The sequence below is a fragment of the Hemicordylus capensis genome, chromosome 3 (genome assembly GCF_027244095.1).
Source record: "Hemicordylus capensis ecotype Gifberg chromosome 3, rHemCap1.1.pri, whole genome shotgun sequence".
In the NCBI taxonomy this organism is placed as follows: domain Eukaryota; kingdom Metazoa; phylum Chordata; class Lepidosauria; order Squamata; family Cordylidae; genus Hemicordylus; species Hemicordylus capensis.
In genome coordinates, this window is record NC_069659.1 from 85,101,689 (window position 1) to 85,173,777 (window position 72,089).

At 42.9% G+C, this 72,089-nt stretch overlaps 1 long non-coding RNA gene across 2 annotated transcripts; it reads left to right on the top strand.

The window, feature by feature from the left end:
• Window positions 1-13,110: 13,110 nt before the first annotated feature.
• Window positions 13,111-34,450, top strand: LOC128351208 (uncharacterized). Of its 2 annotated transcripts, XR_008319642.1 has the most exons (7): window positions 13,111-13,132; window positions 14,388-14,450; window positions 19,147-19,302; window positions 19,747-19,905; window positions 28,721-28,834; window positions 33,123-33,192; window positions 34,259-34,450. It is a non-coding gene; the product is annotated as an uncharacterized LOC128351208 (long non-coding RNA). The 2 variants fall into 2 exon arrangements; XR_008319641.1 differs by lacking the exon at window positions 33,123-33,192.
• The last annotated feature ends 37,639 nt before the right edge of the window (window positions 34,451-72,089 follow it).

Genomic DNA, 72,089 nt, shown 5'->3' on the forward strand with positions numbered 1-72,089 from the left:
TGGTCTCTGGACCGACACATGTTGCTGGTCATACTCTTGATTTGATCTTTCATTCTGATCAGGGTGGTGTTCCGTGGGTGGGGACTCCTGTGATCTCCCCATTATCATGGACGGACCACCATCTGGTTAAGGTCGGACTCACAGTTGCGTCCCACCTCTGCAGGGGTGAGGGACCTATTAGAATGGTCCGTCCAAAAAGGTTATTGGATCCAATAGGATTCCAAGAAGCCTTGGAAGGATTTAATGTTGGCCCTGCCGGGGATCCAGTTGATGCCCTGGTGGAGAATTGGAATAATCAGCTCACCAGGGCAGTAGACATGATCGCTCCTAAGCGTCCTCTCCGACCCGCTTCAAAAATGGCTCCTTGGTATATGGAAGATCTATGGGAGCTGAAGCGGCAAGGTAGACAACTGGAGCGCAAGTGGAGGAAGACTCGACTCGAATCCGACAGATTACGGCATAGAGCACATTTAAAGGTCTATGCTCTGGCTATACGTTCAGCAAAGAAGTGTTTTGTGAGTTTTTTGTGGACAAAATCTCTCGTATTCGGGTCGATCTAGATCTAGATTCAGACTCCACAGTTATCGTGGTATCAGATGCAGAGGTATCCAGCAACTCCTCTTGTGTGGCTAGACTGGATCAATTTCAGTTTGTGACTCCTGAGGATGTGGACAAGCTGCTCGGAACGGTGCGTCCTACCACCTGTCTGCTTGATCCTTGCCCGACGTGGCTTATACTATCTGGCAAGGGGGTTGTTGTGGAGAGCCTGGTGGCAATTATAAATACCTCTCTGAGGGAGGGCAGGATGCCTCCTTGTTTAAAGGAGGCAATTATTAGACCTATTCTTAAGAAGCCTGCCTTGGACCCCTCAGAGTTTAATAGCTACAGGCCTATCTCCAACCTCCCATGGTTGGGCAAGGTGATTGAGAGGGTGGTGGCCTCCCAGCTCCAGGCAGTCTTGGAGGAAACTATCTAGACCCATTTCAAACTGGTTTTCGGGCAGGCTATGGGGTGGAGACTGCCTTGGTCGGCCTGATGGATGATCTCCAATTGGCAATGGACAGAGGAAGTGTGACTCTGTTGGTCCTTTTGGATCTCTCGGCGGCTTTCAATACTATCGACCATAGTATCCTTCTCGAACGTCTGAGAGTGTTGGGGGTGGGAGGCACTGCTTTGCAGTGGTTCTGCTCCTACCTTTCTGGCAGATTCCAGATGGTGTCACTTGGAGACTGCTGCTCTTCAAAATCTGAGCTTTTATATGGGGTCCCACAGGGCTCCATACTGTCTCCAATGCTTTTTAATATCTACATGAAACCATTGGGAGAGATCATCCGGAGATTTGGTGCTGGGTGTTATCATTATGCTGATGACACCCAAATCTATTTCTCCATGTCAACATCATCAGGAGAAGGCATATCCTCCCTGAATGCCTGCTTGGAAGCAGTAATGGGATGGATGAGGGATAACAAACTGAGACTGAATCCAGACAAGACGGAGGTACTCATTGTGCGCGGTCATCACTCGGGAAGCAATATTGATCTACCTGTTCTAGATGGGGTCACACTTCCTCAGAAGGAACAGGTACGCAGTCTGGGAGTGCTTCTGGATCCACACCTCTCCCTGGTTTCCCAGGTTGAGGCAGTGGCCAGAAGTGCTTTCTATCAGCTTCGGTTGATACGCCAGCTGCGTCCGTTTCTTGAAGTGCATGATCTCAAAACAGTAGTACACTTGCTGGTAACCTCCAGACTTGATTACTGCAATGCACTCTATGTGGGGCTGCCTTTGTACATAGTCTGGAAATGACAATTAGTACAAAATGCAGCAGCCAGCTTGGTCTCTGGGTCATCTCGAAGAGACCATATTACTCCTATATTACAGGAGTTGCACTGGCTGCCGATAGGTTTCCGGGCAAAATACAAAGTGCTGGTTATAAGCTATAAAGCCCTAAACAGCTTAGGCCCACGGTATTTAAGAGAGCGTCTTCTTCTGCATGATCCCCATCGTCCACTACATTCATCAGGGTAGGCTTGTCTGTGGCTACCTTCATGTTGTTTGGTGGCGACCCAGGGACGGGCCTTCTCTGTTGTCGCACCGAGACTTTGGAATGCACTTCCCGTGGGAATAAGCGTCTCCCCATCTCTAGTGGCTTTTAAAAGGGGTCTAAAGACTTATCTTTTTACCCAAGCTTTTTAGCTTTTTAACTTTTAACTTTTTAACTTTTTAACTTTTAGTTTTTAAAACTTTTGATTGTTTATTATTTGTTTTAAATTGTTTTTAGTATTTGTTTGTTGTGAACCGCCCTGAGACCTTGGGTTAGGGCGGTATAAAAATGTGCTAAATAAATTTTTTTTAAAAAAGTATCACTGAGCATTTTAACCCCTTGTTGGTTTCTCTTGCTACTGTCATTATCTCCTATCATGATTGCTTTAGTGTGCTCTATTTTATGGTTTTTGTGCTTCCTGATAATATTTGTAACCATTCATTGTGTTATTGTTATTATAATGATATATTTTCTTGAACTATGAACTTTTGGGAAAGGTGGACCAAACATTTTTTTAAATAAATAGATATGTGAGAAATTAGTATCTGTTTTACTGCATGCATCTATTCTGAAAGCCATACTATTTTTTTTAAAAAATGTATGTAAATCACAAGCAGCAAAACTGACAATTTCCATATTTCACAGTATATATGCATAGTACACAGTATTTCTGACATACATGTAGGATAAATTTTGTGGGTAAACCACCTCTAGAAGTAAACTCTATTCCTCCTAGTTTTGTACATATATTAGAATACTGATTAGTAAAGCAGAAATTTAATTACTACCATTTCAATAATCATATCAGAATTTTAAAATAATACATGATATCTGGAAAGTATCAAACTTGGTTCAGGGATCTTCCCTAGTCACCTTTGAATTAGGTGGAATATATTGAAATACGTTTGTTTCCACAGTACAAACTTTTCTTATTTTTATTGCAGAATTTTGTAAACTGACATTTTAAGAAACATTCATTCATTCAGTTTCTATACCACCCTTCCAAAAATGGCTCAGGGTGGTTTACACAGAGAAATAACAAAAAAATAAGATGGAACCTTGTCCCCAAAGGGCTCACATTATAAAAAGAAACATAAGATGGACACCAGCAACAGTCACTGGAAATACTGTGCTGGGGGTGGACAGGGCCAGTTACTCTCCCCCTGCTAAATAAAGAGAATCACCACGTTAAAAGGTGCCTCCTTGCCAACTTAGCAGGGGTACAACATTACAACAGACTCACATTTTAAGCTGTAGATGAAGCTTTAAGGTAGATTCCGGATCTGCATAAGTCAAAGACAGATCTTGGATTTAAATCACTGAGTCCATTTTCAAGAAAGGTTCAAAGGATTCATTATTTTAGGCTGTTCTCGTCCTCTACCTCTTCAGTGTTCCCTGGTTGGTAATATAAGAAATCCAGAAACACCCAGTATAAATGAGTTTGGAAGTTTTATTATAACCAGACCAAGGCCTACCCTGGCTCCTACCAGAACATCACCAACAACAGCAATCTAAAATCAAAAGTGAAACTAACTTCAAGCAGCTGCTTTGCATCTGTGGAACCATGTCAAAAGAACTTCAGTAAGGGAGCACCACTAAATTCACAATTGCCCATGACAGACATTTCCCATCATCTTACAGGTATGATGCCAGTTCCAAGGGGCATTTTTATGTTTCTGCAATTTCAAAAATATTGTACATGCTAGGGAATATAGGAACCACTTCAGCCTGGAGAGAGCCTCTAAAAAACCAGAGGCATTGCATTTTATTACAGTGGAAGAAGGGAGAAAAACTTTTTCAAGATACAAACTTATATTTCAATCCACATACACCACCAGTTCAACTGGGTTATAGCTCCTCCAGTTTGTCATCAACTCCTAAATCCCTGACCAGAACTATCATCCTACACACACACACACACACACACACACAACACACACACACACACACCAGTCCCAATGAAATATTAAATTATCATGAAAAAGATGGAGGGAAAGTAATCTTCTTTTAGTCTTTCTATTTTATTCTACATCATGGGTGACTGAGGTACATTTCTTACCCTTGCAACAAAACTTCTTGGAGAACAGCAAGGGTACAGGAAAACATCTTGAGGTTTGCTTACCAAGTTGAGAGAGGATTACTGTTCAAGCAGATGTCTTGAAAGCTTTTTCGCAGCCTACCAGAATAAAGACTGCAGTCTTTCCTACCTAGAAAGACTATTTTCACAACCTAATAAATAATTTAAAAGTAAAAATACTAAAACTGGAAATACACACACAAATGTGTTTATGTATATGTGTGAATCTATCTCTGTGGTCGCTAAGAGTCGACACGGACTTGACAGCACACACACACTCACACATAGAAATGTGTGTGTGTGAGTAACAAATCTGTAGCACATCAAGTATTTGTTCTTTAACCACCAGCAGGGACTGTAGCATGTTTATGAGGTCAAAGTACACTGGTCACACTGGGCCGATGGTCACATACAAAATGAAGCCGTGTATACTGGAATGTCTGGATCTGAAGAGGTTACCAACATATGCAATGATACATAGTAGGGTAAAAGTGTTTATGAGTCTAACCAGTGACAGGAAAGCTGGAGAAGATCATTTAAGGTATTCAGATTTTGTAGGTTTGAGAATGGGACTTTCATAGGAGATGAGTACCTGATCCATATGTACAGCCCTGCACATGGGTGGCCACTTGAATCAGAATTGCATGGCATTATGCTGTGTGATAATGTATTTGTATGAGCAGCTTTCCAACAGCTTGGGCAAGTTTAATCACAACAGCACAAGCCGTCTTGTTTGTTGGGGTTGCATTGGTTGTCCAGTGGTGCAGAATCTTTCACGTAAACACACAACTTACTATGTGGATCCATGTCTATGCAGATCTGTTTCAGACAGCAATGTGGGTGGCTAAACTTATGGATTGGGCCTGGGTGAGTTAGACCTAGAGACCTTTCTCATGTTCAGAAGAAAGGGCTCAAATGGGGCAGGGAGGAAGCCTTGAAATGTTTATCTCCCCTGAAGATGATCTCCCTGTCGTTGTTGCTCCCAGCAGCATGGAGGTTTGGGTGCTGGGAGGCCCCCAGCACTCCCATAATGCACCACACAAGTGCACAGTGCATTATGGGGAACCTCCTGACACAGCCTGGGAGACTACTCATGTGGCACCGACACGTGATTAGTTAGTCTGGGATAAGAGTGTGCTTGTGCTCTTAACCTTGGCTAACAGCCAAGGCTCCTTATAGGGTTTGCCACAATGCCACTGCTGGGAGCCACATGGCTCCTGGTGGTTTACATGCACAGCAAAGTTTGGGCTTAGGCAGCCAAGCCTGGTCTTTGCTGAGTGTGTGTGAAAAGCCTCTTAGGGTTTTTACGCATTGAGGCTATTCTAAGGGAGCCGAGCCCGATTTTGGATGATGGTGGGAGCCACCGGGCTCACAGCCGAGCCCGGTTGCCTTCCGGCGGTTAACCCGCCTAAGTACTCCTCCCCTTAAACCAGGTTTGCGGAGCACTCACTCCGCAAACCCGGTTTTTCTGATTGTGAGTAGCAGCGACATGCCATGGCTACTCATGAGTAGACTCCCGGAGGGGAAGCAAAAAGCTGCCTCCCAGCTCTGGGGGTCTCTCCAGCACAGCCCCCGAACTCCGCAGCCCTTCCCTCCCACCCAGCCTGGCTAAGCCAGAAGGGGAGAAGGATAAAAAAGAGTAATTGTTTACAGCCATTGAAGAACACCAGAAAAAAGTGAGCCTATCTGGAGTGAGACAGGGCTGAACTGGAGCCCTGCCAGATGGCGATTGTACTTTGGAACAGAGGCGCTCTTACCCCTGGATGATCAGGCCCTGGCCTATGGCCTCCAAGGGCCGGGTGGCCTCCAAGGGCCCGTGGGGGCTCCTGCCTCCACAAGTCCACTGCCACCGTGAGGCCAAACCGACAATCTTTGCAAGTATTCTAGCTGCCATGTGCATGGCCAAGGGGTGGGGGGTGAGCCTGAGCAGGCTGATAAAAGTTCAAATCTTCAGTGAACCTTGTTGTCATGCTTTTCTAGGTTAAACCAGCCTGGGTCTTTACCCTTCATTAAGATGACTTTCTCCATTGAATTGTTTAATCAAAAATCAACCATCTCTATGCCATATGTTATGACAGACACTTGCTAAACAGACCGAAACTATGTAATATGAACGTCTGTCTGTTTTACAAGGTTTCGAAAATTGTTAGAGGAAGTCACGGCTCTCAGTCCCCCAAGCATTAATACAGATTTTATTAACCATTATTTAATAATCCATGTAAACAATTACCTTTTCCTTTTCCTTTTCTTTTTTAAATCCAGAAAACTTTGGAATTATAGTTAACTTTTAAATGTTCACTTGACTTGTCACCATGCAGGTCTGGAGCTGTGCTAAAGTATTACAGGTGGCAAAATAGCATCATTTCCTGACTTGGTAGCTTGCTTTTTAAAGCCAACAGGGGGGTTTTTTTTGGCTCAAGAAAGCTATTCTCTGGTGCAGAGCTGCTTTATAATACACCTTTTAGGAACTACCTGTGGCCACAGTCTTCAACTGTGTCCCTTCCTCTACTCTGGTCCAAAGCCTAATGCAGTGGCCTCAGAAGTGCTGGGGTGGAGGTTAATTGTCACCCTGTTCCTCCACCCGCCATCAGGAAGAGAGGTCTGTATGCTTCTCAGCGGGAGCTTCTAGGGCTGAGTCATCTCTCCTAACCTTCCTCATCCTTGGCCATCCAAACTCTAAATAAAGCCCTGCAATCAGAGCAATCCCAATCACCCTCTCCCAACCCCACCCTCTCTAATCTAGCTGCCTCCACCCTTCCTCCTTCAGTTGTCACCCGCCAGCTCAGAGGCCATCAGGAGGCAGCCTGCTTGGCTATGCCAGCCCAGCCACGGTCCGCTGGCTCCCGGGCTCTCCCTGGGAAGGTCCCAGCTGGCTTTGACTGTACCTGGGAGTTGTGCAGCCCCTGTCATCTCCCCCCACCCCCCACCAGGTGAGTAATCAGGCCTTCCCATGTCCAGCAGAAAGTCCCGACAACACTTTATAAACTTTGCTGCTCAGACATGAAATATCCAGCATTCCCAAAGGAGTCTTACAGCATTGTGAGCCTCTGTTAATTCCAGCTGTGCAAGTTTTGGTTCTGTCTGACATAAACCTAAGTAAGTATAAATTAAACAATATCAATTGCCTCGTTCACTGTGGTCTCAAGAAATGAATGAAACAACAAAACAACCCCTGAATTTACATAGCACACATGCCTTCTATTTCCGCATAGTGTTAGCAGCAAAATTATTAGACAAATCTGTACACATGTTGAAAATATATCAATAACTGTTTCCAAAAGATGAATGGGTTATTTCAAACCAAGAAGTGAAATTCAAATCAATATGTGAAATTTGGCTCATCATTTCCAGGCCTCCCCCACTCCTTTATCTCCTTCCTCCTTTCCACAAAAAGCACATATCTGTAAAATCTTCCTAGGGCCTCTGAAATACTTTCCCCAGCCCAGCGTCCTTATTGACTTTCATTCCCTGAATATGTGCCTTGTCCACATATTCTTACTTCACCATTAAAGCCCTTAATGGTTTGGGCCCGGGGTACCTGAGGGACTGCCTGTTCCCAAGGGTTGCTGCCCACTTGATGAGGTCATCTGAGGGGGCTGTGCTCCAGATGCCAACAATGAGGGAGGTTGTCATGCATGTGGGACAGGGCCTTCTCTGTTGCTGCCCCCAGATTCTGGAATGCTCTCCCAGTGGCTATACGCGCCTCAGTCATAGGAACATAGGAAGCTGCCATATAGTGAGTCAGACCATTGGTCTATCTTGCTCAGTATTGTCTACACAGACTGGCAGTGGCTTCTCCAAGGTTGTAGGTAGAAATCTCTCTCAGCCCTATCTTGGAGAAGCCAGGGAGGGAACTTGAAACCTCCTGCTCTTCCCAGAGCAGCTCCATCCCCTAAAGAGAATAACGTACAGTGCTCACATTTCTGGTCTCCCATTCATATGCAACCAGGGCAGAACCTGCTTAGCTAAGGGGACAAGTCATGCTTGCTACCACAAGACCAGCTCTCTTCCTCCATCACAGTTTCCATCACAGTTTTTAGAAAGCATGTGAAATCGTGGCTTTTTACCCAGGCTTTTATATGATTGTCTCTACTGCTGCTTCTTTGTATTTTGCATGGTTATCTTATGCTTGTATTTTAAATATTTTTAGTCAGATCTATGTTTTTATATTTTAGCTTAATATTTTAATCATGTAATTTTTATAGTCTTGTTTTAATTTTTTGTGTGAACCGCCTTGGGATTGTTTTAATGAAAGGCGGTATACAAATTTAACAATCAATCAATCTAGTCTTGTCCTCAATACACATGGTGTGAAACCTACTTCCAAAGTTGGTAACTGATTTGTCTGTGACCATCTGAAGCCATGCCAAGTGTTCACATGGGGTGTCAAACCAAGTTGTGTAACCAAGATTTGAAGTTGGCTTGCCAAATTTAGTGCTGCTCACTTTGAGGTGAATGCTAGATCTGAACCAAGCTTTTCATGAACCTCTGGTTTGTTCAAGATGAGCCAGCCTTCTTTGCAATCAGGACCAATGGCTGCAGGGTGGCTGAGGGCAGTGCAAAGTAGACTGGGATAGCATCTAGGACTAGCTGGGAGGTGTAGACAGGGGGTGAATCTCTACGTCAATTTGGCTACTTCCAACAAATCAAGATATGTGACTGTCTGCAGCACCAACTTCAAGTTCCCTCCATTATCTCAGGCTGGTGGTACTGCAGTTTCCCCACCATGTGTGAACCCAGCCACGGTGTTGATGGCTTTTCTTCAGCCATCCTACACTGTCTCTAACATTCTGGACCTTTCTTCCATTCAGCTTCTTAGCTTGTTCAGTTTTCTGCCTCTTCATGTCTCTGCCTGCCTCTATCTTGCTAAAATTATGTGCCTCTGTACTAACTTCCTGTTTACTCCTCACCCCTTTACTTCTCCAACTCCCTTATGTCTCCACTCAGCCTGCCTTCAGGCCCTCAATTGTCTCAGCCCACTGTGTCTCTATTCTACCCTGTGTCACTTCCTTTAACTTTCCTTACTTCTTGGACTTTCTTTCTGCCAGCAATTGTCTTATTGTCTTATTAATATCTGCCAATATCAGGTCCCTCCTTTCTTAAGCTCCATGCTTCATTTTTATCCTTTTTTTATGAGCCCAGTGTTTCTTAACCTCCACCCTCAGGTCTCTGTTATTCCTGCTGCTTCTTTCACACTGGACCCATTCTTTCCAGTCTTTAGGTACATTGCCTCTGGGTTAACATTCTGGGTCTTAGGCCAATGCACAGAAAATATACTGCATGAAGGCTACTGTTCTCGTGATGCCTGTTTTCATGTGACAAGCTACTCAATGAGCAGAACGTCATCTTCTCCAGGGGACACAGAAGTTATAGTTTTTTCTGGGTAGAAAAGTATCTCAGCAGGAGATTATTTTTCAGAGTATGCATTGTTTCAACTTTTGGAGTTGGCCAGGCCAACTGTCTAGGAACCAGGGCTTGCCCCTTTATTATTATTTTACATTTTATATCCTGCTCTTCCTCCAAGGAGCCCAGAGCAGTGTACTACATATTTAAGTTTCTCTTTCACAACAAACCTGTGAATTAGGCTAGGCTAGGAGAGAAGTGACTGGCCCAGAGTCACCCAGCTAGTATCATGGCTGAATGGGGATTTGAACTCGGGTCTCCCCGGTCCTAGTCCAGCACTCTAACCACTACACCACGCTGGCTCTCCTTTGCAGCATTAAGGGGGATTTTTGCTTGTGTGTGGTGGAGGTGCGGGACTGATAAGTCTAGTTGAAATTGTTATCCATTATGAGAATCAATCCAGAGCTGCATAGGACTTGATTGACACAAAATGGGTCACAATTCTTCAAGGGTAGGAAGGATAGGTGGTTCGTATTTCCAAGCCTTTCTAAATTTGAGTGCTCACCCCACCCTTTTAAAAATGTCACTGATACAGTAACAACATTTTCATATATTTGGAAAATCTTTCCTAATTACATGCATTGATGAACTTCATGCCTTGGCTTGATCCACCAATAGCACGTCTCATTGAATCAATGTAAGCTAACATCAAGGTTAATTTATTTGGAGGACTTTCACATAAAATGACAAAATTTGAACTTAGTTTCTGTTTTGGAAGAAAATAAAACAAAAACATAACTTTTGTGTGGAATTTCAAAAAATGCAAGTGTTCTGTGGCATAAACATAACCACAGGAAAATTGAAATCAGGCATGTTTTTATATGTGCCATATATTTATCATATATTTTCTATTAGAGCGATAATTAAATGTGACTAGATTGTTATGCATGATGTAATCCCTAAAGGGAAAATGAAATCATCTAAACTGTTAATGCTGAATACTTTTGAAAACCACTAAATGTCGGAATGATGATCATTATTTCAGCAACTGGAAAAATTGAGTGGAGCCCTAAGTTTTAACTATCTTCTTTGTAATTAATTTTTTTTAAAAAAAACACCCCAAACCCAAGAATCTTAATTGTACAATTAAAATGATAACTTTGCTCTTCACTTTTTCTGACTCATTATTCAATCAATCTAAATAAAAACAAAATACTGTTATGAGTTTGCTCCAACATGTAGATTGCTACAAGTAAACCGAGGATAAAATCTTGACTCTGCTGAATGTAATGGCAAAACTTTAAGGGGAAACACAATATTGGATCCTCAGGCCCAGCTAAAGTTTCATTGGTGCCAGAGGCAGCTTGGCAAATTGCTTTCTCTCCACCCCTGTGATGCACCTCAATCTGCCCACACGTGGCAAGAGCTAGTCCCTCTCTCCGCCAATCTTCGAACCCCAAATGCATGGTCCTGGTCTCCCCATTCACAGTATGAGCCAATTCCTCCCATCTCCCCCTCCCTTGAACTAGCAACAGAAACAGAGGTGAAGCTGCTGCCTGCTCACCAAGGTAAGAATTGGTGATGCAGGTGTCTGGGGATGATGGGCTGGTAGAAGTGACTAATTTTCACCCTTTGATCTTCTGCCACCTGAGATCCCTGCCTCACCACATCTCATTAATGGTCTGGCCTCACCTTAACTATACAGGCATTACAGTGCCTATATAATATCTCTAACAAGAATTCATGATAGAGGGAAGCAGTGGTTGATCTGCAGGACAAAATGAAATCCACACATTTCACATTTGAAAGTAGCTGGTGTGTTGTTGTTTTTTTAAAAAAAGAGAGCAAAATATCTCATGTATATATATAGATTTAATCTACCAATCTCAGAATGCCACTTCATGTAGCTACTCCAGTCTCTCTTTGGTAAAGATTGTCAGAATCTTGCTTCTTCCATATTAATGCAGCTTTATAGACTGCCTAGGTAGAAAATGTAATGTGGTGCCTACTGCTACAGTTTGCCTGACAACTCCAAAGTCTCAGGGTCAGCTGAGATGCAGCCTGGGGCAGCAGCAAACAAACTTCAGATTCATGTTCGGTGTGTCTTAGCTACAGTCTGTCACTCTACAAGGTGACTCCACAACCCACCCCCCTTCTGTGTTTTTATTATAGGGGAGTAATTACCATGATTGCATAATCTACAGGGAAAATTATGATACAATCTACACTATAAATGTGACACACACACCCATCAACATTGCGCCATAATGCAAGTGTGCATCATAGTAGAGACACATGTGGTCTCTCATCATGGAGACACACATGTGTTCTGTCAGTGCACATATACCAATTGACACCTTTCTACTTCCTCTGTCAAATGGCTTCTTCAATAAAATTCTTGCTGGTTTGCAAATCAACAAGTCCGTTTAACCTATGGTGGAAATATAGACATTTGCGATAGTGGATGAACTGGCACATAGATCTCTGTCTCCTCCTAATCAATTACTTTTTTCTGATCATCACTTTAAATAGATGCCAATTTAAGTGCATCTTTACCAGCCAATGATGGAATTCGGCCTATACTTTTTAACACTTTCTTACCTCATAAATCATTAGCAGTTTGCCATGATAATTACAAATACTTATACAATTACTAGTAAAATGGCTTGCAGTTTGTAAGCATCCCTCTGGTGATAGTAGTTTGTGGGGGCAGCGAGGGCAGGGGAAAATATCTTACAAAAATGGCAAATATCACAGCTGCTGGCACCTGGCATCCTGCTGGAAGCCTGGGAGGCTGACGTAGCATCCCATGTGGATACTGGGAAACTGATGCACCATCGTTCCCTGCCACTCAGCTGGTTTCCATGAGCATGCGGCAGCCATTTCAGTGGTCAGCAAGCAGTCGAGTCGCTGACCACTCAAATGGCTGCCAGATGTCTTTGGTGGGGGTGCAGCATCCCCATGGGATGCTGCATCAGTCTCCTGGGATCCCCACAGGATCTCGGGTACCTGAGGTGGCAACGTTCACCATTGTTTAAAGGTATTTCCCCCCACCATAATCACCCTCCCTGAAACCAGTGTCACTGACTGCCAGTGACTTCTCTGTCTGTGACTAAAATCTTCATCTGTCTCTATGAGGTATCATGCCCCATGATTTCCAATGGGAGAGTTTTCTTGCATTTTCTTGGAATTTAATTATTCTCCTCTCCCCTCCCCTCCCCACCCCACCCCACCCCACCACATCCCCCAGCATTTTCCTTGTTGTCTGGGTGAGGTCTGGATCTGAACCTGAAAAATGACAAGTTTATATCTTTCATGGTTTGGTCAGGGAGCTTCATGTTAGTCAGTGAGTCTCCTTCTCCTTCTCCCTCTCCCTATCTATGCCTCACTGACATTATATCACTAATAAGTGTACAGATATTTCTTTCTAAATAACAAAATTATTTCCTTTTTTCAGTATGACCACTTGCTACTCTTATTTCTATATCTCTATATAAAAGGCTTAGGTGGTCTGTGGCAATGGTGCGTGGCAAGCCCCATCTACGCAGTGCTTTATCATTTGGAGATAACAGAGCAGGAACACTGTGGGGATTGGGCAGTGGGAAGTCCATATGCAGATAAGCAGGAGGAGCCTGTGATGATTAAGGTCAGTTAGAATGCAGCTTTTACTGGTGGGAAGATTGTAAAGGAGAGAAGGATCTCTCTCTATAAAAGGAAAGTGGACAGGGGTCTGCAAAGAGAGGGGTTGTGAGGGAGGAAAGAGCCCCTTCAGGAGAAGGAGACTGACACTGTGCGAATCAGATGAGGAAACAAGATGAACAAGATAACTCAAGAAAGAAGAGAAGTTCTGTTAACTGAGGATAGAAGGAAGAGAGAGAGAGGGAGAGAATGAGAGGAAGGAAAAAGGGAGGAAGGGAGGGAAAGAAAGACAGAGGGGAAGAGCAAGCAGAGGAGAGAGAAAGAGAGAAAGAAGGAAGGGCGAGGGACGGGCCTGGGCCTGTCAGTGGCCTGAGGGGAATGAGTGGCTATGGCAGCAGTGAGGAAGGGCCTGGTCAACTGTCGCTGCTGCTTGGAGCTACCTCCATTGGTGGAGGGAGGCAGGCAGGTGAGGGACAGGCCCCAGCCTGTCAGTGTGCTGAAGGGAACAAGCAGCCATGGCGGCGGCAGTGAGGAAGGGCCCACTCAACTGCTGAAAACAAGAGGGGTGAGGGGGTTGGGAAATGGGATGGGGGAGCAACTAAAAGGGGTGAGGAGATAAGGGGGATGGAAGCAATGGGATGGAGGAGGAGGAGCAGCAGCAGGAGCACAGCTCAGGTGAGGGTGGAGATAACTCTAAGGCAAGGGGGCTCTGGTGGGAGGTGAGGGGAGCAATCAAGTACTAGCGCGCAGATGGTGTGCGCAAGTTAAGCTAGTTGTCAGTGGATTGCACAAGCGTATACATTAAAAAGTAACCAACATTTCTAAAATACAGAACAGTTCTTTCAATTCCACAGTTTAGTCTAGAAATTGCTCTTTTTCACTTTTTAAAAAATCAAAACATCAATTAGTTTTATTAGTCAAGTCATAAATACAGTTTACTCAGAGCTTCATGTTATTTTCCACTAAAATAAATTCCCTCAAGTAGCATGTGAGTTTGAGCTATTTCCTATTTAAAATATTCAAAACACTGAACATCCAATAATAAGTGATACAGCATGATGATTATGTTCTGGGAACAAGACATGCTCAAACTTGTTTTTTGTTCCATTCATTCTTTCGTTACTATGGTCAAATATAAAAATATTATTTATCTACTTAGGAATAATCATGATGAAGCAACTGGAAGTCTGTTCTTGCTCCCATTAAACTAATTTAGTTAAGAGCTGGTGAAACAAGAACCATTGTAGACAAAATGTGACTAGAGTATAACTTCCTTTATCTTGACAGATTGCTAAATCTCTTGGCACAAATATAGCACAAAGAAAGATGAGATACTCACACAGACAAGAAGTAAGTAAGTAAGTTTTTTTTAAAAAAGGTTTTCCTGTATTAATGCCCTGTAATATTCTGATGGTTTACAAATATGCACATGAAAATTGATGATTGACACAATCCTAGGACCTCTTGGTAAAGCATAAGCTTGGTTTTCCTTTACGTGACAATTTAAAAATCACAAAAAACACAAAACAGAATCTAGACTAAGCCACATTGGTCAACATGCTGCACAGTAAAATGCAGGCATTGCAGAATGGCAGAAAAACTGCTGGTGGTCTTGTGGAAAAGTGCTCTTGCACAGCTATTTACATTGGCATGATCACACTTCTGTGGTGCTACTTACATTATTTCCAGTGTAAGTAGTGTTGCAGAATTGTGATTGTGCCATTTTAAGGAGTCATGAAAGAATGCTCTTGTGCAAGACCACCAGCAGTTTTATTTTGGGCACCAGTACAGATGGTTCAGAACTGCCTGCATCTAACTGCACAAACATGTCAGCCATTGAAATTAATGGGACTTAAGTTAGGCATATCTCTTTTATTTCAATGGTGCTTAGCCATGATTAATTTGGTTTATCTCTTGCCCGCAAATGTCTAACAAGACAACCTTAAGGATTCCATATGATGTAGCTATTGTGTGGAAACAGTGTTCATTCAATCACTTAATCTGCCTTCACATGGGAACCTCTTTGTGTGCACTGGTGCATGGTATGCAGAAAAATCAGTTGATATGCTTGACAAGCCAATGCCATGAATTATTAACCACTTTGCTAAAGCACCAACAGTCATTCTTCATTACATGATTAAAGTCCTAAATAGATATCAAGGCATCTGAATTAGTATACATAGAAGCTATATATTCTATATATATTTCACACAACCACGCGAAAGGGGGCTAATGCAGGCCAGCCGGCTTTCGCATGGTCATCAGAACCACCAGGCTTGCAGGCAGGCCTGTTGGTTCTCTGGCGACTAGCCTGCCTAGAAACCCCTCCCTTAGCCCAGGTTAGCGAAGCGAGTGCTCCGCTAACCCGGGTTTTCTGGTCTTGAGACGCAACGGCGCACAAGAAGCCTCCCAGCCTCGGGGGTTTCCCCAGCATGCCCCACACACTCATGTGGGGCATGCTGGGACTTCTGGGGGCCAGGCAACCCCCGATCCCCTCTGCCCCACCAGCTCCATGATGGAGCCGGTAGTTGTGTGGGCAGCCAATCTGGCCACCCAGGGCAAGCGCTCTTCTCATGTGGGCTAAGCCCGCTCTCCCTGCACTGTCCCTCCCAGCACTTCACACTAATTTTGTGAAGCACCTCATAGAATGGATGGATTTTATCATGTTCCCACAATCCTCCATTTTTTCCATTCAAATGGACACTTATGAGTTTTCACTTATGGCATTTTGATTCCATTTTGATATTATTGTATGTGACATTTGAAGTTATCATATATGTCGAATATGTTTTCATTATTTGCTCTTTTTTCCATCTGTGTATCCACATCCAACCTCTGTACAATGTTTTCACGTGCCACCTATCTTGTGTGCACCAGTCTTCAGTTTTATACCTATTTCACCTTGGCTTAAGAAGCACATTTGCTTAAGAAGCACAACCTATGAAACTTCCATAGAACTTTGAGAATCATATGCAAGTTCTAAAAAGCTCATTCATCACTAACTTATGGTTAATGAGAAAGTTCCCACATACTTGACTGAAGGAATAGTTTCATTCAAATAATTTAATGTATGCATATTCTTCTGCTGCTTTTGCAATTGGTAATGTCAAGTGCCACAAGATAATTTCATCACGTCCTTTCCCCATAATATACAGCTAAAAACAAATACAAACTTCATTAGTATTCATTCATTCATTCAGTTTCTATACCGCCCTTCCAAAAATGGCTCAGGGAGGTTTACACAGAGAAATAATAAATAAATAAGATAGGTCCCTGTCCCCAAAGGGCTCACAATCTAAAAAGAAACATAAGATAGACACCAGCAAGAGTCACTGAAGGTACTTTGCTGGGTGTGGATAGGGCCAGTTACTCTCCCCCTGCTAAATAAAGAGAATTACCACGTTAAAAGGTGCCTCTTTGCCAAGTTAGCAGGGGTAACTATATGACGTTACCCCTATGTAATTATATGAAGGAACTTCCAGTATTTTCAGGCTGACCCACCCATTAAAGTGAGCTAAGTGCCCGCTTCGGGCAGCAATAGCCCGGGTCTCATGAGACCCAGGGTCACTGCCCTCTTCCTGTCCTCCCACTCACCTGGCAACAGGAGGCAGGAGGCAGGTGGATGGGTGCTGAGCGGGTGCCAGGAAGTGGGCAGCAAGTGTGGGTGGGTAATGGGAAGAATCCACCTGCTTGCCCACCCACCCACCCTCCTGGTGGTTGTTGCCTTGGCTTTCTCAGTGAGTGGAGGTCACAGTGGCAAGGAAAGGTTAGCAGGTGAGCATTCCCCATCGCCCGACTGCTCTCCGCCACCTCCATTTCCACCACAAAGGAATGCGTAGAGGTGGTAGGGAGGGCAGGAGCATGCTCCCCATCACCCACCTGGCACTCACTCTCCTGCCCACCAACTGCTATGGCCAGGAGGGTGCCCAGGTGTGGGCCAGGGCAGTGGGAAAGGGGTGTTCAGGCAGATAACAGGTCCCAGAATCACCCACTACAAGTACTATGCATGGGATCTACACTAGATGTTAGTAGCAGCTGCGCAACTATGGTATGGCATAAACTCTGCCGAACCATTCCTTCTCTCACTCACTGACCTACTTACCAGCACCTCCTTCCCATTTCTCAGTGAGGTTTCTCCCCCAAGACCCACTTCCCATCTGGAAGAGCCCCTTGCCATCCTGGGGTATTACTAATTATGTATAAGCATGGCTGTGTAGCTTAGTAATTCCAGGGAAGTCACTGTACTGCTCAGAAAGAGTTGTATATCTTTTCCCTGCCAAAGGCGGACAATCGATGCTGAGAAGACAGGATCACACAGAGCACGCCCCTCTCACATCATAGCAAACAGTTACTGGGTGACTGACACACTGATCCAATGCCCACAATCTGGCAGGGTGAGCAGAATGGAGATTGCTGGGATGAGCCTTGGCAGACAAAGAAGAGGGAGAGGTTATTCTGTCCAGCAGCTGGAGTTAACAAAACTGGAGTTGCTAGATCTGCAGCATGATTCTTGGGTTCAGAAATTAACCACAGGTTTGTTTGACTGGGCTTTGCCACTGCATCTAAATGGGGCCTATGAATCCCAAAGCCACCTGAGCCAAGCACAGACCTAGTCATGCACAGATCTGAAGTCCTTGAGAAATGTAACATTTGTGGGGATGAATTCCCCTTCATTAAGTCTCAGCTCTTGAAGATAGGATAACTAACTAGAATGTAGTCTAACAGAATTCCAAAAGCTATCTTGATCTATGGAGTTGAAAGCAGACTATCATACAAAAAGAGATAAGCAGAACAACTCCAAGTATAATAAATAGGGATGTGCATGAATCGATTTTTTTCAATTCGATTTGTACCCGAATCAAATCACCCCTAATGTGTTTTGGGTTCAAATCTGGCCAGCTAGCACAGGGGCAATTTGTTTTGTCCACAAATCTCCCCAAACAGGTAGATTTGGGTACAAATCATTTTGTACCCAAACCGATTTACACAGACAGCCAGCAGAGGCAGTGATTAACAGAAAACAAAATGGCATTGTTTCATCTGTGGGTCAGGGGCACCACAAGTGAAGCCTGCCTAGACAGCCCTTGCCTGCCACATTGCCTGCCCAGGTGCTCCCACCCCATCATCTGCCCGAGCACCCTCCTGGCCACAGCAAGCAGCAGGCTGGGCTGATGGAGAGTGTGTACCTGCCCTCTTTGCCACCACCACTGCTACAGATGCCAAGTGTTCCTCTAAGTCCTGGCCTGGCCCACATACCCCCTCTGTATGCCAGCAGCTTGAGGGACATGGTCCAGGATGTCACCTCACATATGCATTGCCCTTCCCGCTCCAACCACCCCCCTCAGCCCAGCATCCAGCAGCAGCAGTGTGGCTCAGGCTGGGCCTCAGAAGAACTTTCTCCTCGGAGGGAGGTATGTGCGGAACTGGCTTGATGTTCGAAGGTTAGAGTGGCTGAACGGGCCGTTGCAACGATGACCGAGGCCGGCGGGGGGGAGGGGGAATCTTCGTGGACACCCACCCACCCCACGACCTAGAGGAATACCTCTAAAGGGGCTAAAGGTTAAAAAAACAACCCACCCAAAATTTTTTTTAAAAAATTGCTTGATCCTTTTAAACTGAGAAGTCTTCCAGATGAAAAGCAAACTGGTACTCTGGAACTCCCTTCTACTTGCAGGAGTGGCAAAACAAAATTCTTTTCATCAAATCTCACGTCTGGGATCTGGAATTTTAAGATTCAGCTACTGTGAAGGCAAAGCAGGGCTCACAGATGTTATATACCACACCAAAGAGAACTGAGCTCATGCATTCATTTCACTTGTTACTAGTAAGGAAACTTATACCAGAGCCATGAAGGACTTCTGAATGTTTTGGAATGTTTCAGAATATGCCATACATTTCATTGATTTGAATTGTTTCATTCTAGGCCATTCATTACTGATCTGTTTCTTCTCCTTCTAGCAGCTGAGCTAGAACAGGTCAAATTTAGGTTATTGGGAGCATGGAGATATAGCAGGGGAAAGGAAAATTGACACCTCCTTATTTGTAGCCTTGTAGGTGCTTTCAACTATCCTGGGCTGCAATAACAGACTGCACTGTGCAGCTGGAGCAGTCCTTCCAGGGACATTCTCAGACTCGATGGTGCTTATCTGAAGGGCTTCATCCAGGAAACAGCTGCTTGGGGGTAGAATCATACCCTTAGAAGGTGAGCCTTAGACATTCTTGCTACAAAGATCTCTCTCTCTCTGTGGGATGACATTTCCCCTTAGTGGCTGTTTTCTGGGCAGTAGCATGTTGAAATCCACCATAAAAACAGAGCCACACCACATCATTAGTATCTTTGGTGAATACATGCATGCTGATACTGAGAAAATGGTTGCTGGGGGCAAAGAGGACCTTTGAGGCAAGAGGGTCCAAAGGTTTTTTGGTAAAGGTCATCTTTTGTGGTTAGATATTGATTCTCTTTGCAGTTGCCCCAAGTGGTGGCAGGTGATTTCCACCAAGTTCACCATCAACTACTGCTTTTCTGTAGTATTTTCTAAATTCTGATTTTCAGAAAATATAGGTCAGGATTTCTATTGCATTGCTTAGTTTGAGCTTTCCAAATTTCTCTAGTATAAAGGAATTTATTTAATTTATTTATTTAAAGGCTTTGAATTCTGGCACAGAAATGGCGTATTTACTCTGAATATGTAAAAAAAACACATTTCTACAAGTAACAAAAATGATGCTAAAGAACAGCAACTTCCACCTATTATTTTGCACGGTGCGCCTCAGTAGAGCAGGAAGTGGAAAGTTTTCTTTAAAGGTGAGAAGTAGTTCTCAAAACAATAACTCACCCATATGTTAGATTATTCATTCCTGATGCTTGGGAAAAGGAAGGCTGGTTGAATGAAAGCTAGAGAGATTTATATAATGCACTTTCCTGAAGCCTTGTATGAGAACTTCCATTTAGATGCTCACTCACTGATTCATTATTTCTTCCTGTAGACTCCCTTCTCCAGCTTCTTTTTACTATATTCCTCTACTTCAAAAAAGGGAGCAACTCTGTGCAGTGAAAGGATGTAATCATGAGACATGAATGTCAGTGGAAATGGAAAACTTACACATGCATGAAGCTCTGGTCTGGTTCAGCCCTTACTGGAAAATCCAATTTTCTATTGGATTATTTCTGATATAAAATTTTAGTTGGACCAATCTGATACAAAATCATAAAGTATTTTCTCTTTTTGGGTTGGATTCAGATGGCTTTTCTTCAGTGTGTTGTTCAAATTGTTTATTTCTTTTAAACTGTGGGGATGAGGTCATATTCCTTGTCTACCTGGGGGTGGACAGGAGGAGAGACATTATCTGATTGACATCTTTAATTGGCTATTGAGGAAATTACTCTTCAGGCTTGCAGCTGCTGAAAACATACTGGAAGTAGTTCATCTGTGTCTCTGTTCCTGTCCATGAGTACATGTGGGGAAGAGATGGGTACCTTGATGGTACCCATTCTTTCTTCCTATACACAGCCTAAAACAAATCCTTGGTGACACTGGAAAATACATGCTAACAAGGTTTAATTAATATAAATATGGTGCCATCCTAATCTTGCAGTTTATCATTTCTCATTTGGATATTTTAGTTGAAATTTTACAGAATGCAAATCAAATTCAAGAAATTTTCTTGAGTCTTATTGTGTTAGGAGCATGTATAGGATTACATTATCAAATCCAACAATTTTCAAAATCATCAGATTACTTTTCTGTCATGTACAGTACAGTCTTACAAATGATTCAACACTTACCAGATTTACAGATTGACTTGCCACAGATCTAAGTGTCACCTAAAAAACTGAAAGACTGATATATCCACTACCCAGGCCATGCAGGGTCCCACTGCACATGCACGGTAGCCTCGAAAACAGTCATCATGTTGGGGAATATGCCCAGAAAGGGCTAAGGACTGCCGGAACTGGGAGATTTTTGCATAAATAAAGGCCAGTGGGGGGAGGGGGACCCTCCCAGACCCTCCACCAACTTGGAGAAGTCCCCCACAGAGGGGGTAAATTTAAAAAAGAGAAAAAATGGGGGGAAAGTTTGATGAACTCCCCCTGAAACAAACCAAACGGGGGGGGGGGGTCAATGGTGGGCAAAACAAACTGGCCCAGTCCAGTTCGGGTCCGGTTCAAATTCAAACTGAACCGGGCCAGGCAGTTTTGTGCACATCCCTAATATGCGTATCTGCGGCCAGGTAACTGACACCCAGCCTCAGCATACGTGAGAAACAAATTGATCTGGATCGAGATCCATCAAAATCCATAAGAATGGGCTCTGCACCTGCGCAGGAGACCACATGGTAGCCATGCCACAGCTTGTCGAGGCATCCAAGCCACGCCCCCCACGCATGCAGCATGCTATTTAAGGGGCTGCTGGATGCCGCGTTCCTCAGTTCTTTTTCGACCACCTTAGCGTTTGGACCTTGGTCTGCCACTCCTTCGTTGGAAAGTTTCTTGTGAGTTTGATCTAAAAAAAACCAACACAAAACTTTCTCTCTCATTGAACTTTTGTGTATGACCTTTATCTTCTGGCTGACAAATTGTGTATGATCTGGACTGGCTGGCAGGAATTGTTTGTTTTTGACATTGGATTGGCTGAGGTGAAAGTTTGGCGTTTTTTTGACTTTGGAACGGATTTGACTACCCTTGCTGAAATGTCTGAAGAAAAGAAGACCTTCAAGACATGTGAGGGCTGCAAAGCTAAACTCCCCTCGAAGGATTTGCACAATCTGTGCCTCATTTGCTTAGGAGAGGAGCACAACGTATCGACGTGCAAAATCTGTCTCTCGTTTTCTAAGCAAACTCGCAAGAACAGGGCCCTGCGATTGTGAGCAGTGATTTAGATGACGTGCTGAGTCTCTCCACTCCAGGGACTCCACGGAAATCACCACGGAAGTCTGCCTCAGCACCGCCATCAATGCCGAGTGCGTCAACATCAACAAGCACTAGATCGACATCAAAAGCCTCAAATTCCACGACTTCGACCCGGAAACCGTCAACATTGACGACTGACAGGTTGCTGACATCAACATCGAGTTGTCTAAAACCCTCAACATCGAAGTCGGCGTTCACCTCCCGTCATGTCTCTTCGACATCAACGATCGCTATAAGGGTCGCTCTAAGGACTGCCACAACCGTGGCTCCAGTACCTTGTCGGGTGTTTCTGGACAAAAGAAACGCCATGGCATCAATGATCCATCAACATCTATGTCTGATTGACCTGACAGGAGACCGCACACCGTCCCCTACCTGTTTACAAGGACCACCAATACCTTCGACATCGACTACGCCTCCTTGACGTGGATCTGACCCTTCGACATTGATGACAGGATTATGAGAGCCAGATCACTTTCTCCGGCATTGACCCCAATAACCTCATCCCCACCATCAATACCAGCAGCCTGTTGCCCAATTCCTCTGACATCGACTCTCCATACACCAATAGTGTCAATGTCGAAGCTGGTGACTCTGCACTTTCAAGCACCCATTCCAGTTTTCGAGGTCGAAGATGATGAAGACTTGCCTACAGAGGTTGAACCCAGACTCGATTCGGCGACCACCCGCTCAATTTTGTCCATTTTGGATTCATTATCAAGTACCCCGTCAACATCCACCTTCAAAGGGTTCTTACCCACAAGTGACGAAACATCTACCAATGTGCGTACACAATCTGCATCACTCTCAGCTGAGCACCTGCCATGGAACATGTGTGGGTACACGCATGTGACATCTGCAGCTGCTGAAGATTCATCCCCCAATCTGGGGGCCTGTTCTCTGGGCACACCTTACCAACAGCCATGGAAGCCATATATCCCTTCCACAAGTTCAATGCCTCCATTGCTGCCATTGGCTACCACGGCATCCCAGACATCCCAGACAATGGCTACCATGGCATCCCATGGCCTGCGGAACAGAAGGCAGTACAAACTACAAGCCCAACTTTATGCACAATGGCCACTCAGACGACACCACTGCCCACAACAGAACTGTCTACTGCGCATACACAGATAACCTTTCCATCATCTCCTGGTGGTTCAACCTCCAAACACCATGGCTCCTTGGATTTGGAATCTGACCCGGAGGGGGGGGGATACCTTGGTGGAACCCCGAGCAGACGTGGCCCCGACAACCTATGTTTCACCAAATGAAGACATACCACCAACATGTCCGTGCCATGGTGGAGGCATTAGGACTAGACTTGAGGTCGGAGTAAAAGACTATGGATGACCCGGTCTACAATTTAATGCTTAAGACACAAGCCACAGCTCTGGTGGCCCTGCCCATGCTCCCTGTGATTACCAGGGCAGCCAAATGTGCTTGGGAGGTTCTTCACACCTCAACCCCCACTTCAAAGCGCCTGGAGAGTTTGTACAGTATAGAAGACAAAGATAATACCTATCTCTTAAAGCACCCAGCACCCAATTCCCTATTAATTGACTGTGCGACTGCTTCAAAGGCTGGGAAACAACATGTAATTCCACCTGAGCAGGAAGGCTGAAAGTTAGACCTGTTAGGTCGCAAGTTCTATTCTACCTCTTGTCTATCTATCAAGGTAGCTAATTATGCTGCTTGTACAGCCAAATATGCTCATAGTATCTAGAAAACTCTACAATCCGATTTGGACTCATTGGCCCCTGAGGACTTCAGGCAAAAGTTCCAACAAACTCTTGAACGTTTGGCAGAATTGACCAGACAACAGCTGAGCACAGCCAAACATTTGGCTGAATCAGAGTCTCAATCTCTGACGGCGGCTGTAACTATACACAGATATGCTTGGCTGCATTCAACCAATCTCCAAGCAGGCAGGAAGGACAAGATTGAAGGCCTTCCATTTGACGGCTCTAGTCTTTTCAGCGACAACACTGCCAGTACCATGGAACAAATGAAAAAAAATCAAAATTCACAGCAAAGACTTGCACGGCGCAGCCATTGACGTCGTCTTACATGCCAAGGTATCGCGCTTCATATTTGAAACAGCGGCCACCCTACCGCCAACAGGATCGCCGCAACTATAGACGACAATACAACCCATACCATAAACGTAATTTCCCAAACACGGGGAAGCAGGCGCAATCTCATTCCACCAAGACATCCGACGCTCGGAAGCATCTTTGAGAACCAAGTCCGTCCATTGGCACCACTCATCCCCTCATTCCTGCCTGCGGGGGCCTCAACATCTCAAACAACGGAACCCACCATCGTTCCGATAATGCCATCTCCCTCCATCAGATTGGCAAGCCATGCCCCCGCATGGCACCATATAACATCAGACTGTTGGGTTCTGAAGATAATATCTTCCGGATATGCCATAGAATTCAGGCAGATACCATGGTTCACGGGAATGAGATTCACTCCTCCATCTGTCGCCTTACAGGAGGAAGTAAAAGACCTGTTGGAGAAGAAGGCAATCTCTCCGGTACCATGGACAGCCAGGAGGGAGGGATTTTACTCCTGCTACTTCCAAATTCCGAAACGGGATGGGTGAATGCACCCCATTATGGACCTGTGTGGCCTGAACAAGTTCATACAAGTCAGGAAATTCCGGATGATGGCGTTGCATCAAATACTGCCACTCCTCCAAGGGGAAAGGTGGCTTGTGATGCTGGATCTAAAAGACGCCTATTTCCATGTCAACATCAGGCCAGCTCACAGAAGGTTCCTACGGTTTATCATAGGCGATCAAGTATACCAATACAATGTGTTGCTGTTTGGCCTGTCCACCGCCCCGAGAGTTTTTACCAAGTGCATGGCAGTGGTGATTGCCCACTTAGGGACACACAGGGTCTCTATCTACACCTATTTGGACTGGCTCCTGACATCTCAACACAAAAGCGAGTTACTTTCACAGATCCAGTATGTGCTGTCCCTTTTCCGAGACCTCGGCATCCAAGTAAACTGGAAGAAGTCACACCTGGAACCAGTCCCAGCGACCACCTACATAGGGGCCGTGTTGGACACCACAAACCAAAAAGCATTCTTGCCAGAGGAACGTTACCAATGTATTCAGAGCCTGGTAGCGGGTTTGGAAGATCACCCAGTGCAACCAGCACAGTCTATAGAAAGACCTCCAGGCCTCATGGCATCCTGCAACACAATAATTCACTATGCACGGCTGAAGATGCGAAAGCTTCAGTTGTGGTTTCTGTCAGTATTCAGCCCAGCTGTGGACAGCCAACGCAGGTGCCTGCTTCTTCCACCACAGATTCTGAAATCACTGTCGTGGTGGTCTGACCACCGGAATCTGCTAGAGGGTGTACCCTTCCAAGCTCCATTACGATCTGCTTGGGTAACAACAGATGCCTCCCTGCAGGATTGGGGAGCCCACTGCGAGGGTTGCAAGATTCGGGGCCAGTGGAAGGCACAACAGGCTTGTCTGCATATCAACTTCCTGGAGCTCCTTGCAGTTTTCCAAGTGCTTCAAGTGTTTCTACCTCTTATACATAGCAAAGTTGTGCAAATACACCTCGACAACACAACAGCTCAGGCCTATATCAACCGCCAAGGAGGGACGGTGTCTCCGACCTTATGTGCTCTCAGTGTTCAATTATGGCACTGGTGCATCAGGCACCATATGTCTCTGGTGGCGGTTCACATCAAGGGCCTAGAGAATATGTTGGCGGATGAACTGAGCCGTGTGTTTCCCCATGACCAACACCACGAATGGGAACTCAACTCATTGTACATAGTCCCCCTGTTCCATCACTGGATGCAGCCTACAATAGATCTGTTCACAACCTCCAGAAATACGAAGTGCAACCGCTTCTGCTCCAGAGCGGGGAATGATCCCTTGTCCTTGGGGGATGCCTTCCAGCTGGACTGGTCGAGAGAAAGACCATACATGTTCCCACTGCAACTGCTGATTGCCAGGGTGGTGGCTCATCTCCTTTCCAAACCAGACTCCGGCATTCTTGTGATGCCGTGGTGGCCAAGGCAACCTTGGTTTCCTCAAGTACGCAGACTGTCGGGTAATTGCTACCACCACCTGCCATGAGTACCAGACCTCCTCTCCCGAGACGACGGACTCATCCTACACCCAGACGTCAGCATGCTCCGTCTGACTGCCTGGCAAATAGGCTTCTAGACAAAATCCAACTGAACCAACGGAAGCCTTCTACCAGGCGAAATTACCTTGGGAAGTGGCTTCGGTTTAAGACATATGCCAAGACCCAAGGCTTTTTGCGCCAAACTGCTTCTGTCCAGAACGTGCTTCTGTATTTGTCCAAGCTGAAATCTCAAGGCTTAGCCAACGTTTCCTTGAAAGTCCACTTGGCCGCTCTCTCCTTGGAACATGTGGGTTGTGTGGGCAATTAGTTGTTTTCACACCCACAGTGTAAAGCCTTTATGAAGGGCCTTACTAATGTCTTCCCACCAATTTAAGCTCCAATAGAACCCTAGAGCCTGTCGTTAGTACTATCATAGTTGACACAAGCCCCTTTCGAGCCGATGGTTACGTCATCCTTGCGCCTAGTCTCCCTAAAGACAACTTTCCTCATGGCAATCACCACGGCAAGACGGGTGAGTGAGCTCACAGCTCTGAGAATAGACTCACTGTACACCAGGTTCCATGCAGATAAGGTCCTCATGTGTTTGGACCCATCTTTCTTGCCTAAAGTTCTCTCTGAATTACACTTGATTCCACAGGACATTGAATTCCACAGGACATTGTCCTCCCAACCTTCTTCAGGGAGCCATCGACTAGTTTGGAACGTGCCATGCACTCCCTGGATGTGCGTCGATCACTCCTATACTATCTAGACCGTACTAAGGAGTTCAGAACTACATCACATCTCTTTGTGGCCTACAAGGGCTCTACCAAGGGTTCCTGTATCTCCAGACAACGTCTGTCAAGGTGGCTTTTTGAACTAATCATACTTACGTATGAGCTCCAGAACAAGTCTCTGCCAGAAGCCATCAAGGCCCACTCCACTCGGGCCTATACTTCCTCGGTGGCATTACTTCTCGGGGATCACCTTCCTGGACATCTGTAAAGCAGCGACATGGTCCTCAGAGAGGCCTTTCATTAAGCACTATGCCATAGATGTGCACTCTGCTGTAGAGATGAGCTTCGGGAGAAATGTACTTAAAAGGGTATTGCAATGAGCACTTCTGCACCCTCCTCCTCAAGGAGCTTGCTAATCACCCATTCTTATGGATCTTGACGGATCTCGATCCAGATAAACAGGTTGTTCACCTGTAACTGATGATCTGGTAGAGATCCGTCGACATCCATAAGACCCTCCCGATCCACCCCTCTGCAGTAGTGCTCTGCTATGTGCATACATGTGTGCTCACCGTTGCTCATGATTCACCGTGTCAACTTACGAACTCACCTGTTCGACTGGATGGTCGTCCTGCTCAGTGGTCGTCCAAGAACTGAGGAACGCGACGTCCAGCCACCCCTTAAATAGCACACTGCACACGTTGCTTGGATGAATGGCTTGGATGCCTCGACAAGCTGCAGCATAGCTACTGTGTGGTCTCCTGCGCAGGCACAGAGCCCATTCTTATGGATGTCGATGGATCTCTACCAGATCATCAGTTACAGGTGAGCAACCTGTTTTTAATTTCACACATCCACGGTTTGGAGATGGCTGGAAATGACCTCGAGTTATTTCTAGTCACCATTTTGTAAAAGGGAGCTATTTTAGGCACATTTAGTAAGAAAAAACATTTTCCCCCATTAAAAAGCATGGTATAATGGAAGAATTTGGATTTGGGGGGAGGGCATTGCTGGATAACTGGAGGCCTGCAGAGCACGGTAGAAGACATTATTTCACCCTTTTAAACTTTTTTTTGCAATTTTCCCCACAATTTTTGGACCTCCAGGAACCTAACACATGCAATCCCATTGACTTAATGCCTTGGTATCCACAGTTTCAGTATCTGTGGTAATAATAACAACTTAGGAACATAGGAAGCTGACATATACTGAGTCAGACCATTGGTCTATCTAGCTCAGTATTGTCTACGCAGACTGACAGTGGCTTCTCCAAGGTTGCAAGCAGGAATCTCTCTTGGCATCTTGGAGAAACCAGGGAGGGAACTTGAAACCTTCTGCTATTCCCAGAGCGGCTCCATCCCCTGAGGTGAATATCTTATAGTGTTCACATAAGAACCTAAGAACAGCCCTGCTGGATCAGGCCCAAGACCCATCTAGTCCAGCATCCTGTTTCGCACAGTGGCCCACCAGATGCCACTGGAAGCCACAGGCAGGAGTTGAGGGCATGCCCTCTCTCCTGCTGTTACTCCCCTTGCAACTGGTACTCAGAGGCATCACATGTGGTCTCCCACTCAAATGCCACCAGGGTGTACCCTGTTTAGCTAAGGGGATAAGTCATGCTTGCTATCACAAGACCAGCTCTTCTCCCAATCACGGAGAACAGAACCCTTGTGGATACCAAGGTCCACTTGTACTGGATCCATCTTTTTAAAGGCCATTAGAAGAGGCTTTTTAAACTTAAAGTCTTAAATTTCTAACGCTTGGAGATTCTTAATGTTACAGATGAAATATTTCAAACACATTCATTTGTTATTCTATGTGAATGATATATGCAGAAATAATGTATTATTTATATATTTGAAGACAGCTCCAGAGGAAGAACATGGCATACGTGTTATGTTAGAAAACTCTTAGTTCTTTAAAAATTCATCTTGATTGCCATACATACTGCCTCTTCTACATGCTCTAAACTGAATGGTACGTACTGTGCTATGACTTATAAATAAAAATATATGTTCAGACATTATTTTGCTTCCTTCTCAGCCACAAGTGAGATTTTCCATTTGCTGTTTCATTTTATGAGGAATGACTTTAAGCCTCACCACACTGTAAACATACCATCTTACAAAACTCAGAGACCTGGCTAAAACTATGGTAACACAGTCCCTCAAGCAGATTATTTATAAAAGGGATTGCTTCTGGGGCAGTACATTGAAGTTATTTCACTGGGATAAATTAAACCTGAACAATTTGAAAATATATCCTGTTGTCATGATAATCCTAGAAAATAATCAGCACTAAGGGGACAATTCATATCATCATCATCATCATCATCAACAACAACAACAATAAATTATTATTATTATTTCTTGTTTACACAGTCAGAAAGGTGTTATTGACTGGTTTGTTTTATCCAGACATCGAGTCCTTCCCAAGGACCTGGGATGCCAGAATTTTATTGTCAATGTTGTTGCTGTTGTTATAGATATTGTCGCAGAGTATAGGCTGTTCCCAGTAAAGCTACTTTTTGTAATTGGCTGATGGTGATTTCTGTGGCCCCTATGATGTTGAGGTGCTCTTCAAGGTCTTTTGGAACTGCACCCAGGGCGCCAATTACCACTGGGATTATTTTGGTCTTTTTCTTCCACAGCCTTTCAATTTCAATTTGTAGATCTTTGTATTTGGTGATTTTTTTCTATTTCTTTTTCTTCTATTCTGCTATCCCCTGGTATTGCTATGTCGATTATTTTGACTTGTTTTTCTTTCTTCTCGACTACAGTTATATCTGGTGTATTGTGTGGCAGAGGTTTGTCTGTTTGTAGTCGGAAGTCCCATAATATTTTTACATCTTCATTTTCTTCAACTTTTTCAATTTGATGGTCCCACCAATGTTTGGCTACAGGTAGCTTGTATTTTTTGCAAATATTCCAGTGTATCATCCCTGCTACCTTGTCATGCCTTTGTTTGTAGTCAGTCTGTGCAATCTTTTTACAACAGCTGATTAGGTGGTCCACGGTGTCGTCTGCTTCTTTACAAAGGCGGCACTTGCTGTTTGTGGTGCATTTTTCAACTTTTGCTCTTATTGCATTTGTTCTTAGTGCCTGTTCTTGCACAGCCAGTATTAAACCCACTGTTGCTTTCTTCAAGTTGCTATTGTTAAGCCATTGCCAGGTCTTGGTGATGTCTGATTTTCCACTTATATTGTGCAAATATTGACCATGCAGGGGCTTATTTTTCCATTTTTCTGCTCGGTTCTTGACTTGTTCTATCTTGTAGGCCTGCTTTCATTCATTGGTGTTGAATAGTTTCTCGTTATTGACAACTTGAAGTGCATCTTCTTCACTGTTCTTGATATATTCTTCAAGGCCTCTTTTCTCCTCCTCGACTGTTTGATGGACTTGCAGCATTCCTCTTCCACCTGAGCTGTGAGGGAGGTATAGCCTATCTACATCACTGCGGGGGTGCAGATCTACATCACTGCGGGTCATGATTTTCCTGGTCTTCTAGCGTCTCTAGCTCTGCCTGGGTCTAGTAAGTCTATTATTCCTGCAGTGTATCTGATAACAGGTATAGCCCAGGTGTTTATGGCTTGTATGGTGTTCCCGCCATTGAGTTTGGACTTGAGGATTTTTCTAACTCTCCTGATGTATTCACTTCCTATTTTTCTTTTAACTTCAGTGTGTGCAATGTTATCAGCCTGGAGAATGCCCAAGTATTTGTAATGTTATTTATCTTCCAGGTTCTTGATCTTGCTTCCATTCCGCAGTTCTATTCCTTCTGTTTTTCTTATTTTCCCTCTGTACATTACTAATGTAGCACACTTGTCTTGTCCAAACTCCATTGCTATATCGCTACTGAATATACGGACAGTGTTTAGCAGTGATTCGATTTCTGACTGGGACTTTCCATACAACTTCAGATCATCCATGTACAGCAGATGGTTGATTTTACTTGATGTTTTAGATGTTTGGTATCCAAGGCCTGTTTTGTTTAGTATTTGTGAAAGTGGGGTCATGGCGATTACAAACAACAGAGGGGATAGTGAGTCCCCTTGTTAAATGCCTCTTCTAATGCTCACCTGTCAGAGTGTCTCGCCATTGATTGTTAACTGTGTACTCCACATGCCCATTGCTTTTATTATTATTATTATTATTATTATTTTATTATATTAATTTCATATACTGCCCGTCCTAATGTGGATCAGGGCAGTTTACAAAAAGCATTCAATTTAAAACAAAAAAACAAAAGCAATTGAAATATTAACATAAAACTAATTTTAAAATCCTTAAAACCACTTAAATACTATCAAAAGCCAGGCTCAAAAGATTATGACTCTCTTGAAGACCTCCAATGATGATGATAAGCCTCTTATACCTGTGGGGAGTGCATTCCACAAACTAGGGGCAACAACTAAGAAGGCTGATCCCTAGTCTCCACCAGACAAATACGTTGTCATGGTGACATGATATACCAAGATTTAAAATAAAAGAAAAGCTTCTACATGCTTGGGGCTCCACAATAGTCATGAATTATGCGAGCAGAATGTGGGTCCTTTGGATTGTGTGATCCCTTATTAGTTCCTATGCCAGCATTAGGAGTCTCAGAGGGAGGTGTGGTATTGACATTGAAACCATGCAAATTGGGCAGGACACATGGTTGCCACTTGCATACATAAGAGCTGTGAAGCTGAAGTCTCATTTTTCAGAGTGATGTGGTGACCACATCACTGTGGCAGTATAAATTGGGACAGAGTGTTAGATGCTGTAAAAGACAAGTGACATTGTTCCTGCCAAGCAGACGTATGTTCTAAGTAAGTGGTGAAGAGATAGGGTAGTTTTTGATGAGCAGAAAGAATAGGAAGTGAAGAAAAAAAGGTTCATAATTGGCAAGCAGCACAGAACAGGTAAACCGAGCCCTACTTATTAGGTTGGTGCATCAAATCGGAACAATAATTGGTTCTGATGCAATGCAAGCCATATGGGGGCATTTTAATCCAGAAAGGATTCCAATAAAAAATGTCTCAATGTCAAGCACAGGTTTGATGCAATGCTGCATTGCATCCAACCTTTCAGGGAATGGAGGTGGATGTGGAGTTACTTTTACGGAAGATCCAGCATTCCCTGAAGAAAGCATATGTCCAAAAGTCCTCCACAGTCTCAGCAATTCAAATGATCACATTTTCATCTATCTTCTCACTCTAAAATGCACCATGCCAGAAAGCAATGTCATGTTGCATCCTTTTCCTGATGCATTACTAGAGGAATAAATGGCTTTATCCTATAGTGTGTGGCCATTTTGTCTTCAATAATGCATCAGAAAAAGGACAGAATCAGTGTTCCCTGTAATAAGGATTCCCAGATATTGGTTACAACTCTCAGCATATTCAGCTGCAATAGCCTTTGGTTGGTGAGTATGGGAGTTGTAGTCAGCAACATCTGGGAATCCCTTCTACAGGATACACTGGGTACAACATGACATTGCTTCCTGCTGTTGCGCATTCTGGGGTAAGAAGATGGAGGGAAAGGCAACGATAAGAGTGAATTTTCAGGGATAGTCAGCAAAATATCTTTGGCCGCAACATGTAATATTTACATATGTTCAGCCTGCCTTTTGCAGACACAGGTATGCATTATCATTTCCTAATGGAAATCCTCTCAGGGATTATTTGTGTGTGTGTGCAGGGAAAATAAGGTCCCACAGCTCTATATTCTATCCTGTGTAACATGGCACATTCTGTGCTGAAGTGTTGGGTTCTATAGCCTTATTCAGACGTGTGTTTCATATATCCAGTTGTATATACACATGCACATGTTTTTGTGTGTGAATAATTGTACATTTTAAAAGGAATAACACCCCTCCCCCCAATTCGGTGGGCAGATAGGCAATGGACTACTGTATGTGTGTTTAGCATTATGCATGAATAACCATATGTGCGTACACAGATGGTACGTGCACAGTACTTCAAGCAAATTGTACATGCATGGACATAATGCATGATCAGGACTTGTGCAGTGTGCTTATTATGCCCTTTGTTTGAAGGAGTTTTGAACTGTCACAGTGAATCTTCCCTTCTCATCTAAGCCTGTCTGAATTAGTCAGTTGGTCCCACACAGCTGGTGCCTTGAACTGTTATGATGAGGTACTAGCTCATAAACTATTCTGAGGCTTTAACAGTCTAGCTAGTGGAAAAAAATTGTTATCCATTTTGAGGTATATTTCATGTCCTTTGATTTGAAGGAGAAAAATACAAATGCTTCCTTTTCAGATTTGTTTTTCTAGTGATCAGAATGTTTTGGACTGTGCATATTCCAGCTTTAGGAAAGTACCCTAACGAGGTTGGTATCTTTATAAGTGAGCCTCAACCATTTTGAGGGGTGGAATCATGTTGGACTCTGTCCTCATTTAGCGGCTAAGGCTAATTGTAACTATATAGATTTGAAGGATCAGTCATTTCAGTTAGCTGGTGAAAATATCAGCTTTCCTAGATATATGACTGCTGGTAATAAGAAGTCTGGATAGCAAATGAAATGTTTTTAAGAGTCTTGTCATCATCCATGTTTTGGAAGGGTAGTTGAACAGATTTTGTTCCTAGCTGTAATTTCTCATGACCATTTTGGACGAAAACTTATTTGGACACATAGCATGGGATCTGGGCATAAATTTGTTTATATATCCTTAACAGGTTCTTCCTTCAGTTTCCAGAAGGTTTTGAAATATCTGTAATCGGCCTACTGCTTAAAGTCAAAGTGGAAATCTAAACACCACCTCTGTATATGGCCACACAAGTACATTTTCTTTGACTGGAAATGCAACCTTAGCTTATTCCTAGCACTTTGTCTCTAGTTATCGTTCAAGCTAGGAAATCCACACTTTTCTGTGGCCAGCCCTTCCATTAATCCAGAGGTATTCTAAGCAGATGTTGTTTTGCCAAAAAAAAAAAAGTATGGAAGATAATTCTTATAGTCTTAAAGTCCTCAACGTTAAGTTTGCCAAACTAACCACCCAATTGTAAGTTTGTTTATTCAGAGTTAAGTCTCATTGAGTTTTTCCTAGTAACTTTCTTCATAGTAAGCATGTATAGCATTGGAATTCTATTTAATAGGTTTTCATTTGTAAAAAAAATGTGCCTCATCTGTTCATCTGTATTTCTTTAGTGCTGTTCTTTTTTAAATCAGAGAGATGCTCTTTTTCATTCCTTTAGGTTAAATGTCAGCATAGTTTGCATAAAATGTAATGAACTGTGTAAACTGGCTAACTATTATAGCGTTAGTGTAGGCTTTAAGAGTCTCTTGGATATAATTTTCCCATGTCCCAGTGAGACTGTTATCCTTAAATAAAATACTTAATCGAGATGACATAGGGGACTCACAACAGCTTTACTTTCCTGCTTATCTTCCAAAGGCCATGAGATCACATTCCAGCTGTTCTGTATAACAGACTTTGACAAGCTCATGTGTTGGCAGTGAGCTCTCAGAGGTTGAGCACCAGCGAAAGAAAAAAGGAGCAGGAGGAACAAGAACAGGTTTTACCAGGCAGCCACATGCACTGACTCTCTGCAATTTGTTCTCATGACTTCTAGCAACAACTTCAAAATGTTCATAATAAATACTTAAAATGAGCATATGGAATTGAGCATGCCTTTATCTAAAAATGCAACAGATAAAATCTGGAAATTTCAGAATATAATCATGAAAACCGTTGGGGAGTTTGTATATATAAGAAGAAAATCATCTGAACCACAGTGCTAACTGCTGCACATGAATGCTCTGCCACATGGATGATGCTGTTTTGTGGAGCAACTTAGATGCTTCCATTATGGCAGTTTCATATTTATTTGCCCAAATTCCCTTCTTCATACAGACTTTTCTGGTCTAGGGTCTCTAAAACTAAGCCAAAAAGAAGTCTTCTACATCCTTCTGGCTCAATTCAAATTTCTAAATTCAGTATGATTCAGTATGAATGTCTTATTTGTGCATTCTAAATTCAGTATGAACCTTTTATTTGTGCATTCTACTACTCACAAATAGAGAAAATACATTTTGACAAAGGAAATTACATGAGAAATCAGGTTAAATAATAACTTTAGCAATTTTCTAGTATTGCCTCCGCTACACAACCATGCTTTCATATCTGGCAATCTAAAAGCATGGCTGGTGATATGGCTTGAAAAAGTTGCTAAAGCATTATGTACAAAATGTATGAAGAATTAATTGCCCCATCTGCCTACCACAAATGAACTTCACCCTGCAGATGTGGCACAGGATGAAGGTGGGCTCCTCAGACACTACTGAGCAGTGGTCCCACACCATGCTGCCTCACTTTTGCCCATGAGAGGATGCCTGCAACCCCTGTGGAACAGGACAAGCAGATGCAGGGACAACCACTGCCTCATCCTCAGAAGAGGAGGAAGCACCATGCTGACTTGGAGGGCTATCCTGCCTCAAGGTGGAAGGTGATAATGCACTGCCACCCAACTCCACCCCAACAACTTCCATGCCTGGACCTGCAGAAGTGCTAGGGTGATATGGGACGACAAGAGACATCAGGAGGCTTTACAGACAGGGCTTCTACCCTGAATCTCCTTCAGAAGAGAGTGTGTGCGTCCACACACCAGCCAAACTTACCCCGAAGTTCCTTCGAGATCCTTGGACCCTCTCCACACACACATTGGGGGTTGTCTTGCAAATTCTAGCTCAACTCAATGTATTTCCAGGTTTTTAAAATGCTGGTTTTAAGCTATTTTTCTGAAAATGCCAGAGCAAATAGGGACATATAATTATTATTTGCATGATAAGAGGATACTCTCTTTAGAAATGCTGATATAGCTCTTTAGTGTTGGGAATTCTCTCTGGTAGGAGAAACCCTTTTTCATTATAGCAGAGTGCACAGAGGCACAACACAGCGGAATTTAGTTAGGCATGAGTGTATGCTGAGAGAAAAGTAACTTGGAGCCAGTTCATAGTTTCAAATCAATATAAGTGGTATTTATTAGAGAACTCCATTCTAGATAGGAAAGTGAGGAGTTAGGATCTCTCATCTATCTATCTAGCTGGATGCAGATGGATTCTGCATCTCTGCACACATGGTGCAGGAGATAGGAGCTTGCATGTAGCAAAGCAGAAGGAAGGGAAGAGAAGGGGAAGAGGAAGTGGAAAGCAGGAAGGAAGGAAGTTAGTCCCTAAGATTAGCAATCTACATTCCAATGGGATAGTGTCAGAGCAGTAGAGAAGGGATGACCAGTGTCTTGACCCTCTAGCCCTCTGACTCACTAGTCTGTTCTCCACTGTCTTTGAGACAAGAGACAGCACAAAGTCCTTCACTTCCAACACCCCCTCTCAATGTCTCGTGACTCAGTTCACAAGATTCATTTTCTCTCTCAGCTTTTCAAAGCAGGGTCTTGGTAGTGGCTTAATGAGTAGATCTGCAAGCATTTCATTTGTTGGGCAGTAGATCAGCTTGATTAGTCCATCCTTTGCAGATTTCTCACTACATGATAGTTCACATCAATATGCTTGGTACGCCTCTTTACATCTTCTTGTTTGGAGAGTTGAATGCAGCTTTGGTTGTCTTCATACACTGGTATAGATCCTTCAGTAGTTGACACAGCCACTGTATCTCATGACAGCCCTGTGCAGCTGATACATATTTTGCTTCAGTGGTTGATGATGCTGTTATGTCTTGTTTGGTGCTTGACTAGCTTATAGCTCCATCTCCATAGAAAATTATGTGACCGCTGGTGAATTTCCTTTCTGTTACGTCTCCACCCAAGTCTGCATCTACGTATGCTTCTAGTTTTGGTTCACTGTTAGCTGGCAGCTTGAGCTTAAAGTGTGAGGTACCCTTTAGATACTTAACAAGTCTCTTAATTGCATTCCAGTCCTTGACTGTTGGTGATGCAGTCTTTCTGCAAAGTTAGCCAACTGCTGTACTAATATCTGGTCTAGTGAGTGTACTAATGTATAGAAGCTTATCCAATGCTTCACGATATCTATGGTTGTCAGATAGTGGCTCAGTTTGATCTTCTTGCTTTGTGTAATTCACTTTCATTGGAGTTGGTGTAGCATTCACATCTTCCAGTCTGAGCAGGTTTATCAAGTCCTTCATTTTCTGTTCTTGGTTGATGAGGAAACTTCCATCTTTCTGTCTTTGTACTTGAATACCCAAGTAGTGTGCAATGTTGCCAGGTTGCTTGACTTCCACATCTCTGTTCAGATGATGCATTATTTCCTTGCTGTCATCTGGATTCTCATAGGCAAGAATCAAATCATCAACATATGCCAAAATGTAAGTCAATTTGCCATCTCTGCATTTGGTGTACAGGCAGGGATCAGCTTCACTTCTTTTGAAGTTTGCTTGAAGCAGCATATCATTTAGTTTTGTGTTCCATGCTCTGGCAGCCTGTTTTAAACCATAAATGCTCTTTTGCAGTTTGCATACAAGGACCTCTTTGCCTTTCTCTAAGAAACCTGGTGGTTGTTGCATATAAATGTCCTCTTCTAGTTTGCCATGCAATAATGCAGTTTTCACATCTAGGTGTTCAACATGCATTCCTTTGCTAGCAGCAATACAACAGAGTCTTTACTGTGGTGTGTTTAACCACTGGTGCAAATATTCCAACATAAATCTCCTGATAACTGGGCACCAGCGTGACCAGAGTCACCTTTTACCATGGTGTTTCTCTTAATTTATCAGGGGGATAGTAACTGGCCCTATCCACCCCCAGCATAGTATCTCCAGTGACTGTTGCTGGTGTCTATCTTGTGTTTCTTTTTAGAATGTGAGCCCTTTGGGGACAGGGATCCATCTTATTTATCTGTTATTTCTCTGTGTAAACCACCCTGAGCCATTTTTGGAAGGGCAGTATAGAAATCGAATTATTAATAATAATAATCTTCTCCATATTTCTGCGAATATCCTTTCGCTACTAATCTGGCTTTGTAGCGCTGAATCTCATCATCAGCATCGTATTTGAGTTTGAAAACCAATTTGCAGTCTATAACTTTCCTCCCTTGAGGTAACTTAGCAAGAGTCCAGGTTTTGTTTTTCTGTAGAGCCTCAAGCTCTTCAATTGCAGCTTGTTTCCACTTCTGGGCTTCTGGTTGTGGTAGCTGGGATATTTCCTCCCATGATGAGGGTTCTGGTTGTTCCACCATTCTTGTGTGGTAGGACAGTCTCGGGGCTGGAACACCTCTGGTTGAGTGCGTTGATCGCCTCACCTCACCCTCTGTGGTCCCTTCCATTATCTCAGGTGCATCTGGTGGATCTCTGGGGGTCACTGTGTCGAACATGATTGGATCTGGATCTGCTGTCTCCTCCTCCTCAATTCCGCTGAGATCAGGAAGCATAATCCAGTGTTTGATCTGGTTGCCTGCTTCAGTATAGGCCCCCTCTGAAGATGTAGCTCTTTCATTCTCATCAAAATACACCAATCTGCTTATGGTTATCTTGTTGGTGCCAGGATCCAGAATTCTGTAGCCTTTGGATTGCGCTGAGTAGCCTACAAAAATCCTTTTGTGGCCCTAGCACCTGACTTAGTCCTTTTTTCCTTTGGGATATATGAGTAAGCCGTGCTTCCAAAGACACGCAAATGCATCATGGACGGCTTATGATCATGCCAAAGTTCATATGGTTTTGTTCCTACAGGCTTTGTGTGCATTCTGTTTTGTATATAGCAGTCATTATGCCTTCTCCCCAGAGTTTCTGTGGGATGTGTGCATCAGCAAGCATGCATCTTACCATGTCCAGGAGGCTTCTGTTCTCTGACACTTAATTCTGCGATGGGTTGGAAGCTACCGTGGTTTGATGCACGATTCCATGTTCTCTCAGGAACTGCAGTGTGGTGCTGGACATATACTCTCCTTCATTGTCTGTGCGCAGGATCTTTGGCTTCCGCCCAGATTTGTTGCTTGCCATGGCCATGTAGTCCTGGAGTTTCTCGAGCATCTGTGATTTTTCCTTTAGTAGAAAGACAACTAAATATTGTATATAATCATCAGTGATTGTTAAGAAATATTTGTGATTACTATGGATGCTGGTAGTGGTACAGATACATCGCTGTGGATCAGCTCCAGGGATCTTCTGGTCTTCCTTTCACTCTGCTTAGGAAATGGCTTGTTAACTGCTTTGAACTCAAGACAACAAACACAGTTAGTCACAATGTCACATGGTACAAAATCAATGCCATCAGCTAATCCCCTTTCCTTCATGTTCTGGATTGAATCATAGCTCCTGTGTCCCAGGCATCTATGCCACAGTTGCAAGCAGTTTTCATTTGAGCATGACTGAGCAAGATTCACTTCATTGGGCTGGCATGCTTCAGGTTTGGACCAGGCTGGTCTTTTTCTGTCTGTCTTTGATATAGGTTGCTCCTGCACGCTGTACAGGTCTTTGCATTCAGAGCCTACAAGGCAAACTTCTCCATTCTGGGTAATAACACATTGTCCATTTCTAATATACAGTTCACAGCCTTGTTTCTCTAGCTTGGATATTGAAAGCAAGGAGCTTGAGAAGTCAGGGATATGCAAAACATCCTTCACACAAAAATTCATTAAGTGATCCATCTGATAACTTGCAATACAAAATTCCTTCACCTTTCTTCTTTGCTTTAATTGTAGTATTATTGCCCAAATGAACAATCTCCTCAGGAATATCAAACAGTTCAGTATAGAAATCCAAATGATTTGAGATATGAATTGTGGAACCACTGTCTAATATGAATTTTCCATCTCCTTGAAACAGGGAAACACTGAAATTCTTATTTGAATCAGAAATCTGAAAGTCCTTATTTAAATTGCTCTCAGTAAAATCAACTCTTCTTGTCTGATTCTTGGGACAGTTCACCACCTTGTGGCCAAATTGGTTACATAGAAAACATCTAAAGGCATTAGTCCCAGCTGGCCTCATTCCAGGAGCAGTCTCCCTGCTGGCGGTCATGTGACCTCTCTCTCTGGACTGAGTTCCCTTGGCAACAGAGCCAGACCTCTTTGTATGCAAATGTGGGGGGCCCATGCAGTTTCTTCTTGCAGCATTCCCTCCCCACCTTGGGTTTCCCCTGGAATGGCCAATTGTTGCCTTAAGAGCAAAGTTATTTGCCAATTCACCTTCATATTGAGAATTCAAAACTTTTCTTCTGCTTGCCTCAGAAGAGATAGTTTCCACAGCTGTCTCAAAAGTTAAAGCGGTGTGGACTTCCAATTGGCCGATTATATTGCTACAGCTAGGCAGCATGCTTAGGAACAGAGCTTCCAGCTTCTGATTCTCTGTAAATTCCTCCCTTGCAGCTTTAAATTGAAAGAAAAAAATCTTCCAGCAATCCTAAATGCGTGGCAAAACAGTCCCCGTCTTTATACTGGAGATTCTGCATTTTCTTTCTCAGGTTAAAGGTGTATGCCCACCCCTTTTTCATATGCAAGGAATCTAGTTTGCTTAGCATTTCCTTTGAGGTTGCAAGATCACATATGGTAGAAAGATAATTTTTACTCACAGAAGCCGCAATCAGACCTTGAGCTTTTGCATCCTTGAGTTGCCACGTCTCTTTAGCAGTTTTTTCAGCAGCTATGATTCCATCTGCGGGGGGGGGGGTGTCTTCTTCAATGACTTTCTGTAGTCCTTCTGCTTGCAATGCAATCCTCAGTCAGGTTTTCCATTCCAAGTAATTGTCTGGCTTCAGGATAGTCAGCCTGAGCTTTCCCTCTAGGTAAGTAGCCATCCTCACTGAGCTCCGTAAAAGGGCAGCTGCTGTAGATTAGCAATTCAAAGTGTCCAAGGCTAGATCTTACTGGATCTCCTGGAACAGACTTAACTCTTTAGTTGCAGTACATGCTGCTCAAAATACTGGGCCCATAACCTGTTGGGAATTCTCTCTGGTAGGAGAAACCCTTTTTCATTATAGCAGAGTGCACAGAGGCACAACACAGCAGAATTTAGTTAGGCATGTGTGTATGCTGAGAGTAAAGTAACTTGGAGCCAGTTCATAGTTTCAAATCAATATAAGTGGTATTTATTAGAGAACTCCATTCTAGATAGGAAAGTGAGGAGTTAGGATCACTCATCTATCTATCTAGCTGGACACAGATGGATTCTGCACCACTGCACACAAGGTACAGGGGAGAGGAGCTTGCATGTTGCAAGGTAGAAGGAAGGGAAGAGAAGGGGAAGAGGAAGTGGAAAGCAGGAAGTAAGTAAGTTAGTCCCTAAGAGTAGCAATCTACATTCCAAAGGGATATTTTCAGAGCAATATTTTTATTTTTATTTTTATTATTTATTATTATTTCGATTTCCACACCGCCCTTCCAAAAATAGCTCAGGGTGGTTTACACAGAGAAATAATAAATAAATAAGATGGCTCCCTGTCCCCAAAGGGCTCACATTCTAAAACAAAACATAAGATAGACACCAGCAACAGTCACTAGAAGTACTGTGCTGGGGGTGGATAGGGCCAGTTACTCTCCCCCTGCTAAATAAAGAGAATCACCATGGTAAAAGGTGCCTCTTTGCCCAGTTAGCAGGGGATGAGATAGAGAAGGGATGACCAATGTCTTGACCCTCTAGCCCTCTGACTCACTAGTCTGTCCTCCACTGTCTTTGAGACAATAGACAGCACAAAGTCCTTCACTTCCAACATTTAGTAACCTCTCTCTCCCCCTGCATTGGCTATAAGGAAACCACAGAGGTATGCCATGTAAACTTGCAAAAACAAAAACCGAGAGCAGAGGGGAGGGGCTACTTCCCTCAGTGCTGTGAGTGTAATTTGAAGGGGCTTCACTCAATATTTACCCCGCAGCATGAAGTCATGTGCAAATAACTCCCTGGCAGCACATGTTCAAATTGAGCTCCAATGAGGCCTGGCACATCCCCTGGTTCATCCAGTCCTTCCGATCCCCTGCCAAGTGGAGGGAACAAGTTTAATAATACTATCAAAATATTGCAGGATGAGGCAGAAAATATGAATGAGCAGGGAAAGGAGTGTGGTGCTTTGATGAACAAAAAAGTGAAGGGAAGAGAGGAATCTAATCAGTGTTCCCTCTAACAGGAATTCCCAGATGTTGACTACAACTCCCATAATCCCCAGCCAAAGGTCATTGCAGCTGAAGATGCTGGGAGTTGTAGTGAACAGCATCTGGGGATCCTTGTTAGAGGGAATGCTGGATCTAATGTAAATGTAAGGGGATGGGAATAAAACCTTTATTAAAATTAAATTTAAACTTTGTTTGTGGCACATTCTGCAGCAAGAAGACAGGGCACAGAAACAGAATCTATTGATCACATAAGGAAGCAGAGGCGTAACTATAGGGGGGGCAGGGGGGGCACGTGCCCCGGGCGCCATCTTTTCTGGTCACGTGGGGGGCGCCGCCATGACAAAAAAAATTTTAAAAAATTTTTTAAAAAAATTTTTGTTAATACAAATGTTTCCTGCTCAGTGCAGCAGCGCTGCAGCAGTCAAGGGAGCGCGTCGGCGCCCCTCCCCCACAAGCGGCCCCTTCCGCACCGCCCACGCCCCCCCCCATTGCTTTGCTGGTGCCTGGCAGCCAGTCAGTGGCCTGGCTTGGCGGCGGCGGCGGGCGCTTGTGAGGAAAAACCTAAGTATAATGTAGTATGTTGGGGGGGTGGGGACGCGCAGGGGGGCGCCATTTCAGTGCTTGCCCTGGGCGCCGTTTTCCCTAGTTACGCCTCTGTAAGGAAGGCAGTGAAGGAGAGCAAAGAGGAATCAAGAAGGTGTCTGTGTGTGTGTGTGTGTGTGTGTGTGTGTGTGTGTGTGTGTGTGTGTGTAGGAGTAGGCTAGGGGGTTGATAAGAAGTATGGGGTAAGTTGAGGCAGGGCTGGAACAAACAAACACACAAGCCTGCACTAAAGGGAAAAAGGAAATGGCAATCTACTACACTAATTAAAAGAAGGCAATATACACACAGCACACACACACACAAATCAGAAATAAAGTATTTCAAACAATAATCTGAGACAAGACAACAAGTAAGGCAAAGTAGCAAACTAAGCAAGAAGCTATAGTAGAGTAGGCCAACAAGCACTCTTCTGTCACCAACGCAATCCTTCAGCACAACTGCTCTCAGAAGAAAGAAGCTAACAAAACATCTAGGGACTAGTCTATTTCAGTTGGACAAGGAGAATAAAGGGCTCTGGGTCCCTCCCCTACGGCACAGTGACTGGAGGACAAACATTAGGCAGTTTGATAAAATGCTCCTTAAATGGCCACTGTGCTCTGCCACTCAAGAGTCCTCTCCCTCCAAAAATGCAGTTCACCTTTTTAAAAGCATTGCTTGAGAATCCCAAACTCTTTTGGTAATACTATACAACTAAATACTTATGTTGACAGAGCAGAGCATGATTAAGTTTGCAGGGAATCAACATAAAATAGGCTTAGAAGAAACCTTCCAACTTATCCTTTAATAGCTTATTCCAACCTTCCAACCTTATTCTTTAATATATCCCTTCCAGGAATATATCCCAGAGGGTTGCACAACCTTCAGGGACATATTACTGAAAGTGAAAAGTTCTTCTGGAGGAAGAAGCAAACAGCAAAAATTGCACCTTCCATATGCCACCTCTGGGCTGTGCAACAAGGGTGCATCTCAGCTTTCCACCAGCCTCTTTGGTCCCACAGTGCTCCACATTCATAGCACTGTAAGACTTGTATATCCAATATATGTACATGATTTTTTTGAAAAGTTATAATGAAAATTACATTTTCTTACATTTGTTTCTTAAAGTTCACCAGAGATTAACCCCCAGAGGTATAACCCAGAGATACAATCTGAGAACTGGTTCTTATTTTACTTCGTTTTCATAGCAATTATTATATTATTAGATTAGTTTTGCCTTATTAATTATGCATTATTTAAATGGCATAATATATTGTACAAAATATGTAACCAATATATTGAGTAATCTCTCAACAGTAATTGAAAAACTACTGTTATATGTCGAGAAATTGTTGATATATACATATACATACATATACAGAAATGATCTGTAAAATGATGAAACCAAATGATGCAAAGATAGAAATGTGATTCTGTTAAGTAAGACCAAATTTAAACTTACAACTTTAAAATATAAGTAGGGTAGGGATGGTACCCTATAAAATGGGTAGGGATCGTACCTAAGTCACATGAACATAGTCATGTGGTTACAACAAAATAGCAACTGATATTGTGGCAGTCGGGTGATTACTGGTGCTGAAAAGCAATGCTGTGTGACTAACATTTTCTAGGCTTCAGCCTGTTATTCATATCTCAAGTGTGTTTTCAGTGGCACTCACGCTCCTGATTATGAGCATGGAATGATTAATTAGGGCAGCAATAATCATACTACCTTGTTGCCTCTTGAAATCTTGGGACTCTTAAATATTTCATCTGCACTTTTATCACCAGCTACAGTATTTTTAATTATAGCCTTGTTTTGGCCTCATCTTTGTGAGAACAGGGTGTAAAAGTTCTGGAGTTTTTCATGGTTTCATCACATTTCGGAAGCATAAACAATTCTCTCTTTGGAATGTGTCTTGAACTGCTCAGTGCCTCTCCAGTTGGCATTAAGCCTGTAATTATAAGCATTGAAATGAACAACATATTATGCCTACGGTTGAGCAAAGAAATGTGTGAAGTGTGGGCACCAAAATACAAAATGCACAGCTTTTGAAAGGAAGAACATGCTACAGTGTCAGTGATACCCAACATAATATATTATCTGTGGCAATAAAATGATAACAACACAAGCATGATAAGTACCTGCCAGACCCAGATGTCAGGTAACACTGCTGGGGGGAAACTGATACAAGATTGTGCTAGTTTCACTGAGGAAACTACCATTGTCTGCTTTCCCTTTTCTCTATATTTCTGAATAATGATTTGCACCAAGGCAGACCCTGAAATAATTTTTGACCCTTCTCATTCTACTCTGCTCCTTTCCCCACTTCTGAACACAACTTTAATGCACACATTTGAACTGTCACTGGCTTTAGCATGCCACATATCTGTTAAGCAAGATAAAGACCTCCACGTGGTGCTGAATATTATATACATTGCAGTATAGAGATGCTCTTATCCCCTTTATGACCTGGACCTTTTAGTGCATGTGCGCTCACGTGTGTGCATGTGTGTGAGAGGGGGGGGCACTGTTTTGCATGTCTAGGAACAGGGTTGCAGGAGGTGGTAGGATAGGGTGGCTATCTGTCCAGGACAATATTTGCTAAATTGCCTAGTCCTCTTGTGTGATGCCTTAGTTATAATATTATCCATTAGAAGCCATATTGCCCAGGTTGCATTATTCATGTCCATGAAGATTTCTGGACTTCCTGGTTATATAATATACCAGTGTTACAATACTGTTAGCAGAAGAAGAACTAACCAAATGCATTCAGCATTTGGTTAATTTCTCATTTGCACATATATGGACTTGTGCAACAGGTTGTGCACGGAGTTTGCATATACATGGCCTTCTGCAAGAGTTGTGTTACACAATGTGAAAAGAGCTTCCTGTTTGCATATATAAAGGTATCTATACAGGCTTTGCATATTCAGGTAGCACTAACCTAAGAACTAACCTGGAACAGAGGTGAAATTCTCTACAGAGGTGAGTTTCTTTTTCTGCTTAAGCTAGTGCAACAGTGTTTATGCTAGCACAAGACTAGTCTGAATGGTACTCATCACGTGTATAAAACAACACATGATGGTACAAAACAACAGGGTACAAAAAATTCCAATACTATGATTAGTCCATCATTCAACATCTTTCTAAGTTACTTTTAAAGCATGGTCCATTTTGAGCAAAAAAACATTGGTGGGAGGAGGGCGAATAGTTCAGAAAATAAAAGTTACATCTTCTGCCAGGGTGCTTGGCTCTTGCACTGTGTTATCTCAACAGAGAGTAGAGAGTAGAGTAGAAAGACTGCCAGCTGTTACAAATGTTTGCCAGTCTGCCAGGTCAGGAATATAGCATGGGTTTCATTCATATATCCCAAACACATATATACACCACTATGGAACAGCATAGCTTGTTAAATTTATTGTGAGGAATCCTTTGTGAATGATGTCACCTCATTAAAAACTCTTTTAAAAATACTAAACATACAGGAAGTGGGCTGATAAAACTTACACCCTGAATGTATACATGTGTAGGAGTCTTTTTTAATACGTGAGATGTAAGAACATGTTGACTTCCCACACTCTGGCAACAAAGTTGGAAATGGCATCCAAGATTCTTTCCTGAGGAAAGAAAACAGTCCTGGTTGAAAATAACTCCCTGTTAAGTTCCTTCTGAACTTTCCATGTCATTCTTCAAGTCAACCTAGCCATTGTTGTGGAATAACTGATAATGGAGAAGAAGAGAATTAGACATGCTCATATCGGCCTGTGCGAGAAGAGGGTACAGTTCAGAGTAACAATAACAACGTCTGGTTCTACCTGGCAGCACATTCCTTCCTGGAGGGAGACCCTCTCCTGGTTCTCCACAGGACCCTAAGGACAGCAACCAGCAGCTTTAATTAAAGGGAAGCTATTTCAGGGGCGTAGTAAGGTTGGAGTGGGCCCAGAGGCAAGATTTTAAAATGGGCCCCACTTCACTGAAGCTCAGCTCATGAAGTAAAGAAATCTTAAATGAGGCTGAATAGTGGTAACAAAAAGCATAGTAGAACACACACACACACACATCTCCTATGTGCCAAAATAGAACATCATCCTAAATTAATTTTTTTAAGGTTTTGTAAATTGTGGACGATGCCGGTCATGTAATGGTACTAGAAAAAGACATGCTGTTCTGGTAGCTCCAGGTCTTAACACTCACATCAGTTTCGGAGGATGAATACAACTGAAGGAAGCCCAGGCAGGTGCGCGGCTGGGGGAGTCAGTCATGGGACTTGCCTCTGGGGGCCTCCCCAAGGGAGTGGTCCCCCAGACAACTGTCTCCCCTTGCCATATTATAGTTACGCCCCTGCTATTCTCACTTGTGAGCAAAACTGGGCTAAGGGAGCCCAGCCCGGTTTTGCTCGCTCATTAGAACCAGTGGGCTCAAGGGCAAGTCTGGTGGCTCCATGGGGGCAAGCCCATCTATATAACCACCCCCTTAAATGAAGTTAATAGAGACAGTGTTCATTAGCCTCGTTTTTCTGGTCATGTGTCAGCCATGGCTGCTTGCAGCCGCAGCAGACACACTCGGGGGGAGGTGGGAGGGGATCCCACAAATGCACCGTGCACTTGCATGGTTCATTACTGGGGCTTGGGGGGGCACCATGTAGTGGTGCTTCCCTGTGTTTGACCCCCGAAGCTGCTGGGCAAGCCACGGCTGGGCACAGGAGTGCCGGAGGGCAGCCGCCGCTTGTCTGGGTGGGCGATCCACCTGTCCAGAGCCCAAAGGAGAATCGTCAGCGGAGAGGTAAGTGCTTTCGGGCTTCCTCCCCACAAAAGAGAGTAGCCCTTACCACTTGATCATGGGAAGAGCTTCTGTGTCTTTCTTAGCTGTCCAAACAGTTGCAAAACTTATTGGTTGACATTATGTTCACACTAATGGAGCCATAACACCCCATGGCAGGGCTGCAGTGAATCCAGAAGATTGCCCCAACCAGTGACTGCGCAAGCAGCATTACCACATTTATCCACATACGTGATCATGGAGATAAATACAGTAATGCTGCTTGCACAGCTGCCTGTTTTTAAATGTGTTGTGGCAATCTTCTGGTTTTACTGCAGACCCACCATGGAGCTTTACAACTCTGTTAGAGTGCACATCATGTCAGCCATTGTTTTTACATAGGAATTCCTGTTGGTTCATCTAGCTCAATATTGTGCACTCTGGCTGGCAGCAGCTTTCTGGAGTTTTAGACAGGATTTTTTCTCAACCCTACTTGGAAATGTCTAGGATTGAACCTGGGACCTTCTGCAGCTAAGCAGATGCTCTACCATTGAGCTATATGGCCCCATGCCCTATAAGCTGCCTTGGGATCTTTTGGAGTGTAAAATGGGGTATATCTCATTAAAATAAAGTAACAAATTAAAAATGTATATTGGCAATTAACTCACCAGCTGAATCAACGTGAGAAGCTAGTAAAATGTGCTAATACAATTAAATAGCAAGATATATATTGGCAGGTACCCCGGTGTGCGTCCAGTGCTGTCCTATGTTTGGAACCAGGACTGCTTAAAGTAGAGGCCAGAGCATGGATCAATATCTTTGAATTCTGGCTGAAGCTGGTTTTCCACCTTGCAGGTCTAGCTCCACTTATGCTAAAGGACATCTATTGCTCCAGGTGGAAAAGAGAACTGAGGGAAAGACTGCAACATTATGGTTTCTTCCCTTTTGCACTGATAACTCTGAGATATGAAAATGCCAGGGTCAAATTCAGACAAAGAATATATGACATGGAGCGTCAAATTGATCAGGGGTCTATTCCTGTTGGTGTCCATTTGGGCAACCAAGTTCTGAGTTTCCACCCTGCCAGATACCTAAGCCAGATAACCATGCCAAAATACCTCAGAGCTTTGACACAGGCACGATGCAATGTGCTGCAAACAGCAGTCCTGGAAGGGAGATACTGAAAAATCCCCTACAAAGAACGCACTTGTCTCTGCAGATCAGGAGATATTGAAACAACGGCTCATGTGCTCCTTTATTGTCAATTTTACCACGATATATGGCATAAACATATAACCCCTTTTATTTGCTGCCACCCAAGTTGTACAGATTCTTTTTATCTTGATTATCTTTTAACTGACCAGAATGACTTGAGATCTTATGATGTGGCTAGGTTCTGTTTAATAGTCAGTAAAATCCACCAGGAGTTCATTAAGAATCATTGTTAACTGTGTTTAACTATGTGCTTAACTATTGTTATCTTAACCTTGTAGGTTTATTTTGTTGAGTTTCTGTTTGTATATTGTGCTGGTCGGTGACCGTAATAAAGGAATTGATTGATTGATTCAAGATATATATTGGGATATGTTTTGAATTCTGCAATTGCCATATCACAGCAATATTCAGTGTCAAAATACAATTATTTCTGTTCAAAAAAAGAAGCAGCTATAATATCAGCACCAGCCATTATGAGAGGAGATCAATGCATACCTCTTTCTTCTCTTTGAGCTCTCCTTGCTACAAGCTGCGTGAGTGCAGGTAACTTATACCTAGTGGAAAGTCAGCTGGATGGGGATAAGAGAGGTTCACACAGATCTCCTAAACTTCCATAATGGCCCTAATGTGTTGCTATCATATATGCCCATATGCTGGAGATAAGACAAAGTTCTATAGAGCCTTATAGCAACCCCTTCTTGCATGGTGTTTCACATGTTTAGGCCTTTGGATGCCAGCCAGTGAAAGTTGTACTGTAAATGCTCTGGAACTTTCTCATGATCTGTTATGGACAGCTTGCACTCTGTAGAGGCCAGGTGCTGTAGTTCTTTGCAAGCAGAAGGTCCCAGGTTCGACCCCCAGCCTCTCCAGGTAGGGCTGGGAAAGACTCCTGCCTGAAATTTTGGAGAGCTGCTGAGAGTCAGTGTAGACAATACTGAGCTAGATGGACCCATCATCTGACTCAATATAAGTCAACTTCCCACATCCCTATGTTTTTTGCCTTCCATGCTGAATAATGACACTGTGTATAAAACAATTCAGCAGCATATCAAAGAAAGAATCATGTTGGGGAAATAATATAGTATCATCAAAGAATTATCTGATACTGCAGATGTGCAGAGGTGGAATCCTGGATGAAGCATATTTAGCAGCAACCTTTTCTAATAATATTATGACAGATATGTAGCATAATATTAATATATTATATATTAGCTCAAGAGATTGCCCTGTTTAGTGAACACAATAGCACCCAATATTGCCCTGTTCAGTGAAGATATTAATAACAACATGAAAGGGGTTAATTATTTGTCTAAATAATAACAATAACAATAGACCAAAATAAAAAGTAACAATAGAACAAAAGAAGGAACAAACAAGGTTCTAGTTTTTTATTAGGAGTTTTGAGTGCCATATCTTTCTTAGGATTTTCTGCTTGCTCATGAAGAATTAGAATAAAAGTGCAAATTCTGACAGATGTCACATTGTCTTAGCTTAACCAGGCTCTTTGATGTTTGTAAGAACAGCTGTGGTAAGAGCTTGAATTAAGACTACACTTCTTGGAATTAACTTTCCCATAAATCCCTTTGGAATCAGTTCTATTTTGACATCTTCTGCATTGTCTGTGTTTTATGTCAGTGAGACGGCAGAGAGGGAGCTCTTCGTTTCGTCCAGATGTGGATGGGAGAGCGGGGGGAGGGGAGAGGGACCATGGATCCATTGGACCCAGGGTTCCATGTTATATCCAAAGGAGGCCACTAGGATCTCCCCCCTGTGTGTTACTCCAGACTACAGATAGAGACAAATGTGTGAAGGGAGATCCTTTATCTGGCATATTTATCTTCATAACACACCAACAAAAAGCTGCACTACCATGTTAAATGCAAGTGTGTTTCTACAAATAGTCATGGCATTTCAGTTAAAATGTGTACAAATCTGCATGTAACCTGAGGAGGGCCACTCAAAGAGGAAAGTATATCAAAGTACATTATAATACTGTCTTCAAAGACTGTAGCCGACATCCTAACAAAGCACTTGAGGAAGGATGTTTTGCTTGTACAAATCTGTTGAGCTAGCTACCTGTGCTAGGCGTGCAGTTTGCATTCCAGACTAGCGTTGTACAATGGCAAGCATGATTGCAGTTGCACAGCAGTTGTGCAACCTCTGGCACACTTGTTTTAAAGGGAAGTTTTTGCACAATAATGCTATAGTGCAATTCTGCAAGTCCCCAGCTTTTAGCACAACTATGCAATCTTCTGCGCTAGTACAACTTTGTTCATTACTTAAACATCTCATTAGTCAGGATGTTATGTCAGCCAGTGTAATAAAAGTCCAGAATAGAATTAAAGAAAAATCACATGCATGGAAAATAGAAAGAACCTTCTGGTGATGATCTCCTAATCCTTAATACAGGATCAACTCCTGAACAAAGAATTGTAAAAGTGAAAAGAATTGATGTTTTGTTTTTCTTTCCCAGTTAGTGAAGTCATCCAGGTAATAAAAGTGATCCCTCTGGAATCTAAACCCAAACCTTTCTGTACATACTATAAAATATACTGAATTCAATGTTGTTATCCAAGTTATTTGCACCAGGGTTGTGCTCTTTTTGTTTATTTACAGTAAGTTGCACTTACTTTGATAAACTGCAAGTGCAAACTGTAAGTGCAACTGTAAATGATTTTAAATAATCTCTGAAATCTTGATTTATTACAGAGGTGGTCTTAGAAACTGTAGGATGAAATTGGCAAGAATGGGCAGCAGTAAGAATTATTGTTTCTGTACATTTGCCCCACACCAATCTCTAACCAATATTCTTATTAGCTTCTGGGTCAGCTGAGGGCCTTCTCTTTGCTTGCCAATATCTATATTTGTGAGAATTAGGACACCTTGCAAAACAGCCTTCTTTTCCCAGACTTCTTATTACATTAAATGATCTTGATGTTTGAGTTGCTCAAGAGCATTTCCTGTTAGTGAAATCACTAAAATTCAACCAAAACACCAGCTTAGCCAATATTAACATCCCCAACAACCTCAGCTCACATCTCTTGCAAACCAAACATAAAGCACAAACACATACAGCTTTAGGAAGACTGCATAAGAAACTCCCTTTTATTCCCATCTAAAACCACCCCTAAGGCACACTCACAGCATTCTGAAATTGCAATGAAATGCAGAGTGGCTACAGCTAAAGAATTTTATCACTAAACATATTTCACTGATGGTTTATGAAGTATGATGACACGGATTAAGCAGAAAAACAGCTGAGCCAAAAGAAAGGATTTGTTTCATGAAGTCCTTGGCCCCTCTGTTGTGAAATGCAGTGCTCCACTTGAGAAATTATTGCAGAGAGGCTCTGAAACAGAACAAACATGTTTTCCCATTAAGAATGATGGGAGGAATCATTGCTCTCACTATGATTTGGCTTTGTGATTAATTGCAAGAAAAGAAAACGATAACTGAACAGAGCCAAGCAAGCACTCCTTCTCCAATAGATCATCATAAACATGCCAGTCATTGGGAGATGATTCAGTGGGAGATTCTCAGCTGCAGGTGTGCACAAAAGTCAATCAGGGCCATTACAGTTTTGTAATACAGATGGAACAACAGATGTAGTCCTGTTCTGAAATCAAAAGCCCACAAGGTGTGGGTAAGGCAAAGCAGCTGGAGTTGGTTAAATCCCAGTGATTAACTTCTTCCCACAAGGGCCAGGGGTATGGATGAGGTGTTGAATACCTCCAAACTCAGACTACTCATCTGAGGCTCCCTACATGAAGGGCAAAGAGATTTAAAATGGCAGCCTTTGGGCATGGAATCTAGTGCTTTTCTTCTGCTCCATCAGGTTCCTCCTGGCCTGTTCTTGGTGCTGTTGCCCAGGCTTGAGGGATTGTGAGGTATTTGGTAAAGAAGAGACTGATTCATTGAGGAGCTTGAACTTGGGCTCTGTAAGAGCTGGTTCCAGGGTTTTTCACCTGGCAGGCTCAGGCTCCAGCCTGGCAAGATGGTTTGGGACTAGGCCTGGGGTTGGCTCCTCCAGCCTAACAGCTCTCCTCTCCTTAAAAACAAACCCAAGTTTCTGCTCAGGGCTTGGGTCAGGACAGATACTACACCATCTGAAACTCATCTCCTTCTACTGCTGAAAAAGTAAAGGTAAAGTCTGTGGTCAAGTCTGGTGACCACAGAGCCCTTTGGTAGAATACAGGAGGGGTTTACCATTGTCTCCTCCCACACAGTGTGAGATGATGCCTTTCAGCATCTTCCTATATCTCTGCCCGATATAGGTGTTTCCCATAGTCTGGGAAACCTACCAGCAGGGATTCTATCCAGCAGCCTCTGGCTTGCTATTCAAGTCATTTCCCACTGTGCCATTAGGTGGCTACACTGAAAAAGTACCACCATCATATGTTAAGGCTGCTCTTGGCTCAGACATTTTCATTTCTGATGCTGTACTCTGTCACCTATTAACTCTCAGGAGATGGGAACATGCGCAAGCTCTGCTTTATCTATGGCATTCCCTGCTGGTGTGCTCTCAGACCTAATCCAAGGTGCTGGTTATAGCCTATAAAGCTCTGTTTGAACATATGAAGCTACCTTATGCTAAATCAAATAATGGGTCCATCTAGGTCATTATTATCTGCACTGATTGGCAGTGGCTTTAGCGTTCTAAACAGGGTCTTTCCCAGTCCCACCTGGAGATGCTAGGGATTGAACTTGTGACCTTCTGGTTGATTGACTCTACAACTGAGCTATGCTCCCTTCCCTAATACTGTAATAAATTAAAACATGGAACAGTTATTGTCTATTTGTGGGATATAAACTTAACTTGGTAGTCACATGACCAGACTACAACCTTGTGAGGAGTGAGTTATAGCTTGGTTCCAGGACCCTTTGATGACCTGTTGAAATAATTGTTTTCATATATCTGTTTCAGAAGTATTTAGTGATGATCACAAATGCAAATAACACTGCTAGTTTGCAAATACATCACTAAATTTAGCTTATAGCTTAAGATACTATAAAAGATATCATTCACATGCCTTTTCTTTAGAGTAATTAACCAGTGGGATCAAAAATTTTGCAAGGTGTGTGGACCTTTCTAGACTTTCACTGGGACATGAGTGTAAACTAATTTAATCACCGATTTTATTGTAAATATAAGGACATGTATTTTCCTGGTAGGCCCATTTTAAAAAATGTGAATACAGACAATTCATTCACAGATCATCTTTGGTATGTCCTATATTATGATCAAAACCAACAAACCAATCATCAGCCTAGTGTCACCATATGTCTCCTTTCATACACTTGACCTTTTGACTGCCCATTAAAAGAAGGAAGATCAATTCCCAACCATATCTTGGCAGCAACAGATATTTCCCCATTTTACATACACATTTATTCAGCTGTGGTTCAGCCCAATTGACGTCTATCAGATGGGAAGTTTCCTTCCTCTTCTGCTGGAATAGGAAGCTGCATGTAATTATAAACTCACCTATTAATTAAGGATGAGGACTGAAAAGGAAGATTTCAAATACAGATAGCTATTGAAAGAGAAGAGAGATGCTCTTAAGTGACCCCCTTCCACTGTCACAAACAAATATAAGGTAATCCATAGAGCATTAATAGTGGTTGTTTATGTATTTGAAGCCTGATGATAGTGGTGGCACGTATACGATCTTTGCTTTTCAGGAAGTTAGTCCGCCTTTGTGATATGTTTTTGGAATTTTAGAAACTACCATAACAACCGTGTAGATGAAGAACATTTGTATGCTCTAATTCAGCAGCTCTGAATGGGCCAGCATAAAGCTCAGTGTAATGCGTTTCCCCCATTAATCAAAACTGTAGTCCATTTTATTGTGGGTTTTAAAAAATATGTTATTGTCTCATTTCTTGTATGTGAACCACTCTGATAATTTTGACTAAAAGGCAGTATAATGATGTATTAAATAAACAGATGAATCAGATAAAACTCAAAGCATAACTAGGCAGGGCTGAGCCAGAAATCCTTTTCAAATGTTAGTGTGGAGAAAATATGCCCATGGGTTCTATCATAGTAGAAGGCATCAACTCCAGCCTATTTAAGATAATAAGCTATTGTTACTGATAATAGTTGAAGGCATCACCTCCAGTCACAGAGATTAGAAGTGCCCTAATTTATCACCTCTGATCATAGGGGAAGGCATCACTTCCAGCCTACATAAAGGAATAAGCCATCACCTCCAATAATAGCAGAAGGTATCACCTTCAATCTCAGAGACTGGAGGTGCCCTAAGGCATCAACTCCAATCATAGGGGAAGGCATCACTTCTGACCTAGGTTTGTGTTTGTTTCAGCATCTGAAAGGAGCCTGCACTCATACACTTTTGTGGGCATTGGCTCATTTCTGACACTGAAACCTACCTGGATAGGTCAGTGGCAGACTCTGTGGCTGCAAACCCACTTGACCAAAACCTTCTTTATTTTTCTTAAATAATAAGAGTTGACTTCAGGTGGAAAAGAAGGGATCATGATTAGACCTTGGCCAAAACAGAGAGCTCATTTTTTAGATCTCAGGTGGGTATTTAGCCTTGGCCGAAATGGGAGGCTGATTTTGAGGTGTTGGTCAAAGAGATGCAAAATGGATGGCAACTGATTTTAGCCAGCGTGGTGAGGTGGAGTTGATGTTTGGAGATCGGGTGAGTATCTGGGTTTGGATAAGCAGCATGACTTTAAGAACTAAGAGGGGCATCTGGGCTGAGCCAAAGGAAGGGAAGATATGTGGGCCTCAGTGGAAGAGATACTTAGAAGGATATCTGTCTTTATTCAAAATGGTAAGTAGACATTTCTGTTTCTGATGTTGGTTTATTATTAAATAAACTGTTTGAATTGTGTTAATGATTCAATTGTTGTCGTCGTTGTTTTAAATTGTGAACTGCCCAGGGAGTTGCATATAATCTGGTATTAAAATGTGTTAAGTAAGTAAAAAGATGTGCACCTGACCTTGGCCAACACAGAGACTATTCACATGATGGGAGAAAACCGCACTAGCAGAGGCTAGCCCGATTTTCTCCCATCATGTGAAACACCGGGCTTGGCTGTGAGCCCGGTGGTTCGTAAGTGGGTCACCCACTACAGTACCCCTCCCCTTAAACTGGGCAAGCACTCCGCAAACCCGTTTTTAAAAATCATGAGTAGCCACGGCGTGGCTCCACACTGCGGCTACTCACGAGGAGACCCCCATCTGGGAGGCTCAAAAGCAGCTTCCCGGCTCAGGGGTCTCTCCAGCATGCCCTGCGCACTTGCGCAGGGCATGCTGGAGCTTCCAGGGGCCGTGTTGCAACCCACCCAGAAATTGAAAGAAAGAATGAATGAAGGAATGAATGACAATTCACACTGTATCTTTGGCCATGCTGCTCATGTGTCCACAAGAGCCACACTGCAGTGAGCAGAGCAGCCATCTGGAGGCCAGGAAAATGAAGCCCAGCCTCCAGAAATCCCACAATGGAGGATTTCCATTGCAATGGTGCACTGGGAGATTTCTGCTGTTGGGCGCTTTAGCCACCTGCTTTAGCCACCACTAAGAACGCTTGGTCTGCAGGCATTCTGAGCATTCAGATGACTGGCGACTGGGTATAAGGGTGCGCTCATGTCCTCCTACCTCAGTAGAAGCCTGGTTAAAAACAAACAAACCCTGGCGAAGAGTGCTTGGATCAGACTGACCCCAGCACTCCACACAAGCAGCCCCCTAGCCAGGTAGGCCTGTGCAACCACAGGTAGGGCTGCTCATGTGAATGGGCTCATATTGTTGCAACCCAGACATTAGAAAAACATAAGAAATACGGCATAGTTAGTAATGTTCAAAACTGCCATTAACTGCATCATCACCCTCTAGAATAATATATAAACCCATACAACAACAGACAAACACAGTATTACACCAATCTTTTCACCATATTCTATGATCAATCAAACACATCCACACCATAGAACCAAAAGAGCTCTGTTGGTAGCTGTATATGTTATAACTTATTCTATGTTTCTTTCTCATAGGAAGCTGTCAAGTGAAGTCAAGTTTTATTTACGGTCCTAGACCAAATGACATAGGAAGCTTTCTTATACCATCAGGCCATTGGTTCATCTAGCTTAGTATTATCTACACTGACTGGCAGCAGCTCTCCAAGGTTTCAGGCACGAGTCTTTCTTTGCCATAACCAGAGATACCAGGGACTGAACCTGGGACCTTCTGCATACAAGCAGCTGCTAAGGGGAATATCCTACAGCAGACAGTGCTCACATGTCACCCATCCAGATGTAAACCAAGAGGAACCCTGCTTAGCAAAAGGGACAATTATTGATCACTGCCACAAGACCAGCTCACCACTTTTGTAATGTGTGGTTTGCAAGTTTGTATGGGTTGTTGTTTTTGTTTTAAGGGGTGGAGTGCCTGTTAGACTGAGGCCTGATGTTCCAAACCAAGACATGTATCCAAAGCTAAAAATCACCCCTCTCCTTTGGCAGAGGCCAGGTACTTTTAAAAACATATTTACTAATTGCCAGATGCTTAGAATGAATGACAGTTACACTAATTTTTCAGAATAATTTATTGATGGCCAGTGAACTGATTTTGATGGATCAGCATGATTGTATTTATATCAACTATAGTGTCATCTGTGTATTTATATGCAATGGAAAGGTAAGCATGCTCATGCGGAAGGTGTGTGTGTGTGTGTGTGTGTGTGTGTGTGTGTGTGTGTGTGTGTGTGTGTGTGAGAGAGAGAGAGAGAGAGAGAGAGAGAGAGAGAGAGAGAGTAAGTATAGTTACTAAATTTCCGTCTAATTGACGCCAAACATTTAAAGCACTCTCCAAAATGGGACTGGATTTAAATCTGTTCTTAAGTGGTACACACACTTAGAGAATTTTAAGATTCTCATGACAACAGAAGAATTTTTTTGACATACAAGTGCTTAGAGATTATGGAAAACATTAACTGTACACTGGCATTACATAAAAGGCTGCTCCACTTTTCATTACATCTGTCTAATTATCAAGAAAACATAGGGGAAAACACTTAATAGCACCAAGGCAACTATTATACATAACTAATATATGATGAACAAAAGCTGACTTCTTCTTTCTTGCTGAAACTCTCATTTACTTTAAGGAGCCAGATAATCCCTGAAGTCAGATAATCCTTTTAATGCCAGACTTCACCAACACCCAAACCCTCTCTTTTTGTGGTGCCACTCCCTCCAGTGGCAGGAAGAACATATTGTCCTTCCCTTGACTGTTGCTCCCTCAGTGGTGTTTTGTCAAAATGTTTGCTTCACTTATTTAAACTTTCCACTTTGAACAGGAGCAAATGTCACCAAAGGAGGTTCATTCTGGAGATGAATGATGCTGAAGTCTCTTTGACTTCTTTGTGTCAGGACAGACTGTGTAGAACTCTTAATTTAAAGCTCTTAAGAGATGTTTGGTAACTTATTATGACTGGACAACAGGAACATTCTCAGGGACATATGGGTGGAACACCTTTGTCTGCCACCCTCAAACCTTCTTTCAAAAAAATGCCTTGGGTGAAATACACAATCGCCTTTTTAACCATACAGAAATTAAGAGGAGGCACAAATTCATATTTCAGATATTGAGGCTGTTCTCCTGACCAGCCAAGACCATGTAGGGCCTCCAAGCCCAGGCTTGGCTGCCCATGGGAGCCACCAGGAGCTGCAGGACCCCTGGCAGTGCCTCAGCGGCAAACCCAGCTAAGAAGTCAGGCAATTAAATGAGGTTAAGGGAGCAAGGACTCCCTTGACCCCATTTACTTGACCATGTGCTTTCAGCTGGTGCTGAAACACTGACAGGTGCCTACCCATCGCTAGGGGAGTCACCACAATGCACCGCCCATTCATGCAGTGCATTGTGGGATTTCTGGGGGCTGGAATGACATGTCCCTACCCCTGTAGCTCCACACTGCCTGGAATAGCAGAGGGTCATCTGGGCGTGCAATTCGCACACCAGCAACAACAGGAGGATAGTCTTCAGGGAAGGTGAGCTTCTGCTACCTTTCCTGCCCTCAAGCCCTGAGAAAGGGCTCATTCTGTTTTTCCAGGATTAACAGTTAAGGAACCTTAGAAAATAAATGGGACAGACCAGGTGGGATATAGGCTCATGTAGATAGGTACATCTCTGTTGTTGTTAAGGAAACAGATCAAGATAGTAGAAGAAAAGGATAGGAACATAGGAAGCTGTCATATACTGAGTCAGACCATTGGTCAATCTATCTCATATTGTCTTCCCAGACTGGCAGCAGCTTCTCCAAGGTTGCAGGCAGGAATTTCTCTCAGCCCTATCTTGGAGATACATACTGTATGCAACGTACTGTATGCTTTGGTAGTTTGTTGGTTCAATAAAAAAATCTTGTCCTATATATAAAAAAAAAAATCTTGGAGATGCCAGATAAGGAACATAGAACCAAGATGCTCTTCCCAGAGCGGCTCCATCCCCTAAGGGGAATATCTTACAGTGCACACACTTCTAGTCTCCCATTCATATGCAACCAGGGCAAATCCTGCTTAGCTAAGGGGACATGTCATGCTTGCTATCACAAGACCAGCTCTCCTCTCCTTAGTGCAGCTCTCCTCTAGACATAAAAGGATCTGAGACACAAAAGAACAGAACAGCTAAATCCACTCACAATGAATGCCATCTAAAAAAAAATGTAGGCATGCTTCTCTTTCATTGACATCAATGCAGCTTCAGTATACAATCCAGCATTTAAATCCCATTCTTCCAGTGGACATGAAGCCTGCTTCTAAGCATCTTTACTCAGAAGTAAGCCACATTGTACAATGGGATTTACAAAATTTAAAAGCAAATACAATAGAATTACAATAGGTACAACATAGCAGTAGTAAATCACAGAAATTTGGTTAGAAGGTCCTCCTGTTTTGACTATTTAAGATTATACTTACTTTCTTATTATATTATGGACCAGTGAAATGTATTGACATAAAACAGACTTTGCTTCTAACTCTAAATGCAAAGGGAGGCCTTTGCTCCATGTGCTGATGTTGAGAGAGGCTATATTGTCATGCAGGCGGGACAGGACCTTCTCGGTTGTTGCCCCCAGGCTCTGGAATGCTCTCCCAGTTAATATCCGATCTTTGACATCTGTGGCTGCTTTTAAAAAACAACCAAAAACAACCAAAGACCTTTTTTATTTGTTCAGGCTTTTACCCCTTAGGGGCTGCCAGGTCTCTCAGATTTCCTGCTTCTGTTTATCTTTTTAATGGTGATTGTTTTTTGGTGTGTTATGGTTTTTATTTTAACTGATTTTAAGGTTTTAAATGTGATTTTTCAAAATGAAATGTTATTGTATCGTACCTTTTGTAAACCACCTTGGGATGTCTTATGAAAGGCAGTTCAAAAAAATTTTTTAAATTGAACAATAAAAATAAAATGAAATAAATAACGTGTATTGAATTGCAGCAGGCTTAGATGCGTCTAAGTTTTGTTGAATTGCTTTGACTGATTAAGATGTTTCAGCATACAAGATTAGGCTTATTCGATCTGATAAATTACATAAAGTTGAACTGCTTTGTGAGTTTTATGAAGTTGATCCATTCATGTCAAGATAAGGACATTTCACACACTTTGAGAACAGGATGGCATATTTGCATACACCCTCCAAAGCTGGTCAATCATTTCCCCTCACTCCCCCTGCTTGGCCAATCACAGCTATGGCATTTGTCTGAAGAAGCAAATGCCATAAGTGTACTGGCAAGTGCTTCCATGATCAGCAGTTTGAGGCTTTCCCCAAAGTTTGAAGAGGGCTATGGAAAAATTATGATCTGCATGGAGCATGTTTCACTTTTCAGTTTGTAATATATATGAACAAATATATATTGTACGTGCATAGGAAAACTAAAAAAGGTCTGCAAAACTTCTTAAAGCTAGCTATTGACAGTTGCAAGTTAATGGTATTACTCACTGGTATCAGCAGAATATAAACTGCAGAGCATGACTCCTATTCTAAATAATATCAACAAGTGTCATTCATATTGCTCAGAAAGATTAAACTGGTATTATGCTTAAGGGCTCAAACCACCACTACTTTTCTTTTTCTTTTGTTCTGTCCTTTCAGTTATTACATTAAATGATTCATTGATATCTGGTAATCAACTACTTTCCCTTATTAAAGGAAACACCCTCTTGATTTCTGTTTTCAAAAGCATTTCATGGGCTAGAATTCTACTCTAAAAGAACTAGTTGTCATGGGTGTCATACATTTCTTTCGATGGGATGTCATGTATTAAAGATGGTTTATTACCATGATTATCTGTGCCCGTGGGATCCAGGAAAGGATAGGACTCAAAGGCTTCAGTTCAATTATAATTCAAATTCTGGATGCTTTGTCCTGTTCAGCTTGGATAAAGTTAAGGATTGTTCACATTTCTGGCAAGCTGTTTTGTAGCTGGATCCACCACCCACTCTTGAACACGCACAGCCATTCAACTGTTGATGTTATTTAACCTAGCTATATTTAACATACCTAATCTGTGAGAGATAAATGCACGCACTCTGCTCACTTTGCCAAAGATTTGGATATGCATCTCTTCACTCTCATTCCTCCTGGGTCAAACTTACTGTGAGTCTTAAAAGGACTGGTTGAATCTGCTTGGTTGTGTCCTGAGTATTTGAAGCTTTCTTATACTGAGCCAGACTATTGGTCTATCTAGGTCAGTATTTTCTAAACTGTCTGGCAGTAACTCACCAGCATTTCTGCCATTAGAGAGATTTCTTCTCACAGGGGCCATACCCAATCCCAACCCTACCTCTATGAACTTTGTGTGTTGCTGCAGCTGAACCAGCTGCGGTCATGGTCAGGCAATGGAGGCTGCTGGAGGACAGAACATGGCACCTCATCCCAAGTACCTAAAATCCTTGGGCTGTTGCTAGTCACCCCATTTGTTAAGTAGTCCATGGGATCTACTAAATGCTGAGCACTCATCCATTACCATTTTTTAGCATTTAGCTAATAGAGGTGTTTCTGAGGGCCAGACCAGACGTGACATGGAAGCCATGTTTGTTATTTCCTCCTCACTTATAAAACAGGGAATTAGCATGAATTTTAACATCAAAAGGTGCGTGCAGGTGAAGGATGCAGAACCATCCACTCTGCAAGATCATCTCATCACATGCCATCACTTCAGGCACTTTTATTTTTATTTTATTTTACTGAGTTATCTTTAAATGTTTTATACCGTCTTTCATTAAAACAATCTCAAGACAGTTTACAAAACACTTAAAACAATTTAAGACCATACAAGTTACACAATAAAAATATTAAATTGGAATATAAAAATACAAATCTAATTAAAAGTTTTTAAAAAACATACACAAGATGACCATAAAATACAGAACAGCAGCAATAAAAAAACACTCTATTTATTTGTCATTAATAAATTTGTTTATTAACCATGTATTCAATCAATATGCCTTTATTAGTCTACAGACCATAATAAATAAAGTATTTGGAACTTTTGTTCCAGTCCAGTTCATTCCAGCATTGGAAGTGAGCCACAATGGAAGAAAAATATCTGAGGTGGCAAGGTGGGGGAGAATATGACTTCTCTCAGTCACACCCATCTTTTACTGGAAAATTAGATTCCACCTTCTACTTTCTACATGAGTCAAGAGCGGACTTGTGGACAAATACACTTGGATGCCATGTTTAGTTTACCCCTCAGAACTTAGTGGAGATTTGGGCAAGTGCTGGAGTATTCTCTCTTGCCTAATCCAGTTTTTAGTAAATTTTGGGTTACTAAAAGCTGTGGAGACACTTTGCATACAGTGCCTCTGCACAACTTAGTAAGGATGTCGGCCATTGATTTTATGTATGTTATAAGGTACTGTGTGAAGCCACAGCACGGAAATGACTTGATTAGCAAGCCAGAGGTTGCCGGTCTGACTCCCACTGGTATGTTTCCCAGACTATGGGAAACACCTATATCGGGCAGCAGCGGTATAGGAAGTTACTGAAAGGCATCATCTCATACTGCGCAGGAGATGGCAATGGTAAACCCCTCCTGTATTCTACCAAAGCCAGCCAAAGGGCTCTGTGGTCACAAGGAGTTGACATCAACTCAATGGCACACTTTATAGGATACTATAGGAGCAGTGTAATTGCAAAGAAACCCTTCCAGAACTGAGTGAAGCAAGATAATATACAACTATTTTGTAATATATTATGGTGAGTTTTCATTCATGAATGCTTACTGGCCTTCTCTTTTGATAAGCAGAAAACTGACTAACAGTTCTGAAGGCTACTTTTTAAAGATGAGAAAATGGCTATCACCTTGGAGAGGAAAACCATTGGGTTGGTTCAGACCTGGCATCACTGAAGGACATCCCAACTCTCAAGGCATCACTTAATCAGGTAAGTGGGCTGTTTGTTTGAATTGCCCCTCTTCAAGCACTCACAGTGCTGTCCAAACAGGTATTATGAGTGCATGTAGACAGGCGATTCAGATGAATAGCCCTTTCATAGAATTAAGAGATGCCCCAAGGGTACATTGGTGCAGCCTCCATTGATGGCAGGGCAGGTATGTTCTCATTGTGACCTCATTCTTATTAGATGTGTCATGGGAGTCTCATCCAAAGCAGTCTGTTAAGAATCTTGTAAGACACACCTAGACTCCACCTAATGGGAGTTGCTGGAGAGGGTGTAAGGAAACTTCCACCCCCAAGGAGAATCTGCATTTTTGGTCAGAGAAAAGAGCTATAGCTGACAAAGATATGTGAGAGCCTGGAATGATGCGACTAAGCAGGAAAACTGATAAGCACTGAGGTGCAATCATTGGCTCTTTGGCAAATGATGCAGCTCCTGCTGACTTATAGGAGAGCTCTCCATCTAATGCTCCACTTGTATGGTTTAAATACATCCTACAAAGACCCTGTAAGCCTCTAGAGATCTCTCATCCAAGGGAAGCCAGAACCCAAGTAGCACTGCAACCCCAGAATTCCTCACTGCTCAGGGAAGTGAGGATATGTAACGCAATTGTGTAACGCAGTTGTTACTGTATTCTCCTATCTTCTTTGTCAAAGCTCTCTAGATTAACTGATCACAGGTTGCCTGGTTTACTATTGAAAGACTGCAGCAATTATCTACACAATGTACAAACCCTAATGAGCATAGGCAATCACTCCCTGAATAGGTTCAGTGCCTGACATGATGCACAGTCTCAAAAGGGATGAGGGATATTGCAGCAGTGCTACTGGGGACATGGAAGCAGCTACCTAGTAATAGTAATTACAGTAATGTTGGTAGCACAACTGGCATCCTCCCCAGCAGTGCTGCTGTTTCTGTGTCCACAGCAGAATGCCACAATACCCTACTGTTCCCAGTGAGACAGCACATCATGTCAACCATTATGTTTATTTATTTCAGCATGCGATATGGATGTGTTAAATGCTGGAAGGATTACTTCAACATGTCTCCAATCCCATTCTAGAAATTATTTTTTGAATGGCTTGCTAATCAGTATCCTGGGAAATTTAAAGATTACTTAAGCCTTCCTGCTAAAAGGCAATAAGCAGATCTGGAAAGGAGCTGTTAATAATTATGAAATGTTAGCAAACATTACATCAGAACTCAGAAGGGCTTAAAAACTCTCAGTTGTGTTAAGTGCAGAGACTGAAGAAAGGCAATCAGATTTTTAGTTTGGGGCTATCAGTCATCAGCTGAACAAGAAGGGGAGGTTATATACACAGATTTTCAGAACTACTTATCACGTTAAATTTCCAGTTAACAGGAGCATTTCCACACATCCTAATAAACTCACAAATGTTTTATTCCTAAGAATCTGGAAGCAGATTCATTTCATGTGTATATGTAATAAATAATAAATATTCATTACATTTTTTCTTCTGCCTGTCGGGAAATGGAGGTCAGCCCTGGCACAGTGTCCACTCCCTATCATTTGCAGGGAGCAGAAAGGAATGGTCTGGTAGGAAATAGAGCATGGAAATTGCATTCAAGCACCATCTGATGAAAGCCAGGCAGGCCATGTCAGTGCAGACATGATGGAGGCATGGATGGGAGAAATCTTGCAATAGTTTCCTGTCCCATGTTTCCTATCCTGCTCCTGACCACACAGGCACAAGGCTGTCCCAGCAGCTGGGTGCTATCTGAGGACCAATTATTGAGGACCAGGAGGAGAGCAGCCAGTGCCCTGGGCAACCAAGCTCTCAGGAGAGGATTGAACTAGAAGACATAACCACCAGGGGCAAGAGGATGGCTAAGGTGTAGCACATCTTCCTCCCACCCCTGACACTGAGGCCTTCATGAAATAGTACACAAGAAGGACCAGCCCTCTCTATCCTGCTGTGCCCCACCAGTGGAATAGACACCACTTTCCCTACAAAACATGACCATATGGTCCCCATTGTGTTCTCACAACAGTTCTGTATGGTAGGTCAGACTGAGATTGACTAGCATAAGATATAACTTAGAGATCTCTAGCCAATCAACATACAGCATCCAAGCAGGCACCAATAGGTTGTTCATTTGTTCAGCCCCACCGCACCTATGCATTCAGTGACACCTTTGACATTTGTGTTAAAGAGCCCTACATTTGTACAACTGCATGTGTGTAAGACTTCTCCAAGCAATTGGGAACTTGAGGTAATCAGGATTCCCAATTGTGTGGAGAAGCACAATCCACAACAACTGTATCTGTGTAGGGTATTTTCGCATGAATGTCAAACATGCTGATGTTGTGGCTGGGGCCAGTGGGCATACCAGTGTCAGTGCTGGTAGGTATAGTCCTCTGAACCTCCTTTTCATGTTCAGTGAACATGTGGGGAGAATTATGTGAAAACTTCTCATAGATAAACTCCCATAAATTCCAGCGTTGGTCCTCTGGAAGATACTAAGTGCCAAAGACTAATCCTAGGAAAGTCCACTAAGTGACTTAGGAACATAGGAAGCTGCCATATACTGAGTCAGACCATAGGTCCATCTAGCTCAGTATTGTCTACCCAGACTGGCAGCGGCTTCTCCAAGGTTGCAGGCAGGAGTCTCTCTTAGCCCTATCTTGGAGATGCCAGGGCGGGGGGGGACTTGGAACCTAGATGCTCTTCCCAGAGCAGCTCTATTCCTGAGGGGAATATCTTACAGTGTGCTCACACATTTAGTCTCCAATTCATATGAAACCAGGGCAGACCCTGCTTAGCTAAGGGGTCAAGTCATGCTTGCTACCACAAGACCAGCTCTCCTCCCTATTTGGGTCCTCCATATTTCCCCTGCTAGAGGGATTTGAAGCATCAATGGAAGGCTGGCAGCAGTGTCTTGCAAATTATCTAAATCTGTGGTTGCCAACCTGGGGGCCTCCAGATGTTGTTGAGCTATGACTCCCATCAGCCCCAGCTGCAATTTATTATGGCTGGGGATGATGGGAGTTGTAGTTCTGCAACATCTGGAGGCCACCAGATTGGGACTCACTGATCTAAATGATCTGTTCCAGTGGATGATATGGAATAGACATGTCTTTTTCTTCACTTCCCACTGCCTCAACCTTGGGCCCTGGCTTGCTTGGTGATGGTGGACAGGAGCAAATGCTCCCACCACGTCCTTCTCCCTATTTACCCCACCATTTTATATTTCCCATGTCTGCTGCTGTCCACCATCATCTGGTAAGTAGGGTCCAACAGAGAATTTTACTGACAGCAACAGCAGTGGATGCTTCTCCTTCACCTCTACTGTCCATTGTCAAAGTGAGGAGGAGCATCTGTCTGTTCCCCTTTTAGCTTTCTCGGGTAATTGGGGACCCTTGGTATGTTTGCATACATGGGTGCCATGGCGAGCAGGGCCTAATATATTGCCTGAGGCCTGGTGCCAACCCTGACACCATGTTCAATGCCAACCCAAAGGATTGGGTGGGGGACAACTACTCCACTACCATGATGTAATTGGTTATCAGTGAATTCAGATGATTGCCATAGTAGCCACTTACAAGTGCCCTTACTGCCTTGCTCACTTTTTCTGATGTCCCCCTTTAGGGAACACATCCCTGGAGTGTCAGCATGCCAAATGGTATTGGGTATTGGGGTGCCCTACATGTCACATGCATACTATATGTCATATAGATAAGACTGTTCAGTAGTTTTGGCTTTGAATTCACCTTGAATTCATGTTTATCATTTAAAAGGTCACTTTGTGGCTGTATTTTTGAAAAAGTCTCCCTTTAAATGTCTTATCCTCTTTGAGTGAGCTGAAAGCCTTCCACTGACATTCTTTGCTCATCTGGAAACAGTTGTGTTGAATGAATGTAGTTTGCCAATATCGACTTAGCTATAAATATTTAACAACAGAGTTACTTCTAGAATATTTATTATATTTTATATTGTGCAATGTTTATATATAACTTGGTTTTGCTGGCAAAATATGTATGGAGTTGGTGATTTCACTTGGAGATTCACCAAGGATTTCTTCTCATTTTATGAAGCTTAGTGTGTTTGTTTGTTTTCTTATAATTACTCACTCTTGTTTTCCTTGCTTTGCATTTGTCTATAAGTATTTTATATCAAATTCTGGTTTATGTTTTATGAAGTGTTTTGAATTAATAATTCAATAACTGAAGCATTGGTGGTGGTGTTGCCAAGAGAGCCTGTTTCGGGGCTCCCAGGAGCACTCCTATACCTAGTTTGGGGGCTACCAGCTGGTAGGGGTATACACAGAACTAGCTGGTCTTGTTTGGTTCAAGTCCAAACTGGACCCGAAACAGACCGAGCCAGTTCGGTCCAGTACCCCTTCGAACTCCGTCCCCCCACCCCCGGTCCAGTCCAGGTAGGGTTCGCAAACATTTTATCGATTAATTTTTATTTTTTAAAAAAATAAACTTATCCCCAGGGGCGAGGGTTCTCCAAGGTGACAGTGGGGTCCACAGAGGTTCCCCTGCCCCGGCCGCTTCCCCTCATTCAAAAATAGTCCTGTTTTGCCAATCTTTGGCCCGTTCAGGCATTTCCCCCAGTGTGGCAGCCATTATGGAGGCCGCCACGCCTGCACAATTGGCTTCTGTGTGGCCCCATTGTGCAGGTAAGTTTAAAAAATAATTTAAAAAACCATTTTTAATCAATAAGATGTTCATGAACAACCACCGCCCCCATGGCCCAGGTGTGTGTGTTCGGTATGGGGTTGAGCTGAACCAGGGTAGTTTGAATCGACCCCAAGCCTTTGAAACAAACCAGTTCAACTTTGAGCCAGTTCGGTTCCAAACCTACTCACACATCCCTACCAGCTGGTAGTTCAAACATTTTACTACTCATATCCCATGGGACCATGAGATCTCCATTAGGTTCACATGAGCCAACATAGGGCAAGTCACCTTGTAGCCTGGGAAAAGTTGGCTCTCAGGTCAAGTTTAATTTTGGGACTGCAGGAGAACCTCCCTATGCTCACACCCTTGATGGCTTTCAGGTGGGGAATGCCAGCATAGATATGACTGAATCAAGCACTATTCTTTCAAGGATTAGCCAAGTATTCTCCCGATGTTGGCACAGCAGATCAGGTCAAGGTATCACCTCCTCAGTAATGCCCCATCCTGCAGCCTCGATGGGTCTTTGACCCACCCCTTCAGCAACAGCCACAGGGAGTGCCCTGGTTGGGTCCCTGGGTTCCCACTCATGCCTTTTGCCTTCCTGCCTTTTTGCCTTCTCTTCCCAGATGAGAGAAGTACCTTGGTAACGACCAAGCCACAAGGGTCCAAACACCATTCCGGATGGATTGAGGTAGTAGCTAACCCTGCTCTCAAACCTCTTACTTTCCCCCTTCTTACTTCTAAAATCCAATAACTGTTCTCTCCAAAGACTGCTTCTCTCTCGTCAGCCTTGAGTGAACTTAATTCGGAAACTCAAGTCAAATTGCTTCCTTGTGACCTAGTCTTTTAATCTTTTAGTGCTGCTAGTTTTGTTAGTTAAATATGAGTGCCTATTAATCCTTATTTCTCTTCCTGTACCCCAAACCCTCAAATAATCCTGATTCTATTTTAGAACTTTAATCTCTGTGTTCAGTTCTTCCCATGACTGAAGCTTTGCACAAATTTATTCTGAAGGTGGATTGCTCCATTCAAGCTCACTAATTCCCCCACACAAGCCCAAAACATAGCCAGGGGTATCTGCCAATTCCCTTGGAGCAGTACCATTAACAGTGGTGGTAGTGGTGGTGAAAGAATTCTTTATTTAAGCTTTGGCATCCAGTATTTGGAACTCCATCACAGGTGTTTGCTTTTGCTGTATTTGGTTGACTTTCATTACATTTCCTAATAGCAGAATAAGTAAGGACCCCATAATGCCTCTATATGCCTTTTATTTTTTGATGAATAGATATATGGTGGCAATCTCTGCAGTTATTTGGAAGTTTTGAATATGCCTTTTTAAAGATTACAGCTACAGTCTAGAAGGACAAACTGCATCCCAGCAGAGCAAATACTTAGGTCAGCATGGGTGTGAAACTTATCTTAAGTTTAGTGAGACAGATTCAGGGATTGCACTGGCCCCTTGCTGTCAAAGCTTGAGTGCTTTTCCTGACCTGCATCCTGTAGACCAATTCAGGGACCACACAAGCCCCTGTGGCTTAAAAGCCAGTCTTTGGGATCTTCTACACAGCGCTATCTGTCCAGACTTTGGGTGAAAAGCACAAAGATATATTTGTTCAGCTGTTTATTGAGAGGGTTCCCTTCATCAGTTATAAACATTTTGGAGCAATGATCAAAACTCACAAAAATTCAGCTCAGCTCTGACAACTTATTGCAAGAGCTTTGTTCTTCAGCCCTTGCACACTGTCACAACAACATATGAAGCTGCTGAGTCAGGCCATTGGTCCATTGTTTTTCTACAGCATCTGTCCAAGGTTTCAGACAGGTTATTCCCAGTCCTACCTGGAGTTGTTAGGGATTGGACCTGGGACATTCTGCATGCAGAACATGTGTACTCTGTTTTGCATGTTCTTCATGCAAAACATGTGCACTGAGCTATAAGCATTCCCATCAAAATACCTCATTATTGGGCTGGTTTGGACAACCTATCTACTATGTGATTAGGGTTAGGATACACAACCCTATTCTTTCTTTGTTCTAATCATGTGGAGAGTAGTTTGTCTGACCCATTTGAATAATACATTAATGCATTATTCAATCTGAATAATAATGCAGTATTTAGCTCAAATGTAAAGGATATTTCAGATGGACCTGATGTAGTTTGTAGAAGATATATGAGGCAGGGGAATGTTCTGTTAATCTATTCAGGACATACTTTTCTGTTAATCATGCAGGAAGCAGGCTGGCTTTGATGTATCATCCGAATTGACCCAAAGTCTACACTAACAGGCAGAAGTTTCCCCATACTTCAGTGAGGGCTCTGTCTTAGCTGGAGGTCCAAGGGATCAAACATGGATTTTTTTGTGTAAAATCCTACAACTACGTGTGTGATTGAAAGGGTATGTGTGGAAAATATTCACTAGGGAGATGGATGGCAATGATGCATCATATCTACATTGGGCCAGTGTAGATACTTTTCCAAACCAGCCCACATGATTAAGAAGGGAAATGCACTAAGAGCTCACCCATCCGGACTCCTGGACATCCTCTCAATCTGTTGTTTTATTATGCGGGGGTGGGGTTGTCCAAACTGCTGCTGTACATGCAACTCAAATCTAGTTCAATGAATGTATTGCCCTCCCCAGGTAATAAAGGAATGTGCCAAGAGGACATCAGGACAGGCACACTCTTTAAAGATCCCCCTTCTTAATTGTGTGGGCTGCTTCAGAGAGGAGGAGGGAGAAGCATTGTCCAAACACACCATTGACAATCTGCTCAATGCCACAAAGAATTAATGGAGTAATGTCACAGAAGCTCCTTAACATGTGCACACTTAATAAGTTTTCTCTCTCACAGGGAATACTTCTAGAAGAAGAAATAACTTGCAGTGTACCACAAATATTTTTGCTCATTTGAAGAGGCAAATATATAACTGTGTTATATTATGTTTATTTCATATATATATATCTCCTTTTTGATGAACATAATTTTTGATGAACATAATTTTTTTAAGCATAGGTCATCTAGTTGTTAAAGTATAATTGATCTCAGCTATTAAACCAGTGATTAGACCAGGATTTGCTATTTAAACTAAGTGAATTAAGAAGTAAGAATCTGTATAACCTTGTAAAGGAGTGCAGAAAAATATGCAGTTAGGGTGGGGACCACAGCTTAGCTCATCTAGTTTAAATAAAGTTACTCAGCTAAAGAAGTGAACTTTATTGCTAAAAATTTTGTTGGGTACAACATTCCACTTCAGTAAAAACCTGTTCCTTTTAGCACTGTACTCCTAATTTAGCAGTAAAATCTATCACCACAGTTTGGGATCAATGTTATGCCCTTAGAATGTTTTCCTTAAAAAAAAAAAAAAAAAGATTCCAAATATAGCATCTGCCTATGCATTCCAAAAGTCAAATTCAGCCATTGTAGAAAATCTTTTAATGTAGTTAAATTAGTCACAGAGGCATGAATGCACTATGAAATCTAAGCACAGAACATGTAGATATATACTAAAAGAAAATATCGATTTTGTCTCTTAAAATGAGATAAACCTGAGAGGGAGGAATATGAAATAAAACATGGACTCAAGTTTTTGAGACCTCCATAGTTATTGGCTGAGATCCAAGCAAAACATTATGCTGGATACATCATTAAAAGACATGTTTAAGACTAGAAATGCATCTTCTTTAACAACAACAACAACAAGAAGCAGCTATGGGGTGCCTAATCCAGACTAGGACCATGGTACACAAGGGAGAGGATTCCTGTTGAACATTCTCCAAGAAGCTTTTTTACTCCAAAGTGCTTATTTACTGCAACACACACACCATACAAAGCAAGGATACACTGGTGCAGCAAGGGGGCCCTCTGGGCTACCCCCAGGAACATATTTCCAGGTGAGTCCTTCCTGGGGAAGAGGAGGGAATAAAAACATTGCTGCTTCTCTGATGCACTGGTGCAGTTAGTTGGGAAGTTTTGTTAGAATGTACTCTCACTGCACAGCTGCATCCTTTCTCTGTATGTTAACCAGTTAATTTAAAACACCTTAAATGTTGTTGTCTTGAGCTATCAGCCTGTGGAAGAGGGGAGTGGCAAAGCACACCAATCATGATTGTTGCTGCTATTCTGTCTTTCTGCTATATTTGAACAATTTAAACAGTAGCTACAAAATATGTATGTATATATTTTTTTCTTTTCAAAACATTGTTAAGCATGATGCCTAGATTATTCATATAATGCAGAAACAGAGCTCTTTGCCTCTTATTAATATCCTTTTGAAAGAGTGACCGGGGGACAGTGAGTCTTTAATTCAGTTGATACAACTGGGATTGGGAATGGGAAAAGAAACCTGCAAGCCTGAAGCAAACTACTTCTGAGGCAAAAATAATTTACAGTGGCCTTGGTGCAGCAGAGCCAATTTTCATGTGTATGATTTGTGTTATTCTGGGTGGTTCACAAGATTGCTAGCATCACATGAATAGTCCCCTTAGGCCTTCATTTACAACTGTTGCAGTTTTCTGTTTAGCTCCCCAAAATAATAAGTACTCCCAGCAAAGCTTTGTAATGCTATGAAAGGAAATAAAGCTGGAGGTCT